This window comes from Tursiops truncatus, chromosome X, assembly GCF_011762595.2.
Source record: "Tursiops truncatus isolate mTurTru1 chromosome X, mTurTru1.mat.Y, whole genome shotgun sequence".
NCBI lineage: Eukaryota > Metazoa > Chordata > Mammalia > Artiodactyla > Delphinidae > Tursiops > Tursiops truncatus.
The window spans coordinates 31,184,724-31,256,812 of record NC_047055.1 but is presented as its reverse complement, the minus strand read 5'-3'; the positions used below and the strand labels follow the sequence as shown (position 1 = coordinate 31,256,812).

Here is a 72,089-nt window from a genome sequence, read left to right as displayed (position 1 = left end):
GTTAATACCAGTTTAGTAACCTTATTTTATTTATTTATTTATTTTTGCGGTACGCGGGCCTCTCACTGTTGTGGCCTCTCCCATTGCGGAGCACAGGCTCCAGACGCGCAGGCTCAGCGGCCATGGCTCACGGGCGCAGCCGCTCCGCGGCATGCGGGATCTTCCCGGACCTGGGCACGAACCCGTGTCCCCTGCATCAGCAGGCGGACTCTCAACCACTGTACCACCAGGGAAGCCCTAGTAACCTTATTTTAAAAGGAAGTGTTATCTGAAACTTACTTTCAAAAGGTTCAGAAAAAAAGAAAAGAAAAAAATTATATATATAAAAAAAGAGAATACACACACATAGAAAGAGAGAGAGAGCAAATATGGCAAAATGTTAACATTTGGAGAACCTGAATAAAATATAAATGGGTTCATTGAATTATTCTTTCAATTTTTCTATATCTTTTCAATTTTTCAAAATAAAAAGTCGGGGACAGATGAATGGATAAAGATATGGCACATATATACAATGGAATATTACTCAGCCATAAAAAGAAATGAAATTGAGCTATTTGTAGTGAGGTGGATGGACCTAGAGTCTGTCATACAGAGTGAAGTAAGTCAGAAAGAGAAAAACAAATACCGTATGCTAACATATATATATGGAATCTAAAATAAAAAATTGTTCTGAAGAACCTAGGGGCAGGACAGGTATAAAGACGCAGACGTAGAGAATGGACGTGAGGACACCAGGAGGGGGAAGGGTAAGCTGGGACGAAGTGAGAGAGTGGCATGGACTTATATATACTACCAAATGTAAAATAGATAGCTAGTGGGAAGCAGCTGCATAGCACAGGGAGATCAGCTCAGAGCTTTGTGACCAACTAGAGGGGTGGGATAGGGAGGGTGGGAGGGAGATGCAAGAGGAAGGAGATATGGGGATATATGTATATGTATAGCTGATTCACTTTGTTATAAAGCAGAAACTAACACACCATTGGTAAAGCAATTATACTCCAATAAAGATGTTAAAAAAGAAAAAGAAAAAGAAAAAAAAGTTGGGGAAATGAAAAAAGTGGGGGAATAAAATCTAATAGGATTAGTTATTGATAAATCCATGCTGGTTCCTCATGAATATTGCTTTTGTTTTCAAGTGCTTGAAAATCAATCTTTTATAACTATTCTGAGATCCAACTTTTCTCCAGTTTTGAAAATTAAAGCATTTGCCCATATTCAAATTCATATTTCCTATCCTTTATTTATTGGGTACGAATCTTTATCAGGCACCATGCTGGGTATAGAGTGATAAAACACACAATTCCTATCCTACTATCTTGTAACCTGTATAACCTCTGTCCTTCTTGATTTCTCCAAAAACTATACCATTTACACTTCCCCAAGTAAACCCTGCACTCTTCCACTTCAATACTCCAATGCGAGACTGGGGGATTTTCATCCACTTAGGGTATCCTTCCACTTCATTGCTACCTTTTGAAGTCTTACCCATTTTCAAAGTCCATACTAGATAAAACATTCACTATACTCATTCTTGAGATCTCACAGGAGGAATTTATTTCTCTCTCTCCTAACCCAAACTAGCAATTTTTACATATTTACATCACAAATTGCTTTGTAGTTTAGTCTTGAAAATGTCTCAACCAGATTATGAACCCTAGAGGGAAGGGACTCTGTTTTATTGATCTTTTGCTTTGCCAAACAGATTCTAACACTGCCTAATACACACAGGCATACCTTGGAGATACTGTGAGTTCGTTTCCACACCACCACAGTAAACTGAATTTTGCAATAAAGTGAGTCACATGAATTTTTTGGCCTCCCAGTGCACATAAAAGTTATGTTTACACTATACTGTAGTCTATTAAGTATGCAGTAGCATAATGTCTAAAAAATGTACATACCTTAATTAAAAAAATATTTTTAAATAAGCCAGTACGTAGATTAAAAGCCAAAATATTGTAAAAGCAACTATAATTACCATAAACAGGGATAAACATGAAGAGGTAAAATAGGACATCAAAATGTAGGGGAGTGGGGTAAAAAAATGTAGATCTTTTAGAATGTGTTTGAACTTATATGACTATCAGTTTAAATCAAGTAGATATAATTATGGGTCAACATGTATGAAACCTATGGTACTCATAAATCAAAAACCTACAATAAATACACAAAAACTAAAAAGAAAGGAACACAAGCATATTACTAAAGAAAATCATCAAACCACAAGGGAAGAAAAAAAAAAGAATAAATGAATAAAGAAGAACTACAAAAACAACCAGAAAACAGGTAATAAAATGGCAATAAGTACATACCTATCAAAAATTACTTTAAATGTCAATGGAATAAATGCTCCTAAGGTAAGAGTGAGGATTACAGGATATAATGAATATAAAGTACTTAAAATAATACCTGGCACATAATAAACTTTTATTATTAGAAATAATGACGAATTTTGAGATGAGATTTTCAGGACTGGAGATCCTGCAAAAATGAGTGAGTACTGATGTGTCAAAGAAATATAATCGAAACTATCAATACTACTCTGTTTTAATCCTAGCCTTTGATAACTTGATGAAACATGTAAAATATAGATCATACATAATTCATAGGACTGCTGTGAAAATTACAAGAAATATTTCATGCAGAGCACTTTAGCTTAATACCTGCCTTATTGTAAGCTCTCAATAAATATTAGCTATTATTATTTTTGTTATTAATAAAGAAATATTAATGAAAGAGACCTCCATTTTTGAGGCTTTGGGGATTCTAATGCTAAAACATTAAGCAGTAATTTATTTTAGACATGACATTAATCTAGGATTGTTGCTTCTCTTCTATAATTAACACCCCTTGGTTATATAATTCCAGAATTGTTTATTCCTTCTTGAAATTGTTTTAGCAAACAGCTTTCTGATTCATAAGTAAAATCTCTGTAGTTATATTACTCCCTTTTTAGACCGTTTCAGAGTCCCAAAAATTCACATTCAGTAATGCAAGTTGACAAATCATCTTAACTTATGCAAAATACATTTACACTTAGCTAGGAGATTAACACAATTGTATTTTGATCTGATTGCCCAAAGGAAAAAGGAAGAAATGTACCTCCTCTCTCTCTCTCTTTTTTTTTTTTTTATTGAGAGTCTTCTGTGGTGAAAGAGGTTCCATTACCTTGACTAATAATAGATGTGAAAATATTATATGAAATGACTTGCATTATACTTTGGGAGCTATTTTTCATTTATAAAAAGCTTTTCAAAAAGCTATAAAGGGCTTCCCTGGTGGCGCAGTGGTTGAGAGTCCGCCTGCTGATGCAGGGGACACGGGTTTGTGTCCCGGTCCGGGAAGATCCCACATGCCGCGGAGCGGCTGGGCCCATGAGCCATGGCTGCTGAGCCTGCGCGTCCGGAGCCTGTGCTCTGCAACGGGAGAGGCCACAACAGTGAGAGGCCCGCATACCGCAAAAAAAAAAAAAAAAAAGCTATAAAATAAGAAGTGTTCAATGCAGGACCTTGGCAAATCTAGAAGTTCAAAAGAAAAAAATTGCCTGTAATCCCACCAAAGACACTCTTAATAGTATTTTAATGTATGTTCTTTTAGGCTGTTTTTCTCTGTGTATATTTTCTTTAGCAAAATGGTTTTTTGTTTGTTTGGTTTTTTGCTGTATGCGGGCCTCTCACTGTTGTGGCCTCTCCCGTTGCGGAGCACAGGCTCCGGACGCGCAGGCTCAGCGGCCATGGCTCATGGGCCCAGCTGCTCCGCGGCATGTGGGATCTTCCTGGACCGGGGCATGAACCCATGTCCCCTGCATCAGCAGGTGGACTGTCAACCACTGCACCACCAGGGAAGCCCACAGAATGGTTTATTTTGTAGCAAGATTTTTTTCTCTAAGTAGTAAGTTGTGAACATTTTCCCATGCCGATACATATTCTTCTACAACATGTTTATTTAATTTATTTACCTATTTATTTATTTAATTTTATTTCTCCCCACCCCCACCCCTCACCTCTGGCAACACCAAATTTGTTCTCTGTATCTATGAACTTGTTTGTTTGTTTGGGATTTTTTTGAATTTTATTTTATTTATATTTTTATACAGCAGGTACTTATTAGTTAGCCTTTTTTTTTTTTTTTTTTTTTTGCAGTACGCAGGCCTCTCACTGCTGTGGCCTCTCCCATTGTGGAGCACAGCCTCCGGATGCGCAGACCCAGTGGCCGTGGCTCACGGGCCCAGCCGCTCTGTGGCATGTGGGATCTTCCTGGACTGGGGCACGAACCCGTGTCCCCTGCGTCGGCAGGCGGACTCCCAACCACTGCACCACCAGGGAAGCCCCAGTTATCCATTTTATACATATTAGTGTATACATGTCAATCCCAGTATCCCGATTAATCCCCCACCCTGCTTTCCCCCCTTGGTGTCCATACGTTTGTTCTCTACATCTGTGTATCAATTCTGCCCTGCAAACTGGTTCATCTGTACCATTTTTCTAGGTTCCACATATATGCGTTAATGTATGATATCTGTTTTTCTCTTTCTGACTGACTTCACTTTGTATGACAGTCTCTAGATCCATTGACGCCTGTACAAAAGAAACAACATCGTTCCTTTTTATGGCTGAGTAATATTCCATGGTATATATGTACCACATCATCTTTATCCATTCGTCTCTCGATGGGCATTTAGGTTGCTTCCATGACCTGGCTATTGTAAATAGTGCTGCAATGAACATTGTGGCACATGACTCGTTTTGAATTATGGTTTTCTCTGGGTATATGCCCTGCAGTGGGATTGCTGGATCATATGGTAATTCTGTTTTTAGTTTTTTAAGGAACCTCCTTACTGTTCTCCATAGTGGCTGTATCAATTTACACTCCCGCCAACAGTGCAAGAGGGTACCCCCTTCTCCACACCCTCTCCAGCATTTGTTGTTTGTAGATTTTCTGATGATGCCCGTTCTAACTGGTGTGAGGTGATACCTCATTATAGTTTTGACTTGCGTTTAATAATTAGTATGTTGAGTAGCTTTTCATGTGCTTCTTGGCCATCTGTATGTGTTCTTTGGAGAAAGGTCTATTTAGGTCTTCTGCCCATTTTTGGATTGGGTTGTTTGTTTTTCTTAATATTTAGCTGCATGAGCTGTTTATATATTTTGGAGATTAATCGTTTGTTCATTGATTTGTTTGCAAATATTTTCTCCCATTCTGAGGGTTGTCTTTTCGTCTTGTTTGTAGTTTCCTTTGCTGTGCAAAAACTTTTAAGTTTCATTAGGATCCATTTGTTTATTTTTGTTTTTATTTCCATTACTCTAGGAGGTGGATCAAGAAAGATCTTGCTGTGATTTATGTCAAAGAGTGTTCCTCCTATGTTTTCTCTAAGAGTTTTATAGTGTCCAGTCTTAAACTTAGGTCTCTAATCTATTTTGAGTTTATTTTGTGTATGGTGTTAGAGAGTGTTTTTATTTCATTCTTTTACATGTAGCTGTCCACTTTTCCCAGCACCACTTATTGAAGAGACTGTATTTTCTCCATTGTATATCCTTGCCTCCTTTGTCATAGATTAGGTGACCATAGGTACATGGGTTTATCTCTGGGCTTTCTATCCTGTTCCATTGATTTATGTTTCTGGTTTTTTTGTCTTGATTACTGTAGCTTTGTAGTATAGTCTGAAGTCAGAGAGTCTGATTCCTCCAGGTCCATTTTTTTTCCCTCAAGACCACTTTGGCTATTTGGGATCTTTTGTGTCTCCATACAAATTTTAAGATTTTTTGTTCTAGTCCTGCAAAAAATGCCATTGGTAATTTGATAGGGATTGCATTGAAACTGTAGATTGCTTTGGGTAGTATAGTTATTTTCACAATATTGATTTTTGCAATCCAAGAACATGTTATATCTCTCCATCTATTGGTATCATCTTTAATTTCTTTCATCAGTGTCTTATTGTTTTCTGCATACAGGTTTTTGTCTCCCTAGGTAGGTTTACTCCTAGGTATTTTATTTTTTTTGTTGCAATGGTAAATGGGAGTGTTTCCTTAATTTCTCTTTCAGGTTTTTCATCATTAGTGTATAGGAATGAAAGAGATTTCTGTACATTAATTTTGTATCCTGCAACTTTACCAAATTCATTGATTAGCTCTAGTAGTTTTCTAGTGGCATCTTTAGGATTCTCTATGTATAGTATCATGTCATCTGTAAACAGTGACCGTTTTACTTCTTCTTTTCCAATTTGTATTCCTTTTATTTCTTTTTCCTCTCTGATTGCCGTGGCTAGGACTTCCAAAACTATGTTGAATAATTGTGGTGAGAGTGGACAACCTTGTCCTCTTCCTGATCTTAGAGGAAATGCTTTCAGTTTTTCACCATTGAGAATGGTGTTTGCTGTGGGTTTGTCATATATGGCCTTTATTATGTTGAGGTAGGTTCCCTCTATGCCCACTTTCTGGAGAGTTTTTATCATAAATGGGTGTTAAATTTTGTCAAAAGCTTTTTCTGCATCTATTGAGATGATCATATGGTTTTTCTTCTTCAATTTGTTAATATGGTGTATCACATTGATTGATTTGCATATATTGAAGAATTCTTGCATCCCTGGGATAAAACCTACTTGATCATGGTGTATGATCCTTTTAATGTGTTGTTGGATTCTGTTAGATAGTATTTTGCTGAGGATTTTTGCATCTATATTCATGACTGATATTGCTCTGTAATTTTCTTTTTCTGTAGTATCTTTGTCTGGTATTGATATCAGGGTGATGGTGGCCTCATAGAATGAGTTTGGGAGTGTTCCTTCCTTTGTAATTTCTTGGAAGAGTTTGAGAAGGATGGGTGTTAGCTCTTCTCCAAATGTTTGATAGAATTCAGCTGTGAAGCCATCTGGTCCTGGACTTTTGTTTGTTGGAAGATTTTTAATGACAGTTAGTGGAAGTTTCATTACTTGTGATTGGTCTGTTCATATTTTCTATTTCTTCCTGGTTCATTCTTGGAAGGTTATACCTTTCTAAGAATTTGTCCATTTCTTCCAGGTTGTCCAGTTTATTTGCATACAGTTGCTTGTAGTAGTCTCTTAGGATGCTTTGTATTTCTGCAGAGTCTGTCGTAACTTCTCCTTTTTCATTTCTAATTTTATTGATTTGAGTCCTCTCCCTCTTTTTCTTGATGAGTCTGGCTAAAGGTTTATCAATTTTATTTATCTTCTCAAAGAACCAGCTTTTAGTTTTATTGATCTTTGCTACTGTTTTCTTTGTTTCTATTTCATTTATTTCTGCTCTGATGTTTATGGTTTCTTTCCTTCTGCTAACTTTGGGTTTTGCTTCTTCTTCTTTCTCTAGTTCCTTTACGTGAAAGGTTAGATTGCTTATGTGAGATGTTTGTTGTTTCCTGAGGTAGGATTGTATTGTTATAAACTTCCCTCTTAGGACTGCTTTTGCTGCATCCCATAGGTTTTGGATCGTCATGTTTTCATTGTGATTTGTCTCTAGGTATTTTTTGATTTCCTCTTTGATTTCTTCAGTGATCTCTTGGTTATTTAGTAACGTATTGTTTAGCCTCCATGTGTTTGTGTTTTTTATGGATTTTTCCCTGTAATTTGTTTCTAATCTCAGAGTGCTGTGGTCAGAAAAGATGCTTGATATGATATCAATTTTCTTAAATTTACCAAGGCTTGATTTGTGACCCAAGATGTGATCTATTCTGGAGAATGTTCCATGCGCACTTGAGAAGAAAGTGTAATCTGCTGTTTTTGGATGGAATGTCCTATAAATATCAATTAAATCTAACTGGTCTGCTGTGTCATTTAAAGCTTGTGTTTTCTTATTTATTTTCATTTTGGATGATCTGTCCATTGGTGTAAGTGTGGTGTTAAAGTCCTCCACTGTTGGGCTTCCCTGGTGGCACAGTGGTTGAGAGTCTGCCTGCCGATGCAGGGGACACGGGTTCGTGCCCAGGTCCGGGAAGATCCCACATGCCGCGGAGCGGCTGGGCTGGTGAGCCATGGCTGCTGAGCCTGTGCGTCCAGAGCCTGTGCTCCGCAATGGGAGAGGCCACAACAGTGAGAGGCCCGTGTACCGCAAAAAAAAAAAAAGTCCCCCACTATTATTGTGTTACTGTTGATTTTCTCTTTTATAGCTGTTAGCAGTTGCCTTATGTTTTGAGGTGCTCCTATGTTGGGTGCATATGTATGTATAATTGTTATATCTTCTTCTTAGGTTGATCCGTTGATCATTATGGAGTGTCTTTCCTTGTCTCTTGTAGTATTCTTTATTTTAAAGTCTATTTTATGTGTTATGAGTATTGCTACTCCAGATTTCTACTGATTTCCATTTGCATGGAATATCTTTTTCCATCCCCTCACGTTCAGTCTGTATGTGTCCCTAGGACTGAAGTGGGTCTTTTGTAGACAGCATATATATGGGTCTTGTTTTTGTATCCATTTAGCAAGTCTGTGTCTTTTGATTGGAGCATTTAATCCATTCACGTTTCAGGTAATTATCAATATGTATGTTCTTCTTACCATTTTCTTAATTGTTTTGGGTTTGTTTTTGTATGTCGTTTTCTTCTCTTGTGTTTCCCACTACGAGAAGTTCCTTTAGCATTTGTTGTAGAGCTAGTTTGGTGGTGCTGAATTCTCTTAGCTTTTGCTTGTCTGTAAAGCTTTTGATTTCTCCATCAAATCTAATGAGATCCTTACCAGATACAGTAATCTTGGCTGTAGGTTCTTCCCTTTCATCACTTTAAGTATATCATGCCACTCCTTTCTGGCTTGTAGAGTTTCTGCTGAGAAATCAGCTGTTAACCTTATGGGTGTTCCCTTGTATGTTATTTGTTGTTTTTCCCTTGCTGCTTTTAATAATTTTTCTTTGTCTTTAATTTTTGCCAATTTGAGTACTATGTGTTACGGCGTGTTTCTCCTTGGATTATCCTGTGTGGGACTCGCTGAACTTCCTGGAATTGGGTGGCTATTTCCTTTCCCATGTTAGGGAAGTTTTCGACTATAATCACTTCAAATATTTTATCGGGTCCTTTCTCTCTCTCTCCTCCTTCTGGGACCCCTAAAATGAGAATGTTGTTGTGTTTAATGTTGTCCCAGAAGTCTCTTAGGCTGTCTTTATTTCTTTCCCTTCTTCTTTCTTTATTCTGTTCTGCAGCAGTGAATTCCACCATTCTGTCTACCAGGTCACTTATCCATTCTTCTGCCTCAGTTATTCTGCTATTGATTCCTTCTAGTGTAGTTTTCATTTCAGTTATTGTATTGTTCATCTCTATTTGTTTGTTCTTTAATTCTTCTCGGTCTTTGTTAAACGTTTCTTGCATCTTCTCAATCTTTGCCTCCATTCTTTCTCCGAGGTCCTGGATCATCTTCATTATCATTATTCTGAATTCTTTTTCTGTAAGGTTGCCTATCTCCACTTCATTTAGTTGTTTTTGTGGGGTTTATCTTGTTCCTTCATCTGGTACATAGCCCTCTACATTTTCTTCTTGTCTATCTTTCTGTGAATGTGGTTTTTGTTCCACAGGCTGCAGGATTGTAGTTCTTCTTGCTTCTTCTGCCTGCTCTCTGGTGGATGAGGCTATCTAAGAGGCTTGTGCAAGTTTCCTGATGGCAGGGACTGGTGGTGGGTAGACCTGGGTGCTGCTCTGGTGGGAAGAGCTCAGTAAAACTTTAATCTGCCTGTCTGCTGATGGGTGGGGCTGGGTTCCCTCCCTGTTGGTTGTGTAGCCTGAGGTGACCCAAGAGTGGAGCCTATCCGGCTCTTTGGTGGGGCTAATCGTGGACTCTGGGAGGGCTCACGCCAAGGAGTACTTCCCAGAACTTCTGCTGCTTGCTAGTGTCCTTGTCCTCACGGTGAGACACAGCCACTCCCCACCTCTGCAGGAGACCCTCCAACGCTAGCAGGTAGGTCTGGTTCAGTCTCCTCTGGGGTCACTGCTCCTTCCCCTGAGTCCTGAGGTGCACACTGCTTTGTGTGTGCCCTCCAAGGGTGGAATCTCTGTTTCCTCCAGTTCAGTCAGAGTCCTGCAATCAAATCCCACCAGGCTTCAAAGTCTGATTCTCTAGGAATTCCTCCTCCTGTTGCCGGACTCCCACGTTCGGTAGCCTGACGTGGGGCTCAGTACCTTCACTCCAGTGGGTGGACTTCTGTGGTATAAATGTTCTCCAGTTTGTGAGTCACCCACCCAGAAGTTATGGGTTTTAATTTTATTGTGATTGCACCCTCCTACTGTCTCACTGTGGCTTCTCCTTTGTCTTTGGATGTGGGGTATCTTTTCTGGTGTGTTCCAGTGTCTTCCTTTCGATCATTGTTCAGCAGTTAGTTGTAATTCTGGTGTTCTCACAAGAGGGACTGAGAGCATGTCCTTCTACTCCGTCATCTTGGTTCTATGCCTCTCAAGTGGCCACTGCTCTTAACAAATCATTTTTAGCGACCTGTTGGTGATCCCCACCATGGAAAACAAACCTTGTTTTTACCTTACTCTTGGTTAAAATAAATTTAGGTGATTTGTAGGAGATGCCAAAATCTGTTTCTATTGAGATCAACATTGACCATAAGTCAATGTTTTGAGAAGTATTCTACTAGTGATCAGATGATGAGGGAGATGAAAAGATTTCCAGTCCCAGATTATTTCTTGAACACATTCATTTATAGACCCTCTATCCCAATATCCCAATGAAATGACAAGTGGAATACAAAAACAAAATCTATTGCACCTAGAAACATGTCATCAATAGAAATATCTGGAAGGTATAAAGTGGATGGAAACAGATAAGTGATGTAGTACATTGTAGCTTGACATCCAGCCATCTTAAAGAGGTGGACAGGGACTTCCTCAGTGATCCGGTGGCTAGGAATCCACGCTCCCAATGCAGGGGCCTGGGTTCCATCCTTGATCAGGGAACTAGATCCCGCATGCCTCAACTAAGTGTTCGCATGCTGCAGCTAAGGATCCCGCATGCAGCAATGAAGATCCCACATGCTGCAAGTAAGACCTGGCACAGCCCAATAAACAAATAATTTTTTTAAAAAAAAGAGAAATAGGTAAAGAAAAGAAGAATGTTCATTCCTCTAAAAGAGGTGGATAAGCAGACATACAAAATTTGATTATCCCCAGAACTCCAAATAACCCCAAGATCAAAGGAAGTTCAGGCTAGAGGAAACAGTCCATAGATAATGGGTCCATTAGTTAGTTTTAGAATAGAACACCTGTGCCAATCCTGGCACTTAGAAGGAATGATTCAGAAATTTGCCTACAGGCCAATGCCAGGAGTACAGCACTTTAAAAAAGGCACTGGAATGTGAAAAACTCTCAGAATAAGTGTTGATTCCAGAGAAGAGGGGTTACTCCAGGTAATGTTTAAGTTCCAAGTGGATGGGAAACCCCAAGGTAGAAAACAAACAAATTTTACATTCCTTAGGAAAGCCTGCCAGATGCACAAACACTTTCTTGTCCACATCACAACTATTGGAATGCTGGCTCCTACTACTGAAATTTGTATTAATAGAACAAGAGGACAAGAGTTCTTAGTTAGCCTGAGGAAATACACTTTAGCAATGACTTTAATTTTAGAGCTGCGTCTACAAATATGAACAGACAATTAAGAAGTGACTAAACATTTGAGGAAAAGAAATGGCATGAAAAAGAGAAACTATACTCAAGAAAAAATAACATGGGAAAATGTTTGATATTCTCTTATACAGTAAATCAAACACACACCTGCCCTATAAAAAAAATAAAAATAAGAACGAACATCCTAAGGAAACAATACAAAATAGAAAAAATAAATAGGAATAGTAATAGCTTTAGTGTGGGTTTTTTTCCCCCAGCTTTATTGAGGCATAATTGACAAGTAAAATTAAGTATATTTAAAGTGTACAACATGATGATATATATGTTTGCATTGTGAAATGGTTACCACAATCAAATTAATTAACATACCATTATGTTAAGTGAAATAAGCCAGACAGAGAAAGACAAATACTGTATGGTCTACTTATATGTGGAATCTAAAAAATAAAAAAACAAAAACACAGACTCATAGAAACAGAGAAGACTGGTGATTGTCAGGGGCTGAGGAGTGGGAGAAAAGGGCAGACATCAGTCAAACTTCCAAACATAAGATGAATAAATTCTAGGGACCTAATGTACAGCATGGTGACTATAGTTAATAATATTGTATTATATACTTGAAATTTGCTAAGAGAATAGATCTTAAGTATCTCATTAAAAAAAAAAAACTTTGGGCTTCCCTGGTGGTGCAGTGTGAGAGTCCGCCTGCCGATGCAGGGGACATGGGTTCGTGCCCCGGTCCAGGAAGATCCCACATGCCACGGAGCGGCTAGGCCCGTGAGCCATGGCCACTGAGCCTGCACGTCCGGAGCCTGTGCTCCGCAACAGGAGAGGCCACAACAGTGAGAGGCCTGCGTACCGCAAAGAAAAAAAAAAAAAAGAAAAAAAAAAACAACTTAGCCTTAGAGAAACATGAGTTCCAGTGTTCACAATGTAGATCAGATTTCTCTGAAAAAAAAAGGAAAAATCTGAGTACTTGGAAATTGCTGAAATTTAACAAATGACACAATAATTAGAAAATACAGTAAGGTGGCTGAGCAATGAATCAATATGTGAAAGTCAATAAACTTCTCATAAAGTAAAACAAACAACAACCAGCTAAAATACAGAATGGAAAATAAACCTCATTTACAATAAAAACAATGATAACAAAAATTAAATGTCCAGGAATAAATTTAACAAGAATATGCATGAACTTTATAAGATAGTTTTAAAACATTAATGACAACCACAAAAGAATTATTTTTGAATAAATAGAAAGGCATTTCCTGCTTTTGGATAAAAGATATTCATTAGAATGATGCAATTTCTCCCTAAATTAATCATACCTTTAATGTAGTCCAATAAAAACACCAACATGATGGTGACACTAGAAAGATGGAGCAATAAGACATCTTTGCACTTGTTCCCTCACAGAGATACCAACTTAACAACGAGATATGAACCAAAATACCTTTGTGAAAACTCCAGAAACCAGTTAAGAAATTGTAGTACCCTAAGTGAATGCATGGTCAAAGCAGTCACACTGAAACGGGTAAGAAGAGACACTTCACGTGACCACAATCCCCCCACCACCATCACCCCACCTTAGCTGGCATAGCTCAGCTTGGTTCCTGGCTTCTCCTTCAGGAGAGGGGAAAAGGAAGGGAATGGCTTTTTGGAGAGCTACCTGAGGGATTAGTTTCTTTCTCACCTGATTTGGAGCACTAACAGAACTGGCATCATTTGGATGCCTTGAGGATACTGAAAGCCACGGAGACTGTGGAGGCAGCACTGAAGCATTAGAGGGACTACAGAGCCACAGACAGAGCCTGTGCACTCTTGGTGGGATTGTGAAATTGTGCAGCTGCTATAGAAAAGAGTATGAAGATTCATAAAAGATTAAAAATATAACTACCATATTATCCAGCAATTCTACTTTTAGGTATATATCCAAAATAATTGAAAACAGGATCTCAAAGAGATATTTGGACATCCATGTTCATAGCAGCATTATTCATAATAGCCAAAATGTGGAAGCAACATAAATGTCCATTGATGAATAAATGGAAAAAGAGAAGGGGATGTATAGATATAATAGAATATTATTCAGCCTTAAATAAGAAAGAAATCCTGTCATATGCTACAACATGGATGAACCTCGAGGACATTATGCTAAGTGAAATAAGCCAATGACAAAAACTTACTGCATGACTCCACTTATGTCAGGTATCTAAAGTAATCAAACTCATAGAAACAGAAGTAGAATGGTGGTTGCCAGAGCTTGGGGGAAGGCAAATATGAGGAGTTGTTGTTCAATGGGTATAGAGTTTCAGTCATGCAAGACGATAAAGTTCTATGGATCTGTTGTACACTAATGTGCATATATTTAATGTACATTTAAATTTGTTAAGAGGGTAAAGTTATGTGTTTCTTAAATTAATAATTTAAATTTTAGAGCAGTTTTAGGTTCACAGCAAAATTGAGTGGAATACACAGAATTCCCATATATCCCTTGTTCCCACAAACCACAACCTCCCCTGGTATGGAGATCCCAAACAACATTTATTACATGTATTACACTTGGTAATAATTTGTGGTACATTTATTACAACTGATGAACCTACTCTGACACATCATTACCCAAAGTCCATAGGGTCACACCTGGTGGTGTACATTCTATGGGTTCAGATAAATATATGATTACCTGTATCCACTATTGCAATATCATATAGAGTAGTTGCACTGCTCTAAAAATCCTCTGTGCTCAGCCAATTCATTCCTTCCTCCCCACTAACTCCTGGAAACCACTGATCTGTTTACTGTCTTCATAGTTTTGCTTCTTCCATAATGTCATATAGTTGGAATCATATAATAGGTAGCCTTTTCAGATTGGCTTCTTTCAATTAGTAACAGGCATTTAAGTCTCCTCCATATCTTTTCATGGCTTGATAGCTCATTTCTTTTCAGTCTGAAATAATACTCCATTGTCTGGATGCACCATGGTTTATTTATCAGTTCACCTACTGAGGCACATCTTGGTTGCTACCAAGTTTTGGAAATTTTGAACAAAGCTTCTATAGACACCTCTGAGCATGTTTCTGTTGGACGTAAGTATTTAATTCATTTGGGTAAATATCAAGGAGCACAATATGCTAGACAATGTTTATTTTTGTAAGAAACTATCAAATTGTCTTCTAAAGTGGCTATACCATTTTACGTTCCCATCAGTAATGTTTCTGTTGCTCCACATCCTCGTCAGCATTTGGTCTTATTGTGTTGGATTTTCACCATTCTAATAGGTACGAAGTGGTAACCATTGTTGTTTTAATCTGTAATTCCCTAATGATATGTGATTTTGAACATCCTTTCATTTGCTTTGCATCTGTATATCTTTTTTAATGAGGTGTCTGTTTATACCTTTTTGCCTATTTTAAAATTTGTTTGTTTCTTATTGTTGAGTTGTTATGTGCTTCTTATCACACACATACACACAAACGCACACACACACAAAACGTAAAACAAAAAGCAAATAAAACAGTTAGTACCTGGCACATAGTAAATGCTCAGTTAAAAAAAAAACACACAAAACAATGCAACCAACTTTTCGGACCTGAAACTGAGAGATGAGCCCCCAAATAATCTAGCTTTGGAAACCAACAGGGCTTCCATCTGGAGACCCATAAGATTGTAGCAATCTGGGAGAGAGCTCTTAAAGGGCCCACACACTCAAACTTACCTGCCACAGTGCCCAGCTCAAGGCAGCCAATCACTCCCAGACTCAAACTGAAGAAGGTTCACCTACATTTATTAAAGTACAAGCCTGAGGGGCAGGAATCTAATTTAACAAGCACATCTAGGAGCCTTCTGGAACACTCTTCAGGATGGAGAGTGGTGGGAACCATCTTTGCACCCTTCCTTTGCCATGCTCCAAAACATCAGTATCTTCTGGAAAGGAGCATTTATACATATCTAGTGCTCCAGTCTTTGTGGCTGATGACCAGAGGATGCCTCTTGATTGCCTGGCTCTGGAGGATATGGGAGCTTGTATTCCTGGTCCCATGGGACTGTAATAATGATTGTCACCCAGAAAGGAGTTCATCCTCCTGTCTGGCACCCTAAGTTTTGTACCTGCTACCAAGGAACACTTCTATAATGCCTGGCTCTGGTGGCCAGTGGGTCTTACACTCATGGGTCCCACCAAACTATAACTAACAGAGAAAGAGTTCATAAACAGCTACCACTCCAGGGATCAGCAAGAGGCAACGGATCCAAGAGCTCAGTCTTTCTGTGAGGAGGTCTATTAGCTAATCATCATGGTTGCAGCCTAAAGGGCAGGTTTCCAATCACACATGCATCTAGAAGATAACTATTATGCTTCCAGAGACCTTGGGGGGTAGGCCCTATCTTTACACTCTCCCACTGCTGTCTTCAGAGCACCAGTGTCTCCTGGAAGGGAGTTTTACACTTACACAAGGCTGGTGCCCTGGTTTTTGCAGCTGCCACCCAGGAGATTCCCCTTGATCGCCTGGCTCTGGTGCTCAGGGGGATTTGCATTCCTGGGTCCCGCAGGACTATGGCAGTCAGAGAGATATCTTTTAGCAGGCTGCGACTCCCAGGGTACTGCACAGACAGCAGACTGAGGCACACCTCCCAGTCTTTGTGTGAAAGATGCACCTTTGCTTGTCCAGGAGCATCAGCCTGAAGGACAAGTTTCAGGTTTGGCACACATCTAGTGGACTATGGAGCTGCTCTCAAGAAATATAGGCTGTGGACACCATCTTGTCATTCTCACTCTGCCTTGCTCCAACTCACAAGAATCTCCAAGAAGGAGCATGTACACTTGTCTGGAGCCTCAATTTTTGCGACTGCCACCTAGGGGAAAACTACCAGACCTTCTGGACAGTGAAGTTATGTTTGCAGTCCCACAGGACTGCATATATTTGCATACTATTAAAAGCTTCTGCCAGAGGGTCTAGCTTCCAAACAGCCTGAATCTTGGTGCTGAGATGAATCAGTAATCAAAAACCTCCCAAAAAACAAAAGTCCAGGATCAGATGGCTTCACTGGTGAATTCCTCCAAACATTCAAGGAAGTCATACAGGGCTTCCCTGGTGGCGCAGTGGTTGAGAGTCCGCCTGCCGATGCAGGGGACATGGGTTCATGCCCCGGTCCAAGAGGATCCCACATGCCGCGGAGCGGCTGGGCCCGTGAGCCATGGCCGCTGAGCCTGCGTGTCTGGAGCCTGTGCTCCACAACGGGAAAGGCCACAACAGTGAGAGGCTCGTGTACCGCAAAAAAAAAAAAGAAAAAAAAAAAAGAAGTCATACAAAACCTTCTCAAGCCCTTCCCAAAGATAGAAGAGGAGAGAACTCTTCCCAGTTCATTACCTTAATGCCAAAACCAAACAAGAATGCCACAAGAAAAGAAAATTACAGACCAATATCCCTGATGAATAAAGACACAAAAATCTTCAATAAAATATTAGCAAATCAATTTCAACAATACATTAAAAGGATTATTCACAACGATCAAGTGTGATTTATTCCAGGCATGCAAGAATAGTTTAGCATCTGCAAAATAGTCAACATGATACACCACATTAACAAGATGAAGGATAAAAATCATATGATTATCTCAATAAATGCAGAAGAAGCATTTGACAAAATTTAACAACCATTTATGAAAAAAAATACTCTCAACAAATTGCGTGTAAAGGGAACATACCTCAATATAATAAAGGCTATATATGACATAACCACAGCTAACATCATACTCAATGGTGAAAAGCTAAAAGCCTTTCCTCTAAGTTCAGGAACAAGACAAGGATACCCACTCTCATCACTTCTATTCAACATAGTATTGAAACCCCTAGCCAGAGCAATCAGACAAGAAAAAGAAATAAAAGGAATACAAATTGGAAAGGAAGAAGTAAACATGCCAGATTACATGATACTATACATAGAAAATCCTAAACACACTACCAAGAAACTAGTAGAGCTCATCAATGAATTTGACAGAGTTGTAGGATAGAAAATTAATGTACAGAAATCTGTTGCATTTCTATAGACTAACAACAAATTATCAGAAAGAGAAATTAAGGGAACAATTCCATTTACTATTGCATCAAAAAGAATAAAATACCTAGGAATAAATCTAACTAAGGGGGTAAAAGACCTGGGCTCAGAAAACTATAAGACACTGAAATTGTTGTCTCCAACAAAACAGATGGAAAGATATACCATGTTCATGGACTAGAAGAACTAATATTGTTAAAATGACCATGGTAATCCACTGATTCAATGCAATCGTTATCAAAATATCAATAGCATTTTTTACAGAACTAAAACTAATAATGTAAATTTTATCTGGAACCTCAAAAGACCCAGAATTGCCAAAACAATTTGCTCTTGCCAAAACAAGAGCAGGAAGCATCATGCTCACTGACTTTAGACTATATCACAAAGCTACAGCAATCAAAACAGTATGATACCAACACAAAAACAGACACATAGATTAATGGAACAGAATAGAAAGTGCACAAATAAATCCACACACTTATGATCAAGTAATTTACAACAAAGGAAACAAGAATATTCAATGGGGAAAAGACAGTCTCTTCAATAAGTAGTGGTGGTGGGAAAACTGGACAGCTACACCTAAAAGAATGAAAGAATATTTTCTCACAGCATATACAGGAATAAACTGAAAGTGGGTTAAAGACTTAAATGTAAGACTGGAAATCATAAACCTCCTAGAAGAAAACATAGACATAACACTCTTTGACATAAACTGTAAAATATTTTTTGGAACTGTCTCCTAAGGCAAAAGAAATAAAAACAAAAATAAACAAATGGGACCTAATTAAACTTAAAAGCTTTTGCACAGTAAAGGAAACCATCAACAACAATAAAAGACAACCTACTGAATGGGAGAAAATATTTGCAAATCATATGACCAACAAGGGGTTAGTATCCAAAATATATAAATGTCTCATACAACTCAATATCAAAAAAACAAAGAACCCAATTAAAAACTGGGCAGAAGACTTGAATAAGCATTTATCCAAAAAAGACATACAGATGGCCAACAGGCACATGAAAAGATGTTCAGCATCGCTAATCATCAGGGAAATGCAAATCAAAACCACAATGAGCTATGACCTCACACCTGTCAGAATGGCTATCATCAAAAAGACCACAGGGCTTCCCTGGTGGCGCAGTGGTTGAGAGTCCACCTGCCGATGCAGGGGATGCGGGTTCGTACCCCGGTCCGGGAAGATCCCACATACCGCAGAGTGGCTGGGCCCGTGAGCCATGGCCACTGAGCCTGCGCATCTGGAGCCTGTGCTCCACAACGGGAGAGGCCACAACAGTCAGAGGCCCACGTACCACAAAAAAAAAAAAGACCACAAATAAATGTTGGCAAGGATGTGGAGAAGAGAGAAATTTTGTACACTGTTGATGGAAATATAAATTGGTGTAATCACTATGGAAAACAGTATGGAGTTTCCTCAAAAAATTAAAAATAGAGTTACCATATGATCCAGCAATTCTACTCCTGGGTATATAGCCAAAGAAAAAAACACTAATTGGAAAAAATACATTCACCCCAATGTTCATAACAACATTATTTACAATAGCCAAGATATAGAAGCAGATGAAATGTCCATCAACAGATGAATGGATAAGGAAGATGTGGTGGTATACACACATGCACACACACACACACACACTGGAATATTACTCTGTCATAAAAAATGATGAAATTTTGCCATTTGCAACAACGTGGATGGACCTAGAGAGTATTATGCTGTGAAATAACTCAGAGAAAGACAAATACTATATGTTGTCACTTATATGGGGAGTCTAAAAAATAAAATGAATGAATGAATATAACAAAACAGAAATAGACTCACAGATATAGAGAACAAACTAGGAGTTACCAGTGGGGAGAAGGGCAAGATAGAAGTAGGGGATTAAGAGATACAAACTACTATGTATAAAATAAATAAGCTACAAGTATATGTTGTAGAGAACAGGGAGTATAGCCAATATTTTATAGTAACTTAAAATAGAGTATAGGGCTTCCCTGGTGGCACAGTGGTTGAGAGTCCGCCAGCCAATGCAGGAGACACAGGTTCGTGCCCCAGTCCGGGAGGATCCCACATGCTGCGGAGCAGCTGGGCCCATGAGCCATGGCCACTGAGCCTGCATGTCCGGAGCCTGTGCTCCACAATGGGAGAGGCCACAAAAGTGAGAGGCCTGCGTACCGCAAAAAAAAGAGTATAATCTATAAAAATTTTGAATCAGTATGTTGTACCACTAAAGCTAATATAATATTGTAAATCAACCATACCTCAATAAAAAAAAAATAGTAAAGGAAAGGAAAGAAGGAAGGAAGGAAGGGAGGAAGAGAGGAAGGAAGGAAGGAAGGGAGAGAAAGAAAGAAGAAAAAAGAAAGAAAGAAAGAAAGAAAGAGAGAGAGAGAGAGGGAGGGAAGAAGGAATGAAGGAAGAAAGGAAGAAAGAAAGACGGTCATACAGAGTGAAGTAAGTCAGAAAGAGAAAAACAAATATTGTATATTAACACATATATGTGGAATCTAGAAAAATGGTACAGATGAACCAGTTTGTAAGGTAGAAATAGAGACACAGATGTAGAGAACAAACGTATGGACACCAAGGGGGGATGGGGGAAGTGGGACGAATCGGGAGATTGGGATTGACATATATACACTAATATGTATAAAATAGATAACCAATGAGAACCTGTTGTATAGCACAGGGTACTCTACTTCACTGTACAGTAGAAACTAACACAACATTGTAAAACAACCATACCCCAATAAAAAAGAAAGAGAAAGAAAGAAAGGAAGAAAGAAAGAAAGAAAGAAAGGAAGGAAGGAAGGAAGGAAGGAAGGAAGGAAGGAAGGAAGGAAGGAAGAAAGTCCTAGCCAGAGTAGTTAGTCATGAAAAACAAATAAACAGTATGCACACTAAAATGGAAGAGGTAAAACAGTCCCTATTTGCAGAAGACATATATAAAAACCTTAGACTCCATCAAAAAAATGTTAGAACTAATAAACAAACTCACTAAACTCACAGGGTACAAAATCAATATGCAAAAAGCTGTTGTGCCTTTTTACACTAATAACACACTATCAGAAAAAGAAATTAAGAAAACAATCCCATTTACAATTGCATCAAGAATAAACACCTAGGAATAAGTTTAACCATGGAAGTGAAAGAGCTCTATATTGAAAACTACAATATATTAATGAAAGAAATTGAAGACACAAATGAATGGAAAGATATTCTGTGCTCATGGATTTGAAAAACCAATATTGTTAAAATGTGCATACTACCCAAAGCAATCTACAGATTCACTGCAATCCCTATCAAAAGTCCAATGGCATATTTCAAAGAAATGGAAAAAATATTCTGAAATTTGTAGGGAACCATGAAAGACCCTGAATAGCCAAAGCAATCTTGAGAAAGGAGAACAAAGCTGGAGACATCACCTTCCCTGATAACAAACTATATTACAAATCTATAGTAATTAAAACAGTACAGTGTTGGCATAAAACAAACACAAAGACCAATGGAACAGAATAGAGAGCCCAGAAATAACCCTGTGCATATATGGTCAATTAATTCATGACAAAGAGCCAAGAATATACAATGGGGAAATGATAGTCTCTTCAATAAATGCTGTTGGGAAAACTGGACAGCCACATGCAAAAGAATTAATTTCGACCATTATTTTATACCATATACAAACATTAACTCAAAATTGATTAAAGACTTCAACATAAGACCTAAAGTGATAAAATTCCTAAAAGGAAAACTTAGGCTGTAATCTCCCTGACATACACCTTGGTGATGATTTTTTCTGAATCTGACACCAAAGCAAAAGCAACAAAAGCAAAAATAAATAAGTGGGACTACATCATACTAAAAAGCTTCTGCACAGTGAAGGAAACCATCAACAAAATGAAAAGGCAACCTACTAAATGGGAGAAAATATTTTCAAATCGTATGACTAACAAGCAGTTAATATCCAAAATATAATATATAAATAACTCATACAATTCAATAGCAAACAACAAACAAACAATCTGATTTAAAAATGGGCAGAAGGTTTGAATAGAGATTTTTCCAAACAAGGCATACAGATAGACAACAGGTAAATGGATAGATGCTCAACATCATTAATCATCAGGGAAATGCAAATCAAAACCACAATGAGATAACACCTCACACCTGTCAGAAAGGCTATTATCAAAAAGATAACAAATAACAACTGTTGACAATGATCTAGAAAAAAGGGAACACATGCCCTTTTGGTGGGAATGTAAATTGGTGCAACCACTGGGGAAAACAGTATGGAGATTTCTCAGAAAATTAAAAAGAGAACTACTATATGATCCAGTAGTTCTAGTTCTGGTAATTTTTCTGAAGTAAACAAAAACATTAACTCCAAAAAAATATATGCACCCCCATGTTCATTGCAGCATTATTTACAATAGCCAAGATATGAAAACAACCTAAGTATTCATCAATAGATGACTGGATAAAAAAAAAAAAAAAGGATGACTGGATAAAGAAAGTGTGGTATATATATATACAATGGAAAACTATTCAGCCATAAAAAAATGAAATCTTGCCATTTGAGACAACATGGATGGACCTTGAGGGCATTATGCTAACCGAAAAAAGTCTGACAGAGAGACAAATACTACATGCTCTCTTTTATATGTGGAATCTTAAAACAAACAGGGCTTCCTGGTGGTACAGTGGTTAAGTCTGCACTCCCAATGCAGGGGGCACAGGTTCGATCCCTGGTCAGGGAAGTTCCCCATGCTGTGGGGTTCGGCCAAAAAAAAAAACTAAAATAAAAACAAACAGAGATTGGTTCAAGATGGCAGAGTAGAAGAACGTGCTCTCACTCCCTCTCGCAAGAGCACCAGAAACACAACTAACTGCTGAACAATAATCGACAGGAAGACACTGGAACACACCAGAAAAGATACCCCACATCCAAAGACAAAGGAGAAGCCACAGTGAGACAGTAGGAGGGTGCAATCACAATAAAATCAAATCCCATAACCACTGGGTGGGTGACTCACAAACTGGAGAACACTTACACCACAGAAGTCCACCCACTGGAGTGAAGGTACTGAGCCCCACGTCAGGCTACCGAACGTGGGAGTCCGGCAACAGGAGGAGGAATTCCTAGAGAATCAGACTTTGAAGCCTGGTGGGATTTGATTGCAGGACTCTGACTGAACTGGAGGAAACAGAGGTTCCACCCTTGGAGGGCACACACAAAGCAGTGTGCACCTCAGGACTCAGGGGAAGGAGCAGTGACCCCAGAGGAGACTGAACCAGACCTACCTGCTAGCGTTGGAGGGTCTCCTGCAGAGGTGGGGAGTGGCTGTGTCTCACCGTGAGGACAAGGACACTAGCAAGCAGCAGAAGTTCTGGGAAGTACTCCTTGGCGTGAGCCCTCCCAGAGTCCACGATTAGCCCCACCAAAGAGCCGGATAGGCTCCACTGTTGGGTCACCTCAGGCTACACAACCAACAGGGAGGACACCCAGCCCCACCCATCAGCAGACAGGCAGATTAAAGTTTTACTGAGCTCTTCCCACCAGAGCAGCACCCAGGTCTACCCACCACCAGTCCCTGCCATCAGGAAACTTGCACAAGCCTCTTAGACAGCCTCATCCACCAGAGAGCAGGCAGAAGAAGCAAGAAGAACTACAATCCTGCAGCCTGTGGAACAAAAACCACATTCACAGAAAGATAGACAAGAAGAAAATGTAGAGGGCTATGTACCAGATGAAGGAACAAGATAAACCCCACAAAAACAACTAAATGAAGTGGAGATAGGCAACCTTACAGAAAAAGAATTCAGAATAATGATAATGAAGATGATCCAGGACCTCGGAGAAAGAATGGAGGCAAAGATTGAGAAGATGCAAGAAACCTTTAACAAAGACCGAGAAGAATTAAAGAACAAACAAATAGAGATGAACAATACAGTAACTGAAATGAAAACTACACTAGAAGGAATCAATAGCAGAATAACTGAGGCAGAAGAACGGATAAGTGACCTGGTAGACAGAATGGTGGAGTTCACTGCTGCAGAACAGAATAAAGAAAGAAGAAGGGAAAGAAATAAAGACAGCCTAAGAGACTTCTGGGACAACATTAAACACAACAACATTCTCATTTTAGGGGTCCCAGAAGGAGAAGAGAGAGAGAAAGGACCCGATAAAATATTTGAAGTGATTATAGTCGAAAACTTCCCTAACATGGGAAAGGAAATAGCCACCCAATTCCAGGAAGTTCAGCGAGTCCCACACAGGATAATCCAAGGAGAAACACGCCGTAACACATAGTACTCAAATTGGCAAAAATTAAAGACAAAGAAAAATTATTAAAAGCAGCAAGGGAAAAACAACAAATAACATACAAGGGAACACCCATAAGGTTAACAGCTGATTTCTCAGCAGAAACTCTACAAGCCAGAAAGGAGTGGCATGATATACTTAAAGTGATGAAAGGGAAGAACCTACAGCCAAGATTACTGTATCTGGTAAGGATCTCATTCAGATTTGATGGAGAAATCAAAAGCTTTACAGACAAGCAAAAGCTAAGAGAATTCAGCACCACCAAACTAGCTCTACAACAAATGCTAAAGGAACTTCTCTTAGTGGGAAACACAAGAGAAGAAAACGACATACAAAAACAAACCCAAAACAATTAAGAAAATGGTAAGAAGAACATACATATTGATAATTACCTTAAACGTGAATGGATTAAATGCTCCAATCAAAAGACACAGACTTGCTAAATGGATACAAAAACAAGACCCATATATATGCTGTCTACAAAAGACCCACTTCAGTCCTAGGGACACATACAGACTGAACGTGAGGGGATGGAAAAAGATATTCCATGCAAATGGAAATCAGTAGAAATCTGGAGTAGCAATACTCATAACACATAAAATAGACTTTAAAATAAAGAATACTACAAGAGACAAGGAAAGACACTCCATAATGATCAACGGATCAATCTAAGAAGAAGATATAACAATTATACATACATATGCACCCAACATAGGAGCACCTCAAAACATAAGGCAACTGCTAACAGCTATAAAAGAGAAAATCAACAGTAACACAATAATAGTAGGGGACTTTTTTTTTTTTGCGGTACGCGGGCCTCTCACTGTTGTGGCCTCTCCCATTGCGGAGCACAGGCTCTGGACGCACAGGCTCAGCAGCCATGGCTCACCAGCCCAGCCGCTCCGCGGCATGTGGGATCTTCCCGGACCTGGGCACGAACCCGTGTCCCCTGCATCGGCAGGCAGACTCTCAACCACTGTGCCACCAGGGAAGCCCAACAGTGGAGGACTTTAACACCACACTTACACCAATGGACAGATCATCCAAAATGAAAATAAATAAGAAAACACAAGCTTTAAATGACACAGCAGACCAGTTAGATTTAATTGATATTTATAGGACATTCCATCCAAAAACAGCAGATTACACTTTCTTCTCAAGTGCGCATGGAACATTCTCCAGAATAGATCACATCTTGGGTCACAAATCAAGCCTTGGTAAATTTAAGAAAATTGATATCATATCAAGCATCTTTTCTGACCACAGCACTCTGAGATTAGAAACAAATTACAGGGAAAAATCCATAAAAAACACAAACACATGGAGGCTAAACAATACGTTACTAAATAACCAAGAGATCACTGAAGAAATCAAAGAGGAAATCAAAAAATACCTAGAGACAAATCACAATGAAAACATGACGATCCAAAACCTATGGGATGCAGCAAAAGCAGTCCTAAGAGGGAAGTTTATAACAATACAATCCTACCTCAGGAAACAACAAACATCTCACATAAGCAATCTAACCTTTCACGTAAAGGAACTAGAGAAAGAAGAAGAAGCAAAACCCAAAGTTAGCAGAAGGAAAGAAACCATAAACATCAGAGCAGAAATAAATGAAATAGAAACAAAGAAAACAGTAGCAAAGATCAATAAAACTAAAAGCTGGTTCTTTGAGAAGATAAATAAAATTGATAAACCTTTAGCCAGACTCATCAAGAAAAAGAGGGAGAGGACTCAAATCAATAAAATTAGAAATGAAAAAGGAGAAGTTACGACAGACTCTGCAGAAATACAAAGCATCCTAAGAGACTACTACAAGCAACTGTATGTAAATAAACTGGACAACCTGCAAGAAATGGACAAATTCTTAGACAGTTATAACCTCCCAAGACTGAACCAGGAAGAAATAGAAAATTTGAACAGACCAATCACAAGTAATGAAACTACGACTGTCATTAAAAATCCTCCAACAAACAAAAGTCCAGGACCAGATGGTTTCACAGGTTAATTCTATCAAACATTTAGAGAAAAGCTAACACCCATCCTTCTCAAACTCTTCCAAGAAATTGCGGAGGAAGGAACACTCCCAAACTCATTCTATGAGGCCACCATCACCCTGATATCAAAACCAGACAACGATACTACAAAAAAAGAAAATTACAGACCAATATCACTGATGAATATAGATTCAAAAATCCTCAACAAAATACTAGCAAAGAGAATCCAACAACACATTAAAAGTATCATACATCATCCTCAAGTGGAATTTCACCCAGTGATGCATGATTCTTGAATATACGCCAATCAATCAATGTGATACACCATATTAACAAATTGAAGCAGAAAAATTATATGATCATCTCAATAGATGCAGAAAAAGCTTTTGACAAAATTCAACACCGATTTATGATAAAAACTCTCCAGAAAGTGGGCATAGAGGGAACCTACCTCAACATAATAAAGCCCGTATATGACAAACCCACAGCAAACATCATTCTCAGTGGTGAAAAACTGAAAGCATTTCTTCTAAGATCAGGAACAAGACAAGGATGCTCACTATCACCACTATTATTCAACATAGTTCTGGAAGTCCTAACCACGGCAATCAGAGAGGAAAAAGAAATAAAAGGAATACAAATTGGAAAAGAAGAAGTAAAACTGTCACTGTTTACAGATGACATGATACTATACATAGAGAATCCTAAAGATGCCACTAGAAAACTACTAGAGCTAATCAATGAATCTGGTAAAGTTGCAGGATACAAAATTAATGCAGAGAAATCTCTTTCATTCCTATACACTAATGATGAAAAATCTGAAAGAGAAATTAAGGAAATACTCCCATTTACCACTGCAACAAAAAGAATAAAATACTTAGAAATAAACCTACCTAGGGAGACAAAAGACCTGTATGCATAAAACAATAAGACACTGATGAAAGAAATTAAAGATGATACCAATAGATGGAGAGATATACCATGTTCTTGGATTGGAAAAATCAATATTGTGAAAATAACTATACTACCCAAAGCAATCTACAGATTCAATTGCAATCCCTATCAAATTACCAATGGCATTTTTTTAAGGAGCTAGAACAAAAAATCTTAAAATTTGTATGGAGACACAAAAGATCCCGAATAGCCAAACAGTCTTGAGTGAAAAAAATGGAACTGGAGGAATCAGACTCCCTGACTTCAGACTGTACTACAAAGCTACAGTAATCTAGACAATATGGTACTGGCACAAAAATAGCAACATCAATCAATGAAACAAGATAGAGGGCTCAGAGATAAAACCACACACCTATGGTCAACTAATTTATGACAAAGAAGGCAAGGATATACAATGGAGAAAAGACAGTCTCTTCAATAAGTGGTGCTGGGGAAACTCAACAGCTACATGTGAAAGAATGAAATTAGAACACTTCCTAGCACCATACACAAAAATAAGCTCAAAATGGATTAGAGAGCTAAATGAAAGACCTGACACTATAAAACTCTTAATGGAAAACATAGGAAGAACACTCTCTGACATAAATCACAGCAAGATCTTTTTTGATCCACCTCCTAGAGTAATGGAAACAAAACCAAAAATAAACCAATGGGACCTAATGAAACTTCAAAGCTTTTGCACAACCAAGGAAACCATAAACAAGACGAAACGACAACTCTCAGAATGGGAGAAAATATTTGCAAATGAATCAACGGACAAAGGATTAATCTCCAAAATATAAAAACAGCTCATGCAGCTCAATAGTAAAGAAACAAACAACCCAATCCAAAAATGGGCAGAAGACCTAAATAGACATTTCTCCAAAGAAGACATACAGATGGCCAAGAAGCACATGAAAAGCTGCTCAACATCACTAATAATTAGAGAAATGCAAATCAAAACTGCAATGAGGTATCCCCTCACATCAGTGAGAACGGGCATCATCAGAAAATCTACAAAAAACAAATGCTGTAGAGGGTGTGGAGAAAAGGGTACCCTCTTGCACTGTTGTTGGGAATGTAAATTGATACAGCCACTATGGAGAACAGTATGGAGGTTCCTTCAAAAACTAAAAATAGAATTACCATATGACCCAGCAATCCCACTACTGGGCATATACCCAGAGAAAACCATAATGCAGAAAGACACATGCACCCCAATGTTCACTGCAGCACGATTTACAATAGCCAGGTCATGGAAGCAACCTAAATGCCCATCGACAGACGAATGGATAAAGAAGAAGTGGTACATATATACAATGTGATATTACTCAGCCATGAAAAGGAGCGAAATTGGGTCATTTGTAGAGACGAGGATGGATCTAGGGACTGTCATACAGAGTGAAGTAAGTCAGAAAGAGAAAAACAAATATCGTATATTAATGCATATATGTCGTACCTAGAAAAATGGTACAGATGAACTGGTTTGCAGGGCAGAAATTGAGACACCGATGTAGAGAACAAACGTTTGGACACCAAGGGGGGAAAGCGGCGGGGGCTGTTTGTGGTGGTGTGATGATTTGGGCAATTGGGATTGACAGGTATACAGTGATGTGTATAATGACTAATAAGAACCTGCTGTATAAATAAATAAATAGATAAACAAATAAATAAAAAGAAAGTACAAAGTCAAAGTCCGCATCTCATACCCCATTCTCTCAACTCTTCACTCAAAGGCATTTGCTGTTAAGGGTGATATATATCCTTGTATTCATTGTATATAGAATTGCTTGAGTGAATGAAAAGGCACTGTCCTTGGAATGGAATTTTAGAGTGAAAGTTTTGTGTTTTCAATTGTTGAAAGAAAATACCTACTGTATACTAAGCGTTTTAAATGGACATGATCAATCCATATAAATACAGAGCTAAAGTGAAGTGAGAACTCAGTCTTGCCCCATCTCCTTAACAGCGCTGGGCCAGCTCAAAGATGGTAGACCAGTACTGCCCCGAAGGAGCTTTGGAAATTTGTAGGAGAAAGGGTATTCTGTTGTCACAATGATTGGGAGGGTGGAATAAGGGGCTGGGACATTAGACGTGCTGCAGTGCATATGGAAGTCTCACCGAATGAACAATTGTCCTGTGTCCCATACAATCTACAAATATTTTGGTGGGCATTCATGTTGGTGAAGAATCTTTATTATCCTGGGCCCAGTGCCTGGCTACATTTTACATCTAAATTCATCCACAGTTTTTTTTTTTTTCCTTTGTCATATTTTTAATATACATTGAATTTTCCAGGAATACAGCCACCATGTAAATAGAGAGTTAAACGTTTTGGAAAGTTGCGTCACTGTGACATTTTAAGTCCTAAACCAACATATTTTTATTAGTCTCTATTTATAACTAGTGCATTCACAGTGATTCTATTTGTAATCTGACTATGCTACCACTATACCCAAGCTTATACATAATGATATATATGTTTATTATATAAATTACTTGCCTTTTGGTTCCTTTTATATTGTGTCTAGGGTGTGTTGTTCATATTTTTTTAAAGTATGTGTATAGTAAATTATATCATCTATAAATTCTAAAAAAAAAAAGAGCAGTGGCCACTCGTGTTGGCTGAAAAAGCACATAGACTTATAGGAATGGGTAAGCCAAAGCCTGGAGCATATAAAGTTGAAAAAAGCTTTAAATTTGTGCATTTTGAGCAACATGCACTTTCCTAAACTTCTGGTCTGAGTGTAAATTCTTATATCTTTTGTGGTGGGCAGTGTTGGCAAATTGTACCAAAAATGCTAATAATAATCCAATCTCATTGGCATAGCAATTCTATTCTTAGAAATGTATCATAAAAAACTAAACAAAGGTGACTTCCCTGGTGGCACAGTGCTTAAGAATCCACCTGCCAATGCAGGGGACACAGGTTCGAGCCCTGGCCCGGGAAGATCCCACATGCCGCGGAGCAACTAAGCCCGAACACCACAACTACTGAGCCTGTGCTCTACAGCCCGTGAGCCACAACTACTGAGCCTGTGAGCCACAACTACTGAGCCTACATGCCACAACTACTGAAGCCCACACACCTAGAGCCTGTGCTCTGCAACAAACAGAAGTCACCACATTGAGAAGCCTGTGCATCACAATGGAAGAGTAGCCCCTGCAACTAGAGAAAGCCCACACACAGCAACAAAGACACAAGGTCAAAAAAAACTGAACAAAAGAATATGTAAAAATTTAGCTACAAGGATATCAACCATAATATTACTTATTAAAGTGAAAAAATTAGAAAGAATATCAATTTAATAATTAGATATTTATTTCATTTTTTCTTTATCCTTAATAGACTTCATTTTTTACAGCATTTTTACATTCACAGCAAAATTGAGCAGAATATACAGAGTTCCTCTGTATTCGCTGCACTCCTCCCCTCACATGAACAGTCTCCCCCACAGTCAACACCCTGGCACCAGTGGTACATTTGTTACAATTCATTAACCTGTATTGATGCAACATTATCACTCAAAGTGCATGCTTTGCATTACAGTTCATTCGATGTTGTACAATCTGAGTTTTGACAAATATATAATTACATGTATCCACCATTACAGTAGTATTACGCCCTAAAAATCCTTGGTGCTCTGCCTGTTCATCCCTTCCTCCCCCCCCAACTCCTGGCAACCACTGATCTTTTAAGTGTCTCCATAGTTTTGCCTTTTCTGGAAGGTCATAGTGTTGGAATCATTAACATGCAGGCTTTTCAGATTGGCTTTTTTCACTTAGTAATAGGAATTTAGGTTTTTTTCATGTCTTTTCATGGCTTGATAGCTCATTTATTTTAGTGCTGAATAATATTCCATTGTCTGGATGCATTATGGTTTATTTATCAACTCACCTATTGAGGGACATCTTGGTTGCTTCCAAGTTTAAGCTACTTTGAATAAAGCTGCTATAAACATGCATGAGCATGTTTTTGTGTGGATATAAGTTTTCAGTTCATTTGGGTAAATATCAAGGCGCACAATTACAGGATCATTTGGTAATACTATGTTTAGTTTTGGTAAGAATCTACCAAATTGTCTTCCAAAGTGACTACACCATATTGCATTCCAACCAACAATGAATCAGAGTTCCTGTTGCTACACATCCTTGACAGCATTTGGTGTTGTCATTGTTTTGGATTTTCATCATTCTAATAGGTATATAGTGGAATCTTATCGTTGTTTTAATTTGCAATTTCCTAATGGCATATGATGTTGAGTATTTTTTCATATGCTTGCTTTCTATGTGTATATCTTTTAAAATGACCTGTCTTTTCAGACATTTTGATTATTTTTACCTGGGCTCTTCATTCTCTTATTGTTGAGTTTTAAGTATTCTTTGTATATTTTTGATAACAGTCCTTTACCAGATATGCCTTTTACAAATATTTCCTCCCAGTCTGTGACTTGTCTTCACATTTTCTTGACAGTGTCTTTCATAGAGGATCTTTGTTTAAAAAAAATTCGGGCACTTCTATGAGGTAAAATACAGCCACTTCAAAAGATACCACAGAAGAATATTAGCATAAATGTGTCCTCGCAGTGTATTGAGTGAAGCACTCAGATCTCAGATATGATGTGTGTGTGTGTGTGTGTGTGTGTGTGTGTGTGTGTTAGTTGGAGAGACATATGGATAGCTAGATAGATACATGTATTAGTCAGAGTTCTCCAGAGAAAGAGAACCAATAAGAGATTATCTATTGATCTATGTCTCTGTACCTATATATGTAAAGGGATTGGCTCACATGATTATGGAGCCTAAGTCCCAAGATATGCAGTGGTAAGCTGGAGACCCAGGAAAGCCAATGTATAGTTCCAGTCCTAGTCCAAAGGCCTGAGAAACAGGAGAGTCAATGATATAAATTCCAGTCCAAAATCTGGCCAAAATCTGGCAGGCTTGAGATGCAAGAATCACTGATGTTCCAGTTCGAGTCTAAAGGCAGGAAAAGACTAATGTCCCAGCTCAAGCCAGTCAGAGAGGAGGAGCTCTTTCTTGTTTGAAAGAAGATCAGACTTTTTGTTCTATTCAGGACTTCAACTAACTGGATGAGGGCCACCCATGTCAGAGAGAGCAATCTGCTTTACTCAGTCTACCAATTCAGATATGAATCACATCCCAAAACACCCTCACAGACACATCCAAAATAATGTTTGACCAAATATCTGAGCACCTCGTGGCCCAGTCATGTTCACATATAAGATTATCACAGATCCACCCTTGTCAACATGGCCCCAATACACATCTCCTTAAATCACAGTTAATCACCAAATAGAGACAATAAGAAGCTCATAATTCCATTTAACATGATACAGCTATCCTGCGTACAACTGAAAACACACTAGCCTCTTTCCCAGAAGAGGAGGTAGTCCTTGAGTGATGCTTACTCTTTTCCTTGATATCTCCTAACTTAAATACCATGAAGTAAAATGAACAACAATACTTAAATACTATGATATAAAGTCAATACATCTTATACTATATGTCCAGGGAATAAAAGAGTAAAGAAAATGAAGATCAATCTATCTATCTATCTATCCAGATATACAAATGTATTCATAAGAAAATAAGGAAGAAATATTCATGACGATTACAGTCCTATGTATGTAACTGGTCATGTGGTCATAGCTGGTATTTATAACTACCTTCTCTTGCTACCCATTCTGTTATTCCCTTTGCCTTCAGCAAGCACTTCAGTTGGTCATGTTGGTTGTTTACCTGGTGGGGTGACCCAAATCTTTATTTCTGAAAAGTCTGGGCCATTAGTAGTCCTGCCTAGATTGAGTTGTTGTAGTTTTACATTGACCTTAATCAATGGTCATGGTAATAAGAGAAACCCTAAGGTATCTCCCATATTCCAGACATTCTCTTCCTTACCCCCATCATGAAATAGTAGTCCAATTACCCTGTAGCAGTCAGGACCAATCACCCCAACCAGCACAATAACTCCCTTCTTTGCCTCTTGATTCAGAGGCATTATGAGCCCAAAGTGGTCGGGTGGTAGTCTTAACTTGCAGTTCAGTGGAATCATGGTTGTGCCTCCTGTCGGAATCATTCCTGTCTTTGGAATTAAGACCTCTAGGTCTGCAGAGCATAAGGTCGTGTGAACAGGAAGCAAAAATTTTGGTAGAGAGTCACTATGGTTAATGGTGAGTGGTACCACTCCCATTTCCACCCCTTTTTTTCCTAGACCTGTGAATCCTGGCTATGGGAGAAACAGGACCATAAATTGAATGCTGATTCAATGCATATACAGCCTTCTGGAAAACCTTGTCCCCACCCTACAAGGTATTGCAACTAGCTGGCATTATAACTGAGTTTTCAAAAGGCCATTACAACATTCTGTCAAGCTACCTGCTTCAGAATGGTGGGGAACGTGGTAAGACCAGTGAATTCCATGATCATAGGCCCATTGCTGCACCTCTTTTGCTGTGAAGTGAGTTCCTGAATCAGAAGCAATGCTGTCTGGAATACTATAATGATGGATAAAACATTCTATAAGTCCATGGATGGCAGTTTTGGCAGAAGCATTGCATGAAGGGAAGAGAAATCCATATCCACGGTAAGTGTCTATTCCAGTAAGAAAAAAAAACCACTTCTCCTTCCATCATGGAAGAAGTCCAGTATAATCAATCTGCCATCAGATAACTGGCTGATTACCCTAGGGAATAGTGCCATATCAAGATTCAGGGGCTTCCCTGGTGGCGCAGTGGTTGAGAGTCCGCCTGCCGATGCAGGGGACACGGGTTCATGCCCCGGTCCGGGAAGATCCCACATGCCGCGGAGCGGCTGGGCCCGTGAGCCATGGCCGCTGAGCCTGCATGTCTGGAGCCTGTGCTCCGCAACGGGAGAGGCCACAGTGGTGAGAGACCCGTGTACCGCAAAAAAAAAAAAAAAAATTCAGCATTGGTCTCTCCTGCTAGCAGATTGGGCATTCAGCAGTAGCCTTAGCCAGGTTGGCCTTGGTGGGTGAAAGTCCATGTTGCTGAGCCCATGAATAACCTCTATTCCTGCCACTATGACTACGTTGTTCATGAACCCTATGAGAGGGGTGGCTGTGGAAAGAGGTTGACTGGTATCCACAGGAAGCATCGTTCTATCCATTTGATTATTAAAATTCCCTTCTACTGCAGTCATCTTTTGATGAACATTCATATGGGACACAGATATTTTCACATTTTTGCCCCATTCAAAGAGTTCTATCCACATACCTCTTTCCCAAATTTCCTTGTCACCAATTTTCCAATCATGTTTCTTCCAAGTCTCTGACCATCCAGCCAAACCATTGGCCAAACTGACCATGAATCAGTATATAATCTCACATTTGGCAATTTTTTCTTCCAAACAAAGTGAACAACCGTGTGTACTGCTTGAAATTCTTCCCAAGGGGAAGATCTCCCTTTATCCCTTCAGTAATGTCCCAGAGAGGGGTTGCAGTGCTACAGCTGTCCACTTTGGGGTGGTACCTGCATATCATGCAGAACTATCTGTAAATCAGGCCCAGATCTTCTCTTCCTCTAGCAGCTGATTATAGTGAACTCCCCATGAGGCTATAGGTGCAGGTTGGGAGAGAGAAAGTTGGGTAACAAAAATGGGGACTAATGGCATTTGGTCCACTTATTCATGTAACTTACTTGTGCCTTTAGGGCCTGCTTGGACCCAATCACGTATATAACAGCGCCATTTGAATGATGAAATGCTGTTATGCACACCCAATTTTATGGCTTGGTGGGTCAGATAACACCCAGGTCCTGATGGGCAGCTCAGGTTACATGGTAACTTTGTGGCCCATGGTTAATGTTCAGTCTCTACTAAGTCCCAGTAGCAGGCCAAGAGCTGTTTCTCAAAAGTGGTGAAGATAAACGCAGAGGGTGGCAGGGCTTTGCTCACAAGTCCTAATGTCCCTGCTGCACTATTGATTCTGCTGGATCATATTTGCTTGACGGCCTGGACCTATCACAGAGGCTTCTCATTTTTGGGTCCCACTCAAAACTAGCAGCTTTTTGGGTCACTCACTAGGTGGCCAGGATAACACACTCAAATGAGGGATATGTTGCCTCCAAAAATCCAGTGACACCTACGAAAAACTATGCCTCTTTTTTGGTAGTAGGAGGGGTCAGATGCAACAACTTATCTTTCACCTTAGAGGGGATATCTCTACATACCCCACACCACTGGACCCATAGAAATTTTAATGAAGTAGAAAGTCCCTGAAATTTGTTGAATTTATTACCCTCTGATGGGCAAAATTCTTACAAATAAGTCTAAAATAGTTGCTACTTCTTACTAGTCCAATTAGCATAATGTCATCAATGTAATGGACCTATCTTGTGGAATGAGAAGGCATTCAAGATGTCTACAAACTAAATTATAGCACAGGGTGGAGAGTTGATATACTCCTGAGGTAGGACAATGAAGGTGCATTGCTGGCCTTGCCAACTGAAAGCAAACTGTTTCTGTCACTCTTTACTAAAAGATCTAGAGAAAAAAGCATTTGCTAGATCAGTAGCTTCCTACCAGGTACTAGGGGATGTGTTTATTTGCTGGAGAAATGAAACCACATCTGATACAGCAGCTGCAAATGGAATCTGCTCCTGGTTTGGCTTGCGACAATCCACTCTTATTCTCCAAAATCGATCTGTGTTCTGCACAGGACAAATATGTGAGTTGAATGGGGAGGTATTAGGAATCACCACCCTTGTTTATCTCATGGCCTTGATCATAACACTAATCTCTGCAACCCCTCCAGCAATGCAGTGTTGCTTTTCATTTACTATTTTTCTAGGTAGAGGCGTTGCTTCCACTTAGTCTTTCACACCATAAGGGAACTACAGATCAGGGAACCAATGTGAGGCTGCTGAGTATATCTATGCAAATTATGCATTTTGGAACTGGAGGAATAATCACGTGATGAATTTGGGGGCTCACTGTGTCGACTGTGAGATAGACTGGAGCTAAAACTCCACTGATCACCTGACCTCTGTCTGTGGATCACAGTGACCTTTTGGGTCTTGTGGAGTTAGTGTCAGTTTAGAGTCAATGTCTAGTAGTCCCCAAAAGGTTTGATCATTTCCTTTTCCCAAATGCACAGTTACCCTGCTAAAAGACCACAGACACTTTTATGAGAGGCTGGAAGAAAGACGAACAGTATAAATATTTCGTAGTGTGCTGAGGTCCTTCCTCAAGAATCATGGCCTTCCCTTCGTTTTGGGTCTGTAAACTGGCTCAATACTATGAATTAATTTGGGAGGGGCATGACTCTTTGTTTTTATGATTCAGGTTAGACATTTGTTCACTTGAACTAGAACTTTCCTGCTTGTATGGATTAAGTAAGAATTAAGAAAGTTTCCTATCTATTTCACTTCTAGGAACACCATGATCAACTAGACAATGCCACAGGTCTATGCTAGTCAGACTATTCTGACTCCTTCTTTCACTATGCTGTCCATTGTGGTAACAATACTCACCTTGCCTTTGGCAGTTGAGTGCTGCCACTTGGTCCCTGCCACCCCAGAATTCAATTACTCCCATTGCATTTAGGTTTCCCAACTGAAAAATGCAGTTCCCACTGTATGTTCTGGCCTAAAGAGAAGAGCAAGCACAGAGTTCTTCAAGGATGTCAGGGTTCAGGTCACAAATTTATATCTTATTGTATTGGTAGAAGGTATCTCTTCTGTACCTTCCCAGGGTGGGTGAGTAGATCTAAAATGACAAATCCACTTTAAAATACCTATTTCTCTAAACCTTTGAATCCCTTCCTCTACATTAGAATCCCTTCCTCTACAAGGTAGGTCCAGCATTTCTAACTTGCTCATTTTGGTCTGCCTTTTGGTCCATGTTTTAGCCAACGAACCAAACTGTCAGAGCCTTTTCTAACTCTCCAACCTGTAACATTAAAGGCAGAATCTTTGATTAGCGATCCATAAATTTGGGCTGATCCAACTTTATATTCCTTCCACCATTATCCCACACCTTTGATATCCATTCCTACCCATTTTCTCCAGACATCTGTCTGCATAAGATAGAAAACTCAAGTAGTTCTTTTGGAGTAGAGTGCACCTCCCCATGGGTCACAGTTTGTGTCTCACTTTTAGAGTCCTGCTGGAACTTGAATCTAGTTACAGAACTAGAAGCAACGATTGGTGATGGAGTGGGTCTTGAGGAGACTCAGAATTCTTTTGCATGGCAACTACCTCAGGAGAAGCCATTACAGTTTCCTCAGGTAATGCTGGATTAATCCCCTCAAATGCGGGTAAAGAGGCTGCTACCACTGAGGGTTGAGAGGCTTCTTCCACTGGCAAAGAATACTTGTCAGAATTTAGGAGCTCAATGTCCTCAGCTTCATCAGGGTCTTCCCGCACATCCCCATTCCAATTTACAGGATGTCATTCTTTCCCAATCAATGCCCTCATGTTAAACCACAGACCATGTGAGACTGGGAGTTCAATTTGCATTGTAATTTAACCAATTGCCAGAAGAGATACTGCATTTGATTTTCCCTTGAACTGGGAATTCAAATCTCTGAGCTCATTTTTTGCTTTCCCCACTTTGTCCGGCAACATCAGATCTTCCTCTTCTTAAAACGTCATCAGTCCTATCAGATTAGAACTCCATCCTTATGACTTCATTTAACCTTAATGACTTCCTAAAAGCTCTACTCCAAATATAATCACATTCAGGGTTGGGGTTTCAACATGTGAATTTTGGGAGACACAATTCAGTTCATAACAATAGATAATAGCATACTCAATGAGACCATTTCAAATTATTATCCACAAATATTTCAAGTTGTTAAGACATCAAGAAACACTGCAGTGGATTTGTTGTTGTTGTTATAGGAATGATCACTTCAGTGGTAATGAATGTAGAGCAAGTAGGGATCCATTTTTCAGAGAAAAGGCTACAACTGGAAATTTGAGGGCTTGGCAATGGTCTGGTGGTTCCAGGCAATTGGAACTGTGCCAACTGTATCCCATACATATTGGTATATTGACCTTGGGAATTTTTTGGGAAGAGGCAATTGGCAAAGGGGCCTTCTGAGAGGAAGGGAATCAAGTACTAGACGCTTTTTCTAAGAAGTTCAAAGTTTGCTTGCAGTATATCTTATGCCCTGAGGTGTCGCTTACTAATGTGATCGTTTAAGAAGCAACATCAGTTTTACTACCTACCCCCTCTGCCAACCAGGGGTACTCATTTTTATTGAGAAGAAGTTTGAACTGTGACTTCAACTGCATATGAGAGCTTCATTTAAGAAAGGAGAGGATTGGTTCCTGGTGTCAGGGAGGAATAAATTTTTCTCTACTCTTCTAGGTTCTTTTGGCTCGTCTAAGAATTAAATTGACATGAGTAGGTTAACATGAGAAAATCAAACAAAAGTTTAATAACATGTATATATGAGAGAGACCCAGGAGAACTGAGTAACTTGCCAAAATGGCTGAAGCTGTCGCCTTAAATATCATCTTCAGCTAGAGACAAAAGGGGATGTTGGGAATAGGGGTTTGGGACTTCAAAGGGAAAGAAGGCAATTTATATGGAGATGGAAAAGCAAATGTTTGGTAAATAAATGTATGCTAGGCCAGGCAGAGACAGTGGGAGACAGAGAGGAATTGTAACAAACAGACTTTGCTAGGTTCCTCCCTGTCTACACACCTAGTTCATAGTATAATTATCTATGGTAATATCTCCCTTCCTGGAACAGGTCCTATATCTACATTCTTTAGGCATTTAGGGGGAAGGTCAGAGTTTGTTTCTGAGTTTTTTGGGCCTTGATTGTTCTCAGCTCAAAATAACCCGCATGCCAAAGAGACATTTTGAGGTGGCAAGTTTTGCTCCCCTACACTGGTATGGCATGTTCCTCCTCCTGGATTTCTGTTGATCCCTCCTGGCTCCATGAAGATGCCAAAACAAATAAAGATGTGTTTGAGACCTTGTCTACTGTGGCATGCATCATATATAGGTGAGTGTAACACTGGAAGAAGAAGCTTCCTTTTTCTTTCTCTTACACTCTATCAGATGGCTTGTGTAGATCACTTGGAAACTCCTTAATGTGTACAGGAGTCTGTCCCAGTCTGAACTGGTACCAGTCAGTCTGGATCAGTCTGAACCATCTGTTCTTATGTGGACCAACTGATATATAATGTAGCAAAAACAGCAGCAGAAAGTGGGCGAGAAGTCTTATCAGATTTTCCAATATTTTCTCCCACTGGGCAATAGTTACCGGGTTTGATCTCTTGGATTGTTTAAAGCCCTGAAGATTTGGGACTTATCATAGGAAAGGAAGACCCAACAAGGGAAGAAACAATATTTTCCAGTAAACCAGTTGGGAGTTTGGGATCAAAATATTTTAAATATTAAGAAAAATGTACCACAGGATGATGAAGGATATATCCATTAGATAATAGATGAAAAGAGAAAGAAATATGGATATAGATAAAGAGATTATATATATATAATATATATATATATAGTATCCATATATATATTCACACAGTATACACAGTATCTATCTATCTACCTATCTATGTCTATATTTATATTTATAATTTTACCTCATGCAACTAACAGTCATTATGTCTGTGGCTAATTTTTATCCATACAGTTAAATTTTTCAACAAGAGAGTATTGATTCTTAATAAGAAATACATATAAATTATTTTTAATTTTAAAAAGAATGCTCTCTTCCTAGAAGAAAGAATTTCAAAAAGAAAGATTTCTCATTCTGAAGATGTTAACCCTTTGTAGATATGTTTGTGCAAGTGAGAGTCAATGTTTAGGAGGCTATTCAACTCAGCTGTAAGCCACTGGTTTTTTGCAGGAAAAGTGATTATGTTTTGTGATAGCATATGGATTTCTGTTATTTTATGTGAATCATCATTGTTGATGTAATTCATCTAGGAGTTAACAAAATAATTAAGTGCTACATTTTCCTTATTATCTCAATCCATTCTTGCTTCAGTCACCTCATGTGGTTAACTCAGCTTGTCAAGTTTGGATTTTTCTTTTGTTGATATGTCAGGCCAGCAAACAGCTTCCCACTCTCAGATCCCTGTGGATAAAAAAAAAAGAAAAGTCAAAATAGAATGTGCTTTCCTTTAGATTGTCCTCTCATTTTGCTACAGACCTCAAAAGATCAGAAAAAAAAAAAGGGATTTTTCCCAAACATTTTATTTAGCAGATCTAATTTAGGGATATAAAATGTAACAATAATTAATACTTGGCTTTCCATAATAAAAATATATATGTTTTGCAAATTGTGAGAGATGAATTTCTCTGGTAATCCTGTATAATCTTATTTCACAGAGCTGGCATTTGTGTCAACAATTTTGTTCCTCAAAAGAAATGTTTGAGGTGTCAGTCTTGCTTTGTGTATGGGGGTAGAGGGGGCAGCAGCAGGGGCAGGGGGTAGTGGTTACTTCATGTAGTTCTATAGAGCATGGAGCACAAGAAAAGGGCAGTGGAGAACCAGGAAGAAAGCCTCATCAATTTGCCTCCTCTCTTTTTCTCCATACGTGCAAATATACCACCTGTCCAGTGCTCTAGTATTGCTGTGGTCAGGGACATACAAGCAGTGTGGTCTGGGGGGAAAGTTGAAGGACTGAGCAAGACTGTCTCTGAAATATCTGCTTGGTAGCCTAAGATTCATTTAAACTACTAAATACCTCTATTAGGATTACCCAGATCATTGGTCAGAGGCAAACTTAAAGATGAATAGGGACTCACTTATGCCTCAGTATCCTTATATGTAAAATGAGAATAATTGAGTCATTGTGGGAATAAAATGGGATAATAAAATACTTACAGTAGTATATATCATATAGTGCTCACAGAATCGTAGCTATTATTGTTATTATTATGTGGTTCTTGGGCGTTATGTGGGTGAGGTGAATAAAGGTGGAACCATGGAAAGGAAAGGGGATTAGGTAATACCTGGAAATGATACAAACAAAATGAGAAGAATACAGTTTCATTTCCTATCTGAGAAACTTACCTGAAGTTTACATTTTCAAAGAAAAAAGAGGACATTTATACCTTTGTATACTCCTGCAATCAGAGTTCACATGTTTGTGTACCATCTTCTTAATGACATTTCTTCTTAGTCCCAGGAAAGACCACTGGAGTCCAAGCCTCAGAGAATTACTTAGGGCTCAAAACTGGGCATCTAAGGAAGTGGAGGCCAGGCTTAAAATCCCAAGAACTAGAGAAATAATTCTCTTCATTAAGGGAACTCCCAGGGGAGGGAGGTTTGTATTATAATTAGTATAATCATTGTTATCCTGGTAGAGGAACTGACATGAACTAATGTTGGAAGCTGAGTAGGTGTTCGTCAATTGAATGAGAGACCCTGAGGGCGGGGTGGTTGGAGGGGTGTTCAGGACGAGAGAGTTGTGTGAGCCAAAGCAGACAGGTGTGAGCGAGCATCAGGCTTGAAAAAAAGCAGTTTAAGTCCTTTTGTGATGCTTGAACACAGAATGCAAGAGAGAGATGGCAAAGAGAAAAAAAGCCAGCGAGGCAGGGAAGAATCAGATTTCCGGTGGTCTTGTAGACTGTAACAAGAAATCTGGATTTTCCTTTCATAATTAATAAGGTTTTATGGCTGAAGACTCAAGAGCGGGAGACTAGAAGAGTATAGCAAGAAGCCAGATAAGGAATGATGGGGGCTGAAACTAAGAAATATCAGTGGGGACTGTAAGGAAGATAAGGATACAAGAGAAGGTAAGAATCCATAAGTGGAGGTAGTTACAATAAAAACGTAAAGCACACATGATCTTCCAATTAAAGATTTTATTTAATGAGATGTTTTACAAAATTATTTAAAATATGAAGTCATGTTTGCTTATACATTTAGCTATTTGTTTTTATTGATAATAATAGATTACATGAAATTAGGACTTTCCCAGAAAGTGGAGCCAGAGTATTTTTGGATCTATAGCCCTGGAATCTGGCAAAGACACCAAGCTTCTGTAACTTTATTTCTACCTCAGAGGTCAGTATTGGTCTAGGAAGGTCCTAGATAACCTGATATAATATGGGGCTGGTGCAGAATGAAATCTCTAACTTCTAAAATTAAGATGAATACTCTAAGTTAACTCTAGGTACCTCACTCAGTTTCAGGCACTCCTCAAACTTTGGAGTTCTAATAGTGTTGAAAGGAGATCTATGGACCAGTGATTGGTATAGAAGAGTTGCGCAGAATTCTATAAATTCTGGAACAAGCAGTATCCATAGGTATAGGTTAAGTCTACCCCATGGTCTATATTTTCAAAGCCACATTGCATTGCCCTGACAGGTTTGTTGTGTGACACCATACGTATCATTTGCTGGATCTCTTTGTCCTCCTTGGGTATCAAAATTCCATTTTGACATAATCTTTTCCTATGCCCATTAAGGGTTTATTACAACGTAAAGAGTTAAATAAGCCACCCAGATATTTTGGGAAGCAACCCAGAACCAAAGCATCAATAATAAAACTCAAGTCAACTTCCTATATATCAAAGCACCACATCCCAAAGGTCAAGGATGTAAAAAATGACCTTTACATTTTATACACTAAACACTGTTTAGTTATTTTCAAAAAATTATCAGAGAACATAGAAACCTTCAAACAGTAGATAGAAAATGGATAGAAAGTTTAAAAAGTGTTTATTCAGACTTCAGTGAACAAATATTTGTTTATTGCAAATCTATGTTATTATACATTTTACTTCCTATAACTCTAAATAAAAGCTAAAATGTAGGAGTACATGTGATCTAATCTACATTCCTAACCTTACTCAATAAGTAGCTATATCTTAAATACAAACTTATGCTCAAGCGAAATATAAAAGGATTATTATTTATAATATAAAGTAGAAGGCATATGCCTAGAGCCTGAATAACTGGTACCAATCTATTGTAGTACACTGCACTTAGAAGTGCTCATTTATTTTAGCGTAATGTCTTGTAAATAGTGCAGTGAGTTAAAAGACCAGCCTTGGTTCAAGAAGAAAGCTTGATGAAAATGGATCTAAGAACCAATAAAAACTCCAGCATATCTCAAGGAGAAATCTGAAACTCCAAATCATCATTCATAACTTCCTATTAATTATAATTGGAGATAAATTCCCAGTTACTTCTCAGTTTTGGGTACATCTCCCCAGTGACAGTCTAGTACAGATAGACCAGAAAAAAAAAAAGGTGGGCAATTCTTGAAAGTCACTGGAGGATAAAACTTAGAGTTACATTTGGTTTCCTGTTCTAGAAGAGTGAGAGAAGATTACATGAAGGGGAAGAACTTGTTATTTTACTAAAGCCGTTAAAAGATAATTCAGGGAGATCTCAAACCAAGTAACCATGTTGATAACATGCATTCCACTCTCATGTTTAAGACACAAAGGTCTCCATTTCTCTAAGGGAACTACTTTTTCGGCATGACACACTCTCTCTCTTGCCTTGGAGCCAAGTAATCGGAACCCTAAACACACGGCGGAGCTTCTGTTGGAACCGGTTTCCAACAAAACAATACAAAAAGGGATTAATGCAGCTGTTGGTGAATCCCAGGAGGATGGCAAAAGGAAGTGCCAGGTCAATGACTGCTATAACTTCACAGCTATTAATGACACCCATCCAGGCCAGAGCATCCAGGAAGGTCAGAACATGGAAGGGAAGCCAACAGATGATGAACGCCAGAACAACAGCAGCTGCCATCTTCAGGACTTGGTCACGAGTTATTCTGTTCTTCCCATAGCTATTGGTCTTCAGTAGGTGTTTTCTGATTCCAAAATAGCATGTTGCTATGAATATTAAAGGGATAATAAAACCAAGGATATTTTTCATTAAGGCAATCCCAGCTGACCATTGGGCATACTTCTCAGGTGGGAAAGCCATAATGCAAGCATTCACTCCTAAATATTCAATTGTTCTGACATCTCGGAAGTAAAATGTTGGCAATGAGGACAGACAGGCCATACACCAAACAAGTGGAACTATATAAGATGCTTGCCAGGGATTTCTTCTTTGAGACAGAAAGGGGTAGATGACAGATTGGTACCTATCAACACTCATGCACGTGATAAAAAAAATGCTTGCAAACATGTTCAGGGTCAGGAAAGAACCAAAAACTTTACACATTACAGGTCCAAAGAGCCAGTCATATCTGTAAGAATAATAGGTTGCCCAGAGAGGAAGAGTAGCCAAAAGCAGTAAGTCAGCCACAGCCAGGTTGAAGATGTAAATGCTGGAAACCTTTTTAGGACCCTTTTGACAACAAAACAGTGTAACCACGATAGTATTGACAAGAAATCCAACCACAAAAATAATGTAGTAGAGAATAGGAATTGCATCTAAATGCTTATCTGATGGCTTATGGGAGCAGTTAAAGGTAGACTCATTGCCAGAAATGTTCACAAGTCCGACGTGAAGACTGCTGGTAATGTTTTTGCTGATGGTGGCAAGGGTGAAGTTGTCCTTCATATTGACTGAAATGTCAGCAGCTCCTAATTCTTACACCTTCTGGGGAAAAAAAAACAACAAAAAAACCCAACAAAAACCTCTCAGAGCACATACAGAATTTAGGACATCATCACGTCATTAGCATTTTAAAAGTTTGTTGAAAGCAAAAAATGGTGGATGGTTATAGACAATATTGGGAAACGGAAGCATGCCTTATGAAATAAGAATGGATTTTACTTCTCGAAGAAGAAAAGAGAGTTTTCTCAATAATACCAAGAAGCATCAAGACTGAAAATTCTGAACAAAACTACATTTTGCCCATCTTTTCTATTATGTTGTGAAAAGGTTTAAAGAAAATTAATATTTCAAAAGGTTAGCCAGAATAGGAAACGCGTGAAACAAGAAGGAACTAAGAAATAAGACAAGTTAGCATTTCAAAAACACTTGAGCACATATCTCACTCTATATACTTTCTAGAAACCACGCTGCTGCCTGCTATTGCGTAGAGAAATGCCTTATTCAAGTAACTAATTATATACAAATCATTCCAGCAATGGAAAATATAAGTAACATAAACTATGGAAAAAATAAGTAAGTGTACAAAAGATTGAAAGAGAATATGCAAAAAGGAACATATTGGGATGGGGGATTATGGTTGGTTTTTGCTGATTAAAAATAATTCCTTTAGTTCTACTTTTCCATTGTTTTCACAATAATAATATAATTACGAGGTAGATATGGAATATGTGTGTATTTTTAAAAGCCCCCATCACATTTTAATAGAGACTATTACTTTTACATATAGATACTTAAGTTTAATCCATTTAAAAGAAAATCTATTTTCTTTTTCAATTAGGAAAAGAAAAAGAAAAAAATAGCCAAATCTGATTTAGGGTCAAATAGAAAAAGTTATATTGCTCAATGAAATAAGAATTGAATATCAATGATTAATCATGATATAATTGTATCATTTTTTCCTTTGCTATTTTAGTTTAACACAACTAAGTAGTAACAGTGCTACTTGGCTCTCAAATGTTATGATCAATATTCAGGGTTTTGTGATACTGTTAGTTTTAGTAGCAACTTTATTTTAAAACAAAAGAAAATTAGCTGAAGATAAACACAGTAAAGGAACAGCTATTCCTTTAGATAGTTTCAAAACACAGATAAATAAACTACTCAGTGAAAATGTAATCAGCAAAGAATCTCCTAATAAACAGCAAACTTACAATTTTTGTCTAAAGCTTATTCTTTCGTAATCTTGACCTAACAAATTAACATGAAAGAATCTAAAATAAACCCACTTGAAGACTTACTGGTTGTTGGAGTTTAAAGCTTAGTTATCATAAATCAGCTTGCCTAGTTCCTAAGTGCACCCCTGTAAGAGAAACAGCAGTTAAATAATTTAGGAGTTTTGCAAAATAGTGTTAAAATACAGGAAAAAGGAAAAGTTCATCCATAAAAAATATTTTCATTTAATGTATGTTCTACTTTCCAAACAGAGTATATATAAATTGTGCAGACCTACCTTAAAAATTCAGGCTGAAAATGCTTTTAATTCTGTGCTTATTCGTTCCCTTAGACTCGGGGACGTAATAGCACCAGATCTCTGGTTTCCTTCTTATATGTTCGGTCTGTCCACTGGGAGCCTTCAACCTACATAATTCTAGGGCTGACTTATGAACACTTGCCAGTTTTCCAGAGTTTTTTTTTTTTTTGGCTGCAAAACATTAATCTGAAATTCTCACTGTCTCCAATCATAACAGCTCATTCAAATAAATCTCAAACAAAAAAATGAAGTTTCCACAAATGTGTTAGAGAATTTTGAAGTCAGTGGCTTACTTTAAAAGAAGAATATAATTATTTGCAGAATTTTCTCTTTCTTTTACCCTGATACTGGCATTCTAAAGTGAGTTAAGGAGTGGAGACTAGGGAATTTATTCTAGTAGTAGAATCTTTGTCCATCAGCATCTTTCGCAACCTTCATTAATTTTTGAAAAATTTACCCCTGCTTATTAAAGAACAGCAGCAACTTTACTTGAAGTCTAAAATTTCTCCCTTGCTTTAAGCAATTTTTGTTGGCTTGTTGCTGGAGAGGTGGTGATAGTAGGGATATAATTCTCATGTCTTCTAAAAGAAGTATTAACATGTAGCATCTCCTTTCATGGGTCCCTGTCATATTTGCGGTTTAAGTACAAAGCACGCAGGGTGAGAAGGATTAGGCAGCTACTGCAGCCTAGATCACTGTTGTTTTTCTTTTTGTGGGAGTGGGGGTGATTAGCCTTACACAATAACACTAGTAGAAGCAGGAGTGACAAAAAGAAGAAAGTTAAGTACATAAGAAGTGATAAGAAGTGATAATACCAGCTGACAATAAACGCCATGTGCCAAATACCGTGCCAAGTGCTTTTTGCTCGATACTTTAATGGAGGGGCAATATAGCACACTGGTATGGACATGGCCTCTGGGTTCCAATTGCCTGGTTCACAAGCTCAGCTATACCACTTGCTAATTCCATGACCGTGGCCAAGTTACTTTCCTTCTTCATGTCTTAGTTTTCTCATCTGAGAAATGGGGATGATGTTAATTACCTGCGTCATGGAGTTATGAAAATTAAATGAGCTTATATATTTAAAGTGCTTAAAACCGTGCCTAGTACATGGTAGATGCTATTATAGGCTATTAATATTACCTCCATTTTAAAAATCAGGAAACTAGGGCTCACAGAGCTTAAGTAACTTTTCTGAAGTCACATAGCTATTAAATGAGAACATTGGAATTCAAACTAAGGCACTCTAAAGTCAGAGCTGACGCTCTTAACCTCCACACTACAGGAGGGAGCATTAGCTGGTCCTTTAATCTCACCCTTTGTCCTAGCAAAGAGAAAACATGCAACATTTACAAAAAGTCCCTGCTGACCATTCATAAGCTGTTACAGAGCATTAAAGAAGGGAGAAAGAGTTTGAAGATTGTTATGTGGTAGAAAATATTCTTCTTCATTTTATTCCCAAAATGGAGACACAGGTAGGTGAAATGTGTGACTAGTTTACTACAGTGAGTACAGAAAATCAGAGAACCCAGGACACTTACATGGGTATAAAGGATTCCAGTTATTTCTACTGATCATATTTTTCTGAGAGCAGTAAGAGTGCACCTACCCGGGCTGCAGGCTGCAGGCTGCAGGTGGAGGACGAGGGCAGGCAGGCTCTGAGGAAGTAGCTGGGGACCTAAGTAACGGTCTGGCAGAAGGAGCGCAACAAAGAAGGGAGGGTGGGTGACGGAAGACACAATTACAAATGACATGATACAAAACAGATGGCTTTTGACATTTGTCTGTTTCTCCGTTCATCTTGAAGTCAATCCTGTAGTGCACAGGCAGATGAGACCAGCAAGAAGAGGTCACCATTGCCTGAAAAATATAGTAGGATTCAAAGGTTTGCACAATACCATTTCACTGTTTCTTTCGGTAGACTGAACATTAAGCAAATGCTCCTAATATACAGACACAGCATTTTATGAAATCTCAAAATATTTGCTTCCTATGCTCTGGACAGATTCAGGTTGAGACTCTGTCCAAATGATGGAAAACTGATGTTTGGGAAACAAATGAGCGGGCACATATGGTTATCGGCAGGAGAGTTGAAATGGGAACTGGTTTCACTCTTTGTTTAAGCCTGGTTTCTCCCTCTATTTTGAATGTTTGTTTTTACCACGTACAGGGGAATTTTCCAGGCCAGAGCCTCCTGAGTGGTCACGATGGGTCAGATTCCCACCCTGCTCTATTTCTAGCCCCCTCTCATGCCCCTTTTAAAGAAATAGCCAGGAGGTGAGCTATAAACTTTTGAGAACAAACTGCAGGCTCGCCTCTGGGAGCCTTAGCCTTGAACACCCCCGAGGAGCAGGGGACCTTGTCTAGAGATTTTGTCCTTCATTACAGTAAGTTCTGACGTAAATAAAGTTTAAAGAGGCACACATTTCCCAGAAGATTAAGAGGACATTTACTCTGTTTCTTTATAATCTTAGGAGTAAAAATTTTCACCGGTCGAAGAAAAACTATGTAACTGCAGGGAAATAAGGGAAAAAAAGCAAAACAAGAAAAAAGGAAAAGCAAAGGAATATTGACACCACTTGAAGTGAGAAATATAGCATATTATTGATTCAGTAAAGAACTCCAAGTTGAGCCAACAATGTAAATACACTTTAGAATCAAATAAATGTCAGTCATGGGAAGCAGTACAACACACAAAAATTCACTCTCCTGGGGGCAGAGGGTAATTTTTCTGCTGGAAGATTGACTTTAAAAGCCCCAGGTCATTTGAATAAATTATGCAGCTCTTCAGGACAAGTGCAGCTTGGCTAGCAGAAGTAAACAATGGTAAATCATATTGAATTAATTTTTTTCTAGTGAATACCTTTTATTTATTGTGAGATTACTTAATGCTAAGTTTTAAAAAAAAAAGATGCTCTTGAGAGGAATTTCTCCTCTGCTAAAAATCTCAGGAAAAATCTTATTTGTCCCTCTTGCCCCGACTCACACTGTTTTTTTTTTTTTTTTTGGCTGCACTGCCAGGCATGTGGGATCTTAGTTCCCTGAACCCGCACCCCCTGCATTGGAAGCTCGGAGTCTTAACCACTGGAAGTCCCCAGATGAGGTTTTGAAGGAGAAAAGGAACTATTAAATGCAAAAGTCTGGATATACATGCCCTAGTTATAAAGGTGAGGATTAGAGGTGCAGATCATGAGATGATTAAATGTATATCGGCCTTCCTTTTTAGTTTGTTTTTCAGTCACCTCTCTGAGTTCCTGTCCAAAACAGTAGCATCTCCACTCTTCCCAACTTCAACACACACACACACACACACACACACACACACAAGTACCACCACCACCCCCCATTACCCACATACATACTTAACACTAATCTTTTTCAATTCAGTTACCATAGGGAAGCCTTACTTGAATTGCCACTGGACTTTTCCAAACCTGGGGGTCCCTGAAAGCAGGAGAGTGAAGAGGATTGCCTTGTTGATATGTCCTTGCAGATTATTTTTGTGTCTCACTTTAGTTTCCAATACAATGAGAACAAGCATGTCAGGATGAAAACAAGTGAGAAAAAACAATAAGGACTTCTAATCAGAAATAACAATTAGATTGACCATTTTGTAGAAACCAGCCAGAAATTCAGTCAAATGGCCAATATGAGTGATTGTTTGTATCAAATTAACTGAGTGCCTAGGCATCACATAGAGAGTGAGTGAGAGGACTATTAAATCAGTTAACAAGTGGAATCCATGCAGTGAAATGAATGGATGTCTGACTCAGTACATTCCTGAGACCGGTTGCTTCCAGCTGAATCTGGTCCCAAAAACATAAGGAGGAGGAAGAGTTCCAATTTCCCTTTACCCCAAAGGCATTTACAGGCCTGAGCATCGTGTTCAGAGCAGGATCTCACAAAAGGCACCCTAGTTCTACCAAATAGCATCTCAATATATGTAACCCAACTGTTGGAAAGATAAACAATTAAAAATAGTCTATATTTTTGACTCATATTCAAAATATCAGCTAACTGATATGACATTTTCTCCTATTTATCTGACTAAATTGATTACGTAGGGTATCACAATATGCCACTCCCAAGTATGCCACTTTGGCATAAGGATTATTTTGAGCTAAAGAAGATTGAGAAGAAGCAGATACAAGAAAAGCTCTCTGCCTTCCCCCTATTTGCCTAAAAGCAGGACATAAATTTGTAAACATGTCTCCCTTTCCTTTACCAAGAAGGACAGAATTCTTAATGAATAGGAGAAAACTTTAGACTCTATCGGCCCAGAGGTGGACACCAGGAAGAATCTACATAACAAGTCTTACTAAGTAATCTTTATCTTCCATTCATTTCCCCCATATACAGTTGACCCTTGAACAAGGCAGGGGTTTTGGGGCATCAACCCCCGGGGGAATTGGAAACCCATGTGTAACTTTACAGTGGGTCCTCCTTACCCACAGTTGCAAGTCGGCAGATTCAACCAACAGGGGATCATATACTGTAGGAAGAATTTATTGAAAAAAATCTGCATGTAACTGGACCCTTGCCTTTCAAACCCATGTTGTTCAAGGTTCAACTGTATTGGGTTGGCCAAAAAGTTCATTTGGGTTTTTTCCGTAGCATCTTACATTCCCACAGTTTGCCACTAAAAATGTAAACCCCCTTTCCTTTGTCTTGTCAGTTCTCTACAATTTAATTGTTCTTTTATTAAGATGCTATATAAGCCCAAGTTCTGACCACCCCTTTGAGTTACTCATGACTGAGTTCTCCCACCCAAATGCAGAATGTGTATGTTCATAAACTGTTTTTTTTCTACTTAATCTGTCTTTTATAAGTGAATTTTGCAGTCTCAGCCACTGAACCTAAGTGGGTAATTTTTTTTCTCCTACGATTAGTTTGATTAAATTATCCAAAATGGCCAGTTAATTAAATTGAACAAACTAACCAGTTGTATTATCAAGCTTTAAATATCACTGTTAGGTAATGAGGATGTTTTGAGGGATATGTGTTCAGGTTGGATCTCTCATAGGGCAGTGGATCAACAAATCATTAAGTCTAGGGTTTGGTCCTCAGGCTTGAGGTCCAGAGACTGAATTTTCTCAGGATACCCAGGTTTTCAGCAATAAACTTGTGCCAACAAAATTCTTACAAAACTGATGTACCACCTTGACTGCTAATGTATTCATTTATAATAAGGATATACTGTTTTGCAATGACCATAAAGCTGTATTCTTTATCTAAAGCACCCTATCTCCTTCACAATATCAATAAAGGGGGGAAATCTGGCGTGGTGACTAGGCAAATCAGACCAGGAAAGCTGGTAACTGGGAGAATATTTCACTTCAGCTCTGGGAAATTCTACAGCAGGGATTATCATTCTCAAAGCCAGATTGATAATTCCCCCAAACCATTCTCTCTGCTGACTTTGCCTCTCTGAACCCTAATTTCTGGTAGCCATCCAATTCTATCGATACATTATTTTAAATATTACTATTACTGATGAAGCTATAGTCATGTCCCTGCTCCAGGCAGCCTAGAAGACATTAAAGCTCTTGTTTGATTAATTAGACAAACAAAGTTGGAGGATGGGCAAGGGTTGGGGGAGGGGAAGCAATGCCCCACTCTCTGTGTCTACAACAAAGATAGAGGGAAAGGGGGGGATAGCATCTCTCCAAAACTGGCCATCAGTTCACAGAGAATAATAAAAACAGATGGTTATTTGGCTTTGTTTGAGGGGCTCATTTGCCCCAACCTCTTCCTCAGGCCCCTAAAAAAACAGAAAAACAACAAAATGATGTACAACTTTGGGCATATTTTGCTTTTGGGGTATAAAATGATTTAAGATTAGAAGATAGAGGAAGATGACAGGAAGTTTGGGGGTGGGGTTCTGGGAGGATTCTGGGGTCTTAATTCCAAGGAAGTGAAAACAGGAGACTTATCACTGGGAATTCTGAGACTCCTTGAGCTTTTAGACATTTATCCTGCAGATATTTGGATTCATGGTGTTCAACACAGATTTGTAAAATCTATAACTGAAAGCAGAATTTTTATTGTAAATAATTTTCAATGTATCCCCCAAGACACTAGTTCATTTTCAGATATCTAGAAGTTGATAGAATTCTTTACGATTATATTATTGCACATTATTTCAGTATTAACACCCATGTTTTATACTGGTCCTATTTTATATGTCACACAATTGAAATTATTCAGCTTCTATTTATTTTTAAAAATTGAGACATAACTCACATACCATAAAATTTACCCTTTTAAAACATACAATTCAGTGGTTTTTAGTATATTCACAACGTTGTGCAACTATCACCACTATATAATTCCAGTAGATTTTCATCACCTCTAAAAGAAACCTGATACCCATTAGCAGTAGCTCCCCATTCCCCGCCTCCCCTGCTTTTATTCTCCTTTTACGTTGAGCTTAAAAAAGTGAGCTGTAGCCTAGAAATTCCAAAACACATTGTCTAGAGAAAAAGATAACAAATCAATACGTAAATGAATGAACTTCAAGAACAAATTGCATTACTATTTTCATTGTGCTTTAGTTATTTTCAGTGGCATGTTCAGTGAACATTTAGTACTGTTAGTGTAAGTCTACTTCCCCTCAACTGTATACATTCTTGGTGAGTTATTTGTACTGAACTCCCAGTCAGAAGGTTTGGCGTTAATGCAAAAAATAAATGTCATGTAAATAGCCTCCAAGGTTGATTCCATCTGAAGGTCCCCAACCTTTTTATGAAGAGAAGTCACTTTTCATTTCCCCAGACATGAAGTCCCCTGGGGTTGTTAGGGAGGTGCTGACATTAAAGAACGTGAGTAGAGTACAGCAGAGGGCACCAGGCACTGTGCTGGGTACCAGACACACATTTCACGTGTACTTCTCAGTGATCCCGAGAGACTGTGATCATCCTCGTTTTCTAAATGAGGAGAAATTTGGAGACTGAAGTACAAAGAGGTTAAATAACTTGCCCAAGGTCAAACAGCTAGTAAATGATAGAACTGATGCTCAAACCCCAGCCATTATTTCTCATATACCATTCTGTTAAATATGAGGTACAAGGTGAATTAATTTCCCCAATTCAAGTGGAACTTTTAAGCATTCTGGGAATCTCTGGGTAAAAGTCAATTAGAAAAATGTTTTAAAAGCAGGATAGCTCAGCAAAAGAGAATAATTGGTAAATATGATATACTTAGGGCAAATCTCAGAGGCAAAATGTTGTAAAAGGAAGATTTTTCTTTTCAGAATCTTAACTCAAAGGTAAATTCCTGTAGCTAAGATGAAGTCACTAAGATGAAAGGAGCTTGAATTGCAACGGTTTAGGTCTTTGTTTATATAATTTAATTGACTGTACAAATCTCCTCAGAGTACTGGAAAAGCTTTTAAAAGAAATCTAAAACTGTATAAATATATAAAATAAAGAACAATGCATACACAACTTGTCCTACACTTTCAAAATAAATTTTTATAATCAGATTGTAAATTTCTAAAAATGTCTAATTTTCCCCTTGAAATTTTGCCAAATACTCTGAGAAGTTCCAGGCCGTGCAGACACACAGACTTAGTATCCTAAGATACTAATAGAGTCAAAGAGAAATGCAAGCTCCATTAAATACTGAGCGAGCTAACCTAATAATGCCTTCCCACTGCACAAGACAGCAAACTCTAGGCAGGAAAGGACAGTAGAGGAGGCAGGTGAGGAGGATACAAGTTCATTGCTTCAGCTGTTAAAAAGTAAATCTTTGAGAATAATGAACTGATTTGGGCCAGTAGGTTAATTACAGCAGTCCTGTGCTTGTTTGGGGGTTCAAGCGTGGAAGCTAGAGAGGAGAATGGTCCTCCTCTCTCTGGGAAGGAAGCACATGGAGAATGAAGGAATGAAAGGATTATCTCCTTCACCAGCCAATTGGGCCAAATATGGTCAGTATTGGAAAAGTTGGATTCAATATTTTATAATACTAAACGTTTGAGTGCTCATGTAGGATACTGTTGACATTATCCACAACAATTTTATAGCCTGAGCTTCATTAAAGCACTCATTCTTTCAGCAAACATTTTTTCAAGGCCTAGCATGTACCAGGCCTTGGGCCAAGTACTGGAACTACAGAGATAAATAAAACTTGCCCCCTGGTTTCCAGGAGCTTCCAGTCTAATTTATTTCAAAGAATCAACTTTTCGTAACAATTTTTTCTCTTTCTGACTTTGTGAATATGGAAAAGCCTTAGGGGGAGTTCTTAGGATAAGGAGATGAGCAAGGAGGAAAAGTAATGAGGTTCACCCATTCTCTGGAGTGTTTTCTACTAGGAGAGGGGAGTGAAAGCAGAATCTTTCAGAATCCACAGTAGACTGGTGGCTATTGGGAGACTGATGCTGCTACTATATGGCCACTTGTCATTGACAGAGTCCAATCTCTCTGACTCTCTCTCTCTCTCTGCCAGCCCCTTTCTTCTCATTGCCCTTCCTCTTCCTCTCTCATTTTTCAGCAATTCATCTTAGCATTTTGTCCTTGTTACTATTTTTTAACTTCTGTTGGACAGACTGAAATGACAAACGTATTTTTCCACGTTACATATTCAAAGTGATAGGCACGCCATGGCCGTCACTGGTCTCAAGGACCAGACAGTTCAAATGGTTAGATAAACAACATATGGATCATGTGGACAGATCAAAGTAATAATGTGACTGATTGTCACAGAGGCTAATCTAGAAGAAACAGTACAGTTGTGCTTTAGGTTTATAAAATAATTCCAAATGGACCTAAGCATCCAACTGCTGATGACTGTATGTTCAAAGATTAAAAACAAATTGGATAAAGAGTGTTTTGAAATATGTTACACCAAATACACTTTAGAAGATTTTGAACGCATCAATCTATTTTCACCCACATTTATTCATATAGCACAGTAGTTAAAAACACAAGCCCTGGAGTAAGATGGACCTAGGTTTGGTCCCTGTTCTACCATTTGTTAGCTGTGTAACCTTGGATAACTTACTTCGCATCTCTGCGTTCCAGTTTCCTTGTCTGGGTTATTGTAAGTATTAAACGAATTAATGTATATAGCATTTAGTATGGTACCTGGAATATAGTATATTCAATTAATATTTGCCATTTTGATTAAACTACTGTTATTACTTCTCAGAAGCAAGTCAAATAAGTTGTGCACTATATTACTCTGTGTTGTCATTTTATACCAAAACAAGATAAATGTAGTTTTGTGTAAGATAGCAGACAGCAGAAATAAAATGTTTTCTGGAGATTAAATGATTCATAACATGGGAAGAATAATAGCACTTCCTTACAGGTAGTTGTGAGGATCCTGTGAAATAACATATGTAGAATACACAGAGCAGTCGCTTAAGTGGTACCATTTATGTACATTTTTGCTGTTGTTACTATGATGATGTTTAAAATTAATAACTATTATTATTAAACATTCATTACTATCATTATTCATAATTATCTAAAACTGCCTAAGCTGTTTCTGGTCATGCTCTTTGACTTCTAAAACAAAGTAATGAAATAAAGTGTGGCCTAGTAATGACTAATGAAGAATTTGGAATGAAAGCCACAGCTTGTGTAGACAATATATAAATAAATGTCAGATCATGTCACTCCTCTGTTCAAAAGTTCCCAGTGGCTTCTCCTCTCTCAATATGGTTTACAAGGCCTCTCATGATATAATCTGCACCCCTCCCAACCCACATACACATCACCATCACCACTACTTCTAAGACCTCAGCTCCTACCTCTTTCTGCTGGTTTACTCCACTCCAGTCACACTGGCTTCCTTGGTATGTAGCTAGTCCCTAAGCACATTCTGCACTCAAGGTCGTCAAAAATGCTATCCCCACTATGTGGCATTCTCTTTCCCTAGATAGTCACATGACATATTCACTCACTTTTCTTAGATCTCTGCTCAAGTGTCATCTTATTAAAGAAGCTTTCCAATCCCTCCCTAACTATCTCCCATACCCTGCTTTATCTTACGTTATAGCCCTTATCACCATCTGACATAGCATTCACACACACACATGCATACATGTATATAATAATACTTTGTTTACTGACTTTCTTCTCATGCAAGAAAGTAATCTCTATTAATAAAAATTTTGCCTCTTTAGTTCAGTGATGTAAACTTTGGTCCTAGAGCCAAATCTGACACAAAACAGGAGCTCAATAAATGTTTGTTGAATGAACAACTGTCACTTAAACAAATTTGCTCTTTAATTAGAAGTGCTTTTTATTAGTACGAAACAGAGGACCAGATGGAAAATCTTCATATCAATTACACCTAGATTTCTGACAACTCTCCATTCAAAAGTGTATCCCCAAAATGGATTTTTTTTATAACTGGAGTAGATCTAAAGACTACTTTCCTGTTGATTTTCACCTTTTTATGGCAGACATTTGTCACCATTGGCTTTGATATATTAACATTTCAAAGTCTATTTAAAGTCATGTAATTGAAATGCAATCTGAAGCTTTCTTTTGCTAAATAAATTCATCAGGTGTAGGGCACAGAGCTTTATTTGTACTATTAGAATTTTAGAAAATTTCATACCAAGTACAATATTAAAATGGGATTTCAATTATTCAACTACTAATAAATGAAATAAAACCTTATATTATGAGCTGTTTGTCAAAATTCCTAATTGTTATTACTAAGGAAAATTGCTTAATATCTATGCCCCAAGGCAGAATCCAACCTAAAAATTTCTAAACTACAGTATTTTTTCATCTGATGTTGAATATAAAAGCCAAGGACTTCCATCAACTCACTTATTCCTTCAAAAAGCATTTCTTGGGCATCTATTTTTATGCCTTAGACACTGTGCTAAGCTCTAGAGTGTGATACAAAAATGACCAAGAAAGTCTCAACCCTTAGAAGCAAGTCTAAATTGATTAAGGTTAATAGAAATTTCAGCATTCAACATGCATGCAAAGTACAGAAGGAACAGTAATTCTCTTTGGGCAAAAGTTTCAAAGAGGAAGTAACTTCCATCAGGCAGAGAAAAGGGAAGAAAGGAATTTAAACATAAGGATGGAAAGGTGGGGAGGTACAAACTGAGATGGACTTTTGAAGGAATGAGAAGACATTTGTTGGAACAGGGTGTAGGCCACTGTTTTTCAAACTGAGATCTGATTATCAACTCCTTTGCTTGTTAGAAACTCAAATTCCTATGGGCCACTGCCAGATTTCAAGAGATATGGCCCAAGAATCTGTGGTTTTTTTTTTTTTTTTTTTTTTTTTTTTTTGCGGTACGCGGGCCTCTCACCGCCGTGGCCTCTCCCATTGCGGAGCACAGGCTCCAGACGCGCAGGCTCAGCGGCCACGGCCCACGGGCCCAGCCGCTCCGCGGCATGTGGGATCCTCCCGGACCAGGGCACGAACCCGTGTCCCCTGCATCGGCAGGCGGACTCTCAACCACTGCGCCACCAGGGAAGCCCGAATTTGTGGTTTTTAATGAGCTTCTGACCTGATTGTGATGCACATTAAGTGTAAGAACCAGATGTATGGGAGGGGTGGTGGTTAGAGGAGAGAAGAAAAAGTAAGAGTAGAGAACAATAAGGCTAGAAGATACATGTCAAAGCATTATTGTAAAAGACTTTATAACCCTACTATGGAGTTTAGATTTAATCTACTGATAGTGGGTAAATTTTAAGCAGAAAATTAGCATAATTAGGTCCTTTTAAAAAAGAAATGGTCGTACAAGCATGGGCAGGATAAATGGGTGTGAAAGAAATTAGAGCTATGCAGACCTGTTAGGATGTTTGGTGTAAAATTCCATACTCTATGCTCCTTGCCAACCTCAAATATGACTTGAAATTCATCGTCAAAGAAAAATTTGAAAAAAAAAAACTAAGGTCATGGCATGTTCAGAATTTGTTGTTTGGTTTGATGAAAAGGTTTGTTAGGTTAATAATCCACCTGCTTTCCCTTCCTAAAAATGTCTGACATTTTCACCTGTTATGCTGCAGTCTATAGAAAAGCAGTGTTGACCTGTGGAAATAAATTGATTTTAGTTTGCATCTGGATTTATTTTGCAAACACAATCGACCACTAACTTCTTATGTACATTTTCTATTGATGACTCTATCAGGCTAATTACTTTAACAGGCTCTCTCAAATCTCCTCATAATTTTTCCAAATTACCATGAGTCTAGTATATTTCTAACCAAATGTCCACTTGTAACTAACTTTTATTTTCTCCTGTATTTTCAACCTGTGTGAAGGTACCTCTGTGAAGTTTGAGAGAAACAGTTTACTTTTCCTCTCTAGACAGATCCAGTTCTACCATCTAAAGTTCTCAAATTTTGCATTTATGAGGCTCCTTTTAAAGAGTATTGTTGGGCTTCCCTGGTGGTGCAGTGGTTGGGAGTCCGCCTGCCAAGCAGGGGACGCGGGTTCGTTCCCCGGTCCGGGAGGATCCCACATGCCGCGGAGCGGCTGGGCCCGGCCGCTGAGCCTGCGCGTCCTGAGCCTGTGCTCCGCAGCGGGAGAGGGCACAGCAGTGGGAAGCCAGCGTACAGCAAAAAAAAAAAAAAAAAAAAAACATAAAGAGTATTGTTCAGGGCTGTTACTCAATAAAAGAGTTAACCATCATGGTTACTTCTATTCACACACACACGTGAAATTTTTGATTATGCTAATTAATTGAGATATTAATAATACTGCTAATAATAACTGTGTTAATAATAGCTACCATTTCTTCAGTACTTACTATGTGTTAGGAATTGTACTAAGTAAGCACGTTACAAGTACCATTATTTTCCATGTAACCCTCATAACAACACTTTGGGGTAGGAACTATTGAGTCCCACTTTACAGGAAAAGTGGGACAATTTGACAAATGTCACTCAGCTGATAAGTGACAAACACAAGACTGGCATTCAGGTCTGCTTGCCTCAAGAAATGACATTCGTGACCCTCATGCTGCACCATCTTGGCTCAGTTTAACTGTATTCAGTTTCCGTTATGGATATATTCCTATGCTAATGAGTTATTACAATGTTTTTTCCATTCGACTGTTCTAAGATATCAAAAGGTCTTGTGATCCTGACTTCCAAAGGTCCAGGGATTAAGAATTACCCTTGAGACGACCATGGCCTATTATGAGTTACTCTCCATAAGTATATGCAGATTTAAATTTCCTGTAAGTGTCCTAAATTGCTACATGCATGTGTTCCTTCTCTAAGGATACCCTATGTCAAAAGTAAAAGCCTGCTCCCCTACCCACTTCAAATTGCTGCTGACATGGAGAATTCCCTAAGAGAACCATAGTCCACACTGATAGTATCTCATAATTCAGACTATTAGGGAAAGAGAGTAGATTTTGGATGCCAATCTTAGCCATAGGGATTTTGAGCATCTACTTTTCCTCATCATAATAGTAACAGTAAAAATACTTTACATTATTTTTTATTTTTATTTTTTAACATCTTCATTGGGGTATAATTGCTTTACAATGGTGTGTTAGTTTCTGCTTTATAACAAAGTGAATCAGCTATACATATACATATGTCCCCATATCTCTTCCCTCTTACGTCTCCCTCCCTCTCACCCTCCCTATCCCACCCCTCTAGGTGGTCACAAAGCACCGAGCTGATCTCCCTGTGCTATGCGGCTGTTTCCCGCTAGCTATCTATTTTACGTTTGGTAGTGTATATATGTCCATGCCACTCTCTCACTTCTTCACAGCTTACCCTTCCACCTCTTCATGTCCTCAAGTTCATTCTCTACGTCTGCGTCTTTATTCCTGTCCTGCCCCTAGGTTCTTCAGAACGTTTTTTGTTTTTTTAGATTCCATATATATGTGTCAACACACGGTATTTGTTTTTCTCTTTCTGACTTACTTCACTCTGTATGACAGACTCTAGGTCCATCCACCTCACTACAAATAACTCATTTTCGTTTCTTTTTATGGCTGAGTAATATTCCATTGTATATATGTGCCACATCTTCTTTATCCATTCATCTGTCGATGGGCATTTAGGTTGCTTCCATGACCTGGCTATTGTAAATAGTGCAGCAATGAACATTGGGATACATGTGTCTTTTTAAATTATGGTTTTCTCAGGGTATATGCCCAGTAGTGGGATTGCTGGGTCGTATGGTAGTTCTATTTTTAGTTTTTTAAGGAACCTCCATACTGCTCTCCATAGTGGCTGTATCAATTTACATTCCCACCAACAGTGCAAGAGGGTTCCCTTTTCTCTATACCTACCCTCTCCAGCATTTATTGTTTGTAGATATTTTGATAATGGCCATTCTGACTGGTGTGAGGGGATACCTCAATTTAGTTTTGATTTGCATTTCTCTAGGTCTTCTGCTCATATACAAGCAGCTCATGCAGCTCAATATTAAAAATACATTAATGTTTTAACTAATGTTTTTCAAGTTCTGTCACGTCTGCTATCTTATTCAATCCTCACAAAAACAAAGTGAGCAGGATAGAAATTATCTCCTTCTTTACATGGAAATGAACATTCAAGAGTATTTAAGTGATTTGGTCAGGGTCTTATGGCTAGTAAATCTCCAGTTCCTGTTCCAGTGTTCATCCAGCCTCTTTAGTATTTCTGTACAGTGTAATTTTTTTTTACAAAGAACATGATAGACAGTTCACACAAAGGGAAATAATAATAATAGCTGTTATTCATTAAATCAGTACCCAAGTTAGATTTTTTATATACCACATATATGACCATCAAAAAATCCTTACACAGCAGGTATTATTATATACATTTTTCATTTGAGATACCAAAGCTAAGAAGTGGCAGAGCTGAAATTTAAAGCCAGATCTGTTTGGTCCCAAAGCCCATGGTCTTTCCACTAAGTGAAAAGAGTAAATGAACACAAAAGAAGTGTTCCTACCCTCTAATAATCAAATAAATGCCAATTAAAGCAAGCTTAGATTTTCATTTGTTCAGCTTAATAGTCAAAAATAACACTCCAAACTGATGAGATATTATTAATGGCAGGATTAATAACTGCTACACTTTTGGAAAGTGACATGACCATACTTAGAAGAACTTAATTATTCCACTCTTAACAATGAGTCCCAGAGAAATAATTCATCAGAAATAAGAAAATATACATGAAGAATGCCATTGTAGCATAATATATAATAACAAAAATTGGGAACTACTAACAGTTTTAAATATGATATTCCTATTACAATATTGATATAATAAAATCCTATTACCAAAAGCTATGCAGGAAATAAGGAAATGTTTAAGTATTTCATTAAAGTAGCACAACTCAAAATTTGGCCTACTGGGTAGCCAGCAGAGAAAATAATACTAAATCAAGTTGGATCCCTAATTCCCAAATTTAACCAAAATAAATTCCAGATGAATCAAAAATTTAAACAGAAAAAGCAAAAATATAAAAACAGTAAAGAAAGGCCTTCTTAAGCATAATGCAAAATCCAGATGCAATCAAATGAAGAACTAATAAATTTAACCACCTAAATATTTAAAAAATTCTACATGGCAAGAAAATACTGTTAAAAAGTCAAAAGAAAATTACATAGTAGGAAAATGGATATATACAGTACACATGACAAAGAGCTATTTTCCTTTACATATAAAGAGCTCCTATAAATGAATAATAAATAGATAAACAGACCAATAGTAACTTGGGGGAAAGACAGGAACCGAGAGTTCACAGAAAAGGGAAAAAAATAAATGGCAATTAAACAAATTAAAAAATGGTCAAATACACTCATTATTAGAAAATCACAAAACAGAACTACAGTGAGATACCATTTCTCAACTATGCTGTTTGAGATTTTTAAAATGTTTGCTAATATACTACATTGATGAGAATATACAGAATTGGGCACTTATGTTGTTGGTGAGAGTATAAATTGATAAAATTTCTATAAAGGAAGATTTAGCAATGATGTCTACATTCTTTGCACCAACAACTTATCCTATGGATTTGCATATTTGTGCAAAGAAGTATGTAAAAGGATATTCATTATAGCATTATTTATAATAAAAAATGAAAAGAACCAAAATACTAATTTATAGGGGAGTGTTAAGTGATAAGATATTCTTAAAATGGAATGCTATGCACCTGTTAAAAAGAAAAAAAACAGATGCTGTATTATAATATGAAACAATTTCCAAGATCAATTATTAACTGAAAAATACATGGTGCAGATACTTCTGGTTTCTGGTCCCGCATGTAAAGACCTTGGAAGTTGTCATTTCATGCTAACAACAAGTAAAAAGCTGTATAAAGTGAAAAATTAACAACTTTTCTTATATCTGTCAGAGAAGTGAGGGAAAACCACTGCCCCCCACATTGGAGAGGCAGACAGGCAGATACAGAGAATTGTAACTTACTGGAGCAAAAACCCATGAGCGGAAACACATATGGGAACTGGTACCTGAGGTAGGAAAACCTGAAGTTCTGGAGGCTTAGTGTGGACAAGTCTGAGAGTTAAAAACCCCAGGGAAGGCCAAGTCATTGGGAGCTTCCCCAAACTTTGGTGAGTTTCACCTCTAGGAACTCTACCATGTTCTCAGGGGAGACATCAGAGAAAAATTCCCTTGTGCTTCTTGCAGAAGGAGGGGAAATGTAACCATTATAAATCATACCAGATCATTTTATTCTTTTAAACAAGGCCAGCCCTCAAGAGAAAGACCTGGAGGAAGGGAAATACCCATGCCAGTTCCCTCTAGCTGTTCTGTCACACCTAAGGTGAGGAGAAAACTGAGAAACGCTTATAAAGTTTAGAGCCTAGGAGCAATGGCTCACTAAAAGACTGAAACCTAGTCATAGGACTATAAAATGCTTCCTGCCCACTCCACCACTTACCACCACATCACTAAAAGTCTATTTATCAGAGTTCCTTTTGCACGGTGTATTATGTCCAGCTTTCAATAAAAAATTACCAGGCACCCTAAAAGGCAAAAAAACACAGTTTGAAGAGACAGATCAAACATCAGAACCATACTCAGATATGCAAGCATGCTGGAATTATCAGACTGGGAATTTTAAACAACTGATTAATATGATAAGGGCTCTAAAGCAAAAGTAGACAACATGCAAGTATCGATGGGTAATGTAGGCAGAAAGATGGAAATTCTAAGAAAAAACTAAAAAGCAATGCTTTGATGGGCTCATTATTAGAGTGGACACAGCAGAGAAAATTTCTGAGCTTGAGGATATGTCAATAGAAACTTCCAAACTGAAAAGCAGAGAGAAAAAAGACTGAAAAAAAATCATAACATAATATCCAATAATAGTGGGACAACTACAAAAGGTAAAAATTATGCATACTAGAAATAGCAGAAGGATAAGAAAGAGAGAGAGGAACAAGAAATATTTGAAGGAATAGGACTGAGAATTTCCCCCCAAATTAATGTCCAACACCAAACCACAGAACCAGGAAGCTCAGAGAACACTGAGCAAGATAATTGAAAAAAAGAACAAAAACAACAACAAAAAACCCATATCTAGGCATATCAAATTCAAAGATAAAGAAAAAATCTTGAAATAAGTCAGAGGGAAAACCCTTTATCTATAGAGAAACAAGTATAAGAATTACATCCGATTTCTCCTCAGAACCATAAAAACAATGCAGAGAGTGGAGAAAAATATTTAAACTGTTGAGAAGAAGAATACCCCACCAACCTAGAATTCTATACCCTGTGAAATTATCCTTCAAAAGTGAAGGAGAGATAAGGCTTTTTCAGACAAACCAAAATTGAGGGAATTTGCTACCAGCAAACCTGCTTTGCAATAAATGTTAAAAGACGTTCTTCAGAGAGAAGGAAAATATGTAAGTCAGAAACTCAAATCTATGTAAAGAAAAGAAGAGCATTGGGGAAGGAATTAATGAAGGTAAAATAAAAGCTTTTATTTTTCTTATTCTTAATTGATTTTACAGATGTCAGCTTGTTCAAAATAATAATAGCAATAATGTTTTCAATTATGTATGCTTATATATATATATATGCTTAGGTATCAGTGAAATGATTGACAGCGATGATACAAGGGAAGGAATTAGGATTATTTTGTTATTACAAGGTACTTGCACTACCAGTGAAGTGGTATAATATTATTTGAAAGTAGACTTGGATTAAGTGTAAGTTATTGCAAACCCTAGGACAATCACTAAAATAAGTAAAGAAAGAAATATAACTGATATGCCAAGAAAGGAGGGAAAACAGAATCATACAAAACGCTTGATTAAAACCACAAAGGCAGGGACTTCTCTGGTGGCGCAGTGGTTAAAAGTCCACCTGCCAATGCAGGGGACACAGGTTTGAGCCCTGGTCCGGGAGGATCCCACATGCTGCGGAGCAACCAAGCCCGTGTGCCACAGCTACTGAGCCTGCACTCTGGAGCCCGTGAGCCACAACTGCTGAGCTCACGTGCTAAGCCTGCGTGCCTGGATCCCGTGCTCCACAACAAGAGAAGTCACCGCAATGAGAAGACCGTGGACCACAATGAAGAGTAGTCCCTGCTCGCCGCAACTAGAGAAAGCCCGTGCACAGTAACGATGACCCAGAAGACCCAACGCAGCCAAAAATAAATAAATTTAAAAAAAAACCCACAAAGGCAGAAAAAGATTGAAAGATAAAAATAAAGAACAAAGGCAACTAATAGAAAACAATAACAAATATGGCAGATATTAATCCAGCCATATGAATAACTCACATACTATATAATTCATCCATTTAAAGGGCACAATTCAATGTTTTGTGCTATATTATTAATTTTTTAAAATTTTGGTAAAGATATATATATAACATAAAATTTGCTATTTTAAAATGAATGGTGTAGAAATACATGTATTATGCTAAAATTCATGTAAAAAGTAGATATTTATACAGAAATGCTTTTAAAAGCATAGACTATCTCTGAAAGAAATTGCAAAAATAGTTGCCTCTAAGAAGTGGCAGTTGGGAACAGAGGGAGAAGAATGGAAGGGAAAATAACTTCTCATATATTCTTCTGTGTTATTTTTACGATTTGCTATGTTGCTATACTACCTATTTAAAAAAACAAAAAATTAGAAAAAATTAACTTTTCAAGTGTATTAGATACATGGTAGTTTTTCACTACTCTCCCTTTTCACACTAATGCCAAAATCACTAACCACTCAGGGTACTCTTTCTTACTGAGAACCCTGATGAAACTTCAGAATCCTTCTCAACACAGTGTTCCAGGATTTACCACTGAATCAGAGCAATCCCTAATGAAAAATATAATTGCAATTATGTAAAAAGATGAACACATTGAAAATACAGTATATTAGAGATCTCTCTATACACAAGATTTTCCAGGCAACTAGGCTATTACACTAGGCAATGCACCTTTTAAATGGTACTTCCCCCAAAAATATAATTAACACAAAGATGAATAAATATGCTAAATATGAACCATGATTGAACTTCTGACTGTATATTTACACTTCTCTGCCAGATAGAGGACAAGAAAAACAGCATTTCAGGACTTATATACTTACCCATATGTGGAATATTACAAACTGTACCATTTCAACATATCCTGGCAGGTTATCTAACAATGCTGCAACATTTTTTAAAGCAGTTGGACTGCCAAGTCTTACAGTGTGGGATCCAGATGTGGAAGGTATTTGGAAGTGTGTATTTTCTTCTAGGCAAACTCAGCATCAGTCCATGTGAAAGAATTCTGACCTCCTCACCCCTGGAGTGTAGGTTAGTAACCATGACTGGTGTGGATTGCTGGTGGCTCTGGAACAGGAGTGATCCTATCTTGCATTTGCCGCTAGCCAAAAACTAGTAGAGAGCCTCTCTTGGCAGAAAGTCATTTTCAATCTAAGTCAAATGCTCAAGTCCATGGCATTTCTTTATTAAAGCCAGTAGTGCTTATAGTTTTGCAATCTCTAACACCTACGCACACATCCAAGTGCATGTGCCTGCCCTTGGGGGCACATGCACGCATGTGTGCACACACAGACACACACACACAGACACTCTCTCCTTTGGAGAAGCAGAGAAGGAACACTTCCTCAGATTTCCTGGGTTTAGAGTTGAAATTTCCTTGACATGATTTTAATTTAAACTGCCAGTATTATACCCAGAAGGAAAAACCCCATACCGCAATTCAACAATAGGTGTGGTCTTACAGTAGGTGTAGCTTCAGTTTCCTCATCTGTAAAATGAAATAATTTCATTAGGCAATCTCTTTGGATCCTGTCTAGTTTGAACATTCCTAAGTAATAGGAATCATTTAAATATGAGCAGCTTTACATGGAGAATAGGTGTAATATTCAACCCTCCCTCCCCAACCCCAATAACAATTAATATACCTTGAGGCTGGGATGCAAGGACTAAACTGGGTCACCTTTCATCTCTTAAGGTTTCTTTCAACTCCAAGATTCTATTGGTTTTCTGGGTGTCAGTTTTATACATTAATATATCTGTAGAACACTGGAGAAAAAAAAAAGCCTTACTGGAGTTAAACACTTCAGCCCTTGCTCTATTCAACAAAACAGGAATAGAAATCTAGTGTTTACATTAATGATTGTAATCACTGAAGCTGTCTGCTGACAGGAATGTATCTGTACATTCCGAATAAAAGCAAACAGAGCTTTACCATGAGATAACCCAAAATTTCTATCCTTGCCTCATCAGATCAGGATTTACCTGGATATCTTTGGCTTGCTTCAGAGTCAGATCAATACCAGTTGTCCCAAGGCCACCTACACCCAGAAAATAATATAAAATAGTACAGAGAACAAATAGTTTGTCTGATGGAATTGAAAGTCACAAACCCTGTTTATTATGGGGGACAATAATTTGGCTTTAAAGAAAGATGAGGTTCAGATTCCAGATCTACTACTTATTAGCTGTATCATCTTGGATAAGGTATGTAACCCCTCTATGTTTCAATTTCTTCATTAATTAAGTGGGAATAATAATACCTCATTCTTAAGGCTGATGTTTCTGCAACAATTGAAGGCACTCCAGAAATAGTAGCTATTGTAACTATCACTGTCTCCTTCTGGATTTTATATCCTATATCTTGTCCTACCGTAGCAAGTCTCCTGATTCTATTCAGTGCTTTCTCTCTCTCTCTTTTTGGTATTTGAGTTTTGTGACCTACCCAGCTAGGGAATATTTTGTAGGTCACTTCTACTTAACTAAATCATGAACCCTAAAACCTTCTGAGCAGTTCATGGCCCACCCAGATTGACACTAACAGAGAAGTCTAAAAATGTCCGTTGTACCGCTTCTTCCATCTGAGATGAGTGTATGTTATTTTAATTTTAATCAATATCATGGTTGCTGGCCCTTAAACAGTGTAAAAATTTATCAGTCACAATACAAACATTGACCAAACAAACCTAAGAATAGTCAGGGCATTTAACTTAATGACTCAGTCTATCAGCTGCACCAATTCTGATGCCTAGAATAAAACTTACAAGTTGTCTGTGAGAAAACATCTGCCTCCCCTCCAGCATCAATTTCTTTTGTGGCAAAAGAGGTTTTTATAGACCTGAATTCTATAGTTTTGTTTGGAATTGTAGACTTTAGTTTTGGAAAGTTGGAAGGATGTGAGTGGTGAGCTTTGAAAACACAAACTTTGTACAGAGGAGAAAACAACCTTCCTCTAAAATCTTTGCCCACATCAGAAAATCTCTGGGCAAGTTCTAAAAATCGATTGAATACAGAAAACTCTTATTTTTAGAAATAAGCATAAAGACAATGACAGGATTTTCAAGTGAATATGATGCGGAAACTCTCTGACAACTATACTTCTCTCTCTGTGATTCTGCCATTGCTTTGTAAAGAGAATGCTGAAATATTGGTGGGGGGATTCTATTCTACTTCACGGTTAACATCAGCCATACCTAAAACTCCATGTACGCTGTATAGTCTTTAGCTGCAAAAATTTTTAATATGTTCTGGATATAATTCTATTGTGAGATATTTTGTTCCTGGTCTGTAACTGACCATTTCATTCTCTTACTAGTACCTTCCGAAGAGCAAAGTTCTGCTGTTCTTATTATTGTGTTGGAATTATTGTTGGAGTCCAATTTACCTTTTATTCTGGTCCCAGCTAAAGGTTTTTATGTTGTATATTTGCCTAACCTATGTTTACAAAGATATTTTCTATGTTTTCTTAGAACAATTTTACAATTTTATCTTTTATTTTTAGGTCTATATTCCATTTTGTGTTCATTTTGGTATGTGTTGAAAAGTAAGGATAGCACTAAATTTTTTCCTAACATACCCAGTTGGTCCAGCACAATTTGTTATAAAAACTGTTCACTTCTCATTGAATTAAATTAGCACATTTGTATAATCAATTGGACCATATGTCTTGTTCTATTCCTAAAGTCTATAAGTTTTATGATAAGTGTTGTTAACTTGGAGATGTAAGTTCTCCAATGCTCTTCTCTTTCAAACTTGTTTTGGGTATTGTGGGGTCCTGGCATTTCCATGTAAGATTTGCAACCATCTTATTAATTCCTACAAAAAAATGTCTGCCGGGGTTTTGTGTTGGATCTATAGTCCATTTGGGGGACTTGACATCTCAACAAAATGCACTTTTCCATATATGAATTCACTATATATTTACATTCATTTAGGTTTAAAAATACTTTATTTTAATAATGTTTTATAGTTTTCAATGTACAGATCTGGAACATATTTTGTTAAGTTTATCCTACATATGCCATGGTTTTTGATGCTATTGTAAATAGTTATTTGAAAGTTCATTTTTCAAATGTTTGTTTCTAGTATATAGAAATACAGTTGTTTTTGGGTGTTGATCCTGTATTCAACTTTCTTGCTAAATTTACTTATGATTTCCAGTAAGTTTTTAAAAAAATTCTATGAGAGCTTGTATGAATACAATCACATCTTCTGAAATAATAAGAGTATACTTTTTGTTTTTAATTTTACATCTTTTATTTGTTTTACTTGCCTCATTGTAGCAGGTAGGACATCAAGTACAATATTGAATGGGGGTGGTGAGAAGATAACATACTTGCGTTGTTGTAAATCTTAAAGGGAAAAAAATCAGTCTTTTAAGATTAGGCAAGATGTTAGCTAAAGAGTTTGGGGGTTGTTTTTCTGTTTTGTTTCATTTTGTTTGTTTATGCTTTTTATCATGTTGAGGAAGATCCCTTCTATTCCTAAATAACTGAGAATATTTCTCATGAATGTGTGCTAAACTTTGTAAAATGCTTTTTCTGCACCTTTTCTGACCTTTAAAATGTTTACTCTGATTATTTTCATACGGTGGACTGAATTGATTTTTTATTCTGGTAAAATACATATAACATAAAATTTACTATTTTAAACATTTTAACTGTACAGTTTAGTGATATTAAGTATATTTACATTGTTGTGCAACCATCACCAACATCCATATCCAGAACTTTCATCTTCACAAACTGAAAGTCTATATCGGTTGAACATTAACTGCCCACTTCTCCCTCCACCTAATCTCTAGCAACCACTATTCTACTTCTTATCTCCATGAATTTGACTACTCTAGGTACATAATATATAGAATCATACCATATTTGTCCTTTTGTGTCTGGCTCGTTTCACATAGCAAAATGTCTTTAAGTTTCATCCATGTTGTAATATTTGTTAAAGTTTCCTTCCCTTTTTAGTGGAAATTAGTACCCCACTGCATGTATATACCATGTTTTGTTTATTCATTCATCCATTGATGAAGGTTTGCATTGTTTCCACCCTCTGGCTATTGTGAATAATGTTACTATGAACATGTGTGTACAAATATCTGTTCAAATCCCTGATTTCAATTCTTTTGTGTATATACCAGAAGAGAAATTGCTCAGTCATATGGTAATTCTATTTTTAATTTTGAGGAACAACAATACTGTTTTCCACAATAGCTACATCACTTTGCATTTTCATCAAGACTGCACAAGCATTATAATTTCACCACATTCTTACCAACACTTGTCATTTTCTATTTTTATGATAGTAGCCATCCTAATGGGTATGAAGTGGTATCTCATTGTGGTTTTGACTAGCATTTCCCTGATGATTAGTGATGTTGAGCATCTTTTCGTGGACTTATTGTCCATCTGTAGGAGAAATGATCACTTAACTCCTTCCTCACCTTTAAATTGGGTTGTTTGGCTTTTTGTTGCTTAGTTGTAGGAATTCTTTATATATTATGGATATTAATCCCTTTCAACATATGTTTTGCAAATACTTTCTTCCAGTTCAGATAAATGGGAAATCTTTACACTTAGTTGGTAATGTTCTTTGATGTACAAAATTTTTTATTTTGATTAAGTCCAATTTATCTATTTTTTGTTCTGTTACCTGTGCTTTTGGTGTCATATCCAAGGAATCGTTGTCAAATGCAATGTCATAAAGCATTTCCCTATGTTTTTATCCAAGAGTTCTATAGTTTTAGCTGTTACATTTAGGTCTTTGATCCATTGTGAGTTAATTTTTGTATATAGTATTGTTACCGAAAGTGGGTGTCCGGCTGCTCGCCACCCAAAAGCCAATAAAGAAGCAAGATTGGTGGAAAGGAAAGTTTGCTTTTTTTTTGGATGCCGGCAACTGGTGTGTGTGGGGGGAGGGCAAACTCCTGTCCAGAGCCCGACTACCCCCGACTGACAATCAGTGGGCAAGGGCTTTTATAGATGGAGGGAGGGGGCTACATGTAGAATCAGCAGAGTCAGCTCTGACAGTCATCTTGAAATCGGTCATGTGGTGGTCTGACCAGCGTCATCTTGATTGTTTTAGTTACAGTTAATCTTCAGTTCCAGGGTCGGTTTGTTCCCATTTCTTTGAGGCCAATTCTTGGAATTGTGGCAGCTTATGTTATGGCTATAGCCTGGTCATCATGTAGTTATCTTCTTCCACCTGGTGTGGGCTTCAGTATCTATAAGACAGCTCACAGGATGCGGCTCAGAATATTATCTATAGCCCATGAAGAGGAACTAAAAGTCCTTGACTATGCTTAATGACTAAACTATTATTATTTAGTCTTGTTGAACTGTTTTCCTTTGTTTCTGCATTTTTTCACTTCAAAGATTAAACTTATTCTTTGGCTAAGATTTTTCACAGACAAAAGGCAGGTGGAGGACATGGCAGGTGGGTGGGGAAGTACCATAGGGTCCTGCTTCATTTCAGCATAAGGTAAGGGTCCAAATTAGTTCTTTTTCATATGGATACCCAGTTTTCCCATCACCATTTGTTGAAAAGATTGTCCTTTCCCCATTGAATGGTATTGGAATTTTTGTCAAATGTCATTTTACCATATATGTGAGGCATTATTTCTGAGCTTTTTATTCTATTCCACTGGTCTGTATGTCCGTCTTTATACCATATCACACTGTTTTTATTATTGTAGCTATGTAGTACATTTTGAAACCAGGAAGTATGAGACTTCCAACTTTGTTCTTTTTTGATTGTTTTGGCTATTTGTGTTCCCTTGAGATGCCATATAAATTTTGAGATAGATTTTTTTCCATTTCTGCAGAAAAACATTGTTGTGATTTTAATAGGGATTACGTTGTAGAGTACTTTGGGTACTACTGACGTCTTAATAATACGTCTTCCAATCCATGAACACAGGATGTCTTTCCACCTGTTTATGTCTTCTTTAATTTCTTTCAACAACATTTGGTACATTTCAGTGTGCAATCTTTTACCTCCTTGGTTAAGTTTATTCCTAAGGATTTGATTTTTTGGACGCTATTGTAAATGGAATTGTTTTCTAAATTTCCTTTATGAATTACTCACTGTTAGTGCATAGATACACAACTGATTTTTGCATGTTGGTTTTGTATCCTCAGTTTTTCTGAAATTGTTTATTAGGTCTAAATTATTTTTTATGTGGAATCTTAAAGGGTTTTCTACGTATAAGATCATGTTATATACAAACAAAGATAATTTTACTTCTTCATTGCCAATTTGGATATCTTTTATTTCTTTTTCTTTGTCTGGCTAGAAATTCCAATACAATGTTGAAAGGAAGTTGTGGAAGTAAGCATCCTTGCCTTGTTCCTGATCTTAGAGGAAACGCTTTCAGTCTTTTGCCATTGAGTATGATGTTAGCTGCGGGTTTTTTTTTTTTTTTAATATTTATTTATTTATTTGGCTGCACTGGGTCTTAGCTGCAGCATGTGGGATCTAGTTCCCCGACCAGGGATCGAACCTGGGC

General features: G+C 38.0%; 1 protein-coding gene across 1 annotated transcript; it reads right to left on the bottom strand.

The window, feature by feature from the left end:
• Positions 1 to 43,046: 43,046 nt before the first annotated feature.
• Positions 43,047 to 44,412, bottom strand: AGTR2 (angiotensin II receptor type 2). The gene has a single exon (XM_004327499.4). It carries the CDS (start codon positions 44,378 to 44,380, stop codon positions 43,292 to 43,294), a length of 1,089 nt encoding a protein of 362 aa, XP_004327547.1. The 5' UTR covers positions 44,381 to 44,412; the 3' UTR covers positions 43,047 to 43,291.
• Positions 44,413 to 72,089: the final 27,677 nt, after the last annotated feature.

Excerpts from the sequence above, each read along its gene's own strand:
- AGTR2 (XM_004327499.4), bottom strand. The coding sequence starts at position 44,380 with ATGAAGGACAACTTCACCCTTGCCACCATCAGCAAAAACATTACCAGC.